This window comes from Hordeum vulgare, chromosome 1H, assembly GCF_904849725.1.
Source record: "Hordeum vulgare subsp. vulgare chromosome 1H, MorexV3_pseudomolecules_assembly, whole genome shotgun sequence".
In the NCBI taxonomy this organism is placed as follows: Eukaryota; Viridiplantae; Streptophyta; class Magnoliopsida; order Poales; family Poaceae; genus Hordeum; species Hordeum vulgare.
The window spans coordinates 329,592,156-329,664,244 of record NC_058518.1 but is presented as its reverse complement, the minus strand read 5'-3'; the positions used below and the strand labels follow the sequence as shown (position 1 = coordinate 329,664,244).

General features: G+C 46.7%; 1 protein-coding gene across 1 annotated transcript; it reads right to left on the bottom strand.

Moving 5' to 3' along the window:
- Window positions 1-17,206: 17,206 nt before the first annotated feature.
- On the bottom strand, window positions 17,207-24,139 carry LOC123434168 (aquaporin NIP3-1). Its single transcript, XM_045115496.1, has 4 exons — window positions 23,218-24,139; window positions 18,027-18,452; window positions 17,860-17,921; window positions 17,207-17,756 (listed from the first exon to the last, which is right to left on the bottom strand). Exons 1-4 carry the CDS (start codon window positions 23,440-23,442, stop codon window positions 17,561-17,563), a joined length of 909 nt encoding a protein of 302 aa, XP_044971431.1. The 5' UTR covers window positions 23,443-24,139; the 3' UTR covers window positions 17,207-17,560.
- Window positions 24,140-72,089: the final 47,950 nt, after the last annotated feature.

The following is a 72,089-nucleotide window of genomic DNA, read 5'->3' as shown; positions in this document are numbered from 1 at the left end:
CTCCTTTGGGATACCAGAGGCCAAAGTTTGGGGTATGAGCCAAATATCGAAAGATTCGTTTGACAGCCATGTAATGACTTTCTTTTGGTGCGGACTGAAACCGTGCACATATCCCTACACTCAACATAATATCCGGTCTAGATGCACAGAGGTAAAGCAGGGATCCAATCATGGAGCGGTATACCTTTTGATCCACAGCTTTACCATTGGGATCACTGTCTAGCTTGCATCTGGTTGGCATGGGAAACTTGACCGGTTTGACATCTTCGAGCTCGAACCGCTTGAGCATGTCTTGAGTGTATTTGGCTTGTTTGATGAATGTCCCTTCTAGACCTTGGTTAATCTCGAACCCGAGGAAAAACTTCAACTCTCCCATCATGGACATCTCAAACTTCTCAGTCATTAGTGCAGCAAATTCTTCATTGAATGAAATGTTAGGAGAGCCAAAGATAATATCATCAACATATAGTTGGCATATGAACAAATCCCCTTTAACCCTCTTAGTAAAAAGAGTGGGATCAATCTTCCCAATTTCAAACCCACGATCTTGTAACAACTCAGTAAGGTACTCATACCACGCGCGTGGGGCTTGTTTAAGGCCATAGAGTGCCTTATTGAGTTTGTACACATGATTGGGGAGCTTGGGATGTTCGAATCCCGGGGGTTGTTTGACATATACTAACTCATTCAAGGGACCATTAAGAAATGCACTTTTCACATCCATTTGCTGTAATTTGAAGTTATGATGAGAAGCAAATGCAAGTAACATGCGGATAGATTCTAGACGAGCAACAGGAGCAAAGGTTTCACCGTAGTCGATACCCTCGACTTGGGAGTAGCCTTGAGCCACCAATCTTGCCTTGTTTCGAATCACAATTCCATTCGCATCTTGCTTGTTCTTAAATATCCATTTGGTCCCAATGACATTATGTTCCTTCGTTGGTCGAGGCACTAAATCCCATACTTGGTTGCGTTCAAAGTTGTTAAGTTCTTCGTGCATGGCCATAAGCCAATCCTCATCATCGAGCGCTTCATGTACCTGTTGAGGTTCACAATACGAGACAAACGCGTGATGCTCACAATAATTCCAAAGCTGTTGACGAGTAGATACTCCCTTTTTTATACTGCCAAGAACATTCTTCATAAGGTGTGATTTGACTCTCAGCTTGTTCGCATTCTTGGCTGCTCGACGCTCCAAGAGTTCTTCATTAGATAACGGAGGTGCGTCGCCTTGTTTCGCTTGTTTGCCCTTGCGTCTTGAGACGGTTGTTGGAGCTCCAGACGGGAATTGTGAGGCAGTCTCCTGATCATCTTGTCCTTCGACTTGAGCAAGTTCACTGGTTTGGTCTTGTATTAGTGGTTGCTCTTGATCTTGATCTCGTGTTGGTTCAAGGTCTTGGGGTAGTGCTTGAGTGGGCATATCACCATTGTTAGGCAATTGATCTTGACCGAGAGCTTGATCAACTTGTTGAGAGTCTTCTCTTTGTTCATCGGAAGCGTGTGGGGCTTGTGGGGGTGATGGCTCCACTTGAGTAGAGCATTGTCCTTCTCCTTCGGCCACAAGGGGTTCCTCAATGGGGAGTATTTGACCAATCCCCATTCTTCTTATGGCTTCGGGAGGAATTTCATCACCTATATCACAAAGACCACTTTGCTCCACTTGGGAGCCATTATTTTCGTCAAACTCCACGTTACACGTCTCCTCAATTAGTCCGGTGGACTTGTTGAGGACACGGTAAGCATGAGAGTTTGTAGCATAACCAACAAAGATACCCTCATGTGCTCTAGAATCAAATTTAGCTAACCGAGCTCCCTTTTTAAGAATGAAACACTTACAACCGAATACCCGGAAGTACTTGAGATTGGGTTTGTTTCCAGTTAGAATCTCATACGGAGTCTTGTTCAAGCCTTTGCGGATGTAGAGCCGATTGGACGCATGACATGCTGTGTTGATGGCCTCTGCCCAGAAGTTGTATGGAGATTTGAATTTTGCCATCATTGTTCTTGCAGCGTCTATCAAGGTCCGGTTCTTCCTTTCTGCCACGCCGTTTTGCTGAGGGGTATATGGTGCAGAATATTGGTTTTTTATTCCCTCATCACCTAGAAACTCATCTAGGGTGTAGTTCTTGAACTCGGTGTCGTTGTCACTCCTAATCATCAAGATCTTTGCTTCATGTTGACGTTGCGCTTCATTGGCAAAGTTGATGACCGTTTGTTGAGTTTCACTCTTCCTTTTGAAGAAATATACCCAAGTATATCTTGAGTAATCGTCAACAATGACTAAGCAATACTTTCTGCCTCCAAGACTATCAAATGTTGGAGGACCAAACAGATCCATGTGAAGAAGTTCCAATGGCCTCTTAGTGTAGATAAGAGTTATTGGACGATGAGCAGTTTCATGAATCTTTCCTTCAATGCAAGCACTGCAAACACGATATTTAGCAAAGCTCACATTTGTTAGTCCACGAACATGGTCCCCTGTCAGAAGACTTTGCAAAGATCTCATATTGACATGAGCTAAACGGCGATGCCAAAGCCAGCCCACGTCAACTTTAGCCATTAAACATGTCGCAGTCTTAGTGGGTCGCTTTGAAAAGTTTACCACATAGAGACCATTTTCGACATGTCCAACATAGGCTACTTTAAGAGTCTTGCTCCTTAGGAGGACCACAGTGTCAATATTAAAGAATGTGGAAAAACCCATGATTGCAAGTTGACGAACGGAAAGTAAATTGTAGGCAAGAGACTCAACAAGCATGACCTTCTCAATAGACAAATCTTGAGAGACGACCACCTTACCAAATCCCAATACCTTTGACGAGGATGCATCGGCGAATTGGACATCGGTGGGCATAGATGGAGAAGGATGCACATCCACCACTAAGTCCTTGCTTTCGGTCATATGATTTGTTGCTCCACTATCGAGCAACCATGACACCCCACCGGAAGCAAACTCCTGCAATAGATCAAGGCTTGGTTTTAGGTACCCATTTTTTAATGGGTCCTTTCATGTTAGAGACAAGGGTCTTAGGAACCCAGATAGCCCATTCAATATCTTCATCGTAGGAACCAATAAATCTGGCATAAACATGCCCATCACTAGCACAACATAACACATAAGAGGAATTGAGTTTGCCGGCTGTGTTAGTAGGAGCGGCTTTGCCCTTCTTGAGGTTCCCATAGTCCACCTTGTTCCTGTTCACCTTCTGAGTCCCCTCACCCTCCTTGACAAAGATGTCCATGAGGGTGAGAGATCGTTTGTTCTTGTTCTTCCTTTTACCTTTTGACTTGGAGGTAAGTCCAAGTCCTTCCTTTCCTACAACACCCTTTTGAGTGCTCAAGAGATCGTTCAGACTCTTCTCACCTTGTCTGCATGACACAAGGCCCTTCTCAAGTTTCTCCTTTAACTTGGCATTTCCTCCACAAGATGAACATGCTCACAACAGGGGTTAGTTGCACAAGTATTATCAATTAACACAAAGGGAGGACAAGTAGAGATCTCCTTGGTAAGCTTTGCTTGGAGTTGATCATGGGACTCTTTCAGAGCGAAATGAGCACCTTTCAAGGCTTTGTGGGCCTTGTCAAGTATGTCAAACTCTTCTTTGGGTCTGTCACGGCCAACCTCAAGAGCATACTTTTCAGATTTAAGCATGCGAGTAAGAACAACATCATGATCTAGTTTCTTTTGCATTTTAGTGCAGTCATCGTTATATGACTCCTCAAGAGCCAAACGAAGAGTGCGCTCTTCTTCTAGAGTACTAGATAATTCGGCAATTTCATCGGCATAGTCACGGCTATGTCCATGAAGCTCGGAGATGGTCTCCTCATGAGACTCAATGAGGTCAGTGGCCTCACCCAGTTGTTCCAAGAGGGCAACAAAATGCTTCTTGGTTTCTCCCTTAATAGTGCATAGAAACTTATCAAGATCATGCTCATTAAGTTCTACAACATCACTATCTTCTACACAATTTAACAATGAAGGAGCAGAAGCAATGTTGGTCTTAATGATAGGAGTTACCTGATTGGTAACTTTTGCCATGAGGCACTTGGTGATGTGGTTCTCGTTGGGGGCGTTGAAGAGAGACACCTTCTGGGAAGGGGTAGTGGCTATAGCAACAGTTGTCGTTGCCACTGTATCATCATCATCATCATCATCATCAGAAGGATACTCCTCCAGGGCCACCATTCCTTTTGGGTGAGGTTTCTTCACAAAGTTGTTCTTGATTGGAAATGATTTGGTTTTGTCTTTGCGAATGAGCTTGCCTCCGTTGTCTTCTCTCTTCTCATAGGGGCATTCTGCCACGAAGTGACTCACGTTGCCACAGTTATAACATGTCCTTACTCGTTGTTTGGGTTTGAATCCACTTGAGTTGTTCTTGTTGAAGGTTGGTCTTGAGTTCCTTTTATTTCCCCAGAATTGCCTTGATGCAAGAGCCATGTGCTCATGATAGGCATACTTTGTGTCTTCCGGGCAGTTCTCCTCTTCCTCATCTTCTTCTTCTTCTTCAAGCATTGCTCTTGCTTTCAATGCAAGTTTGGGTGAAGTGGTTTTTGATCGGACACGAGCAAGTGCATTGTCGGCTGTTTCGTTCATGATTGACATTGCAATGAACTCATCCAACACTTCACTGGAAGACAAGGAGTGGAAGTCTGGCCGCTGACGAATGACAGATGACATGGCTTTATTGAAAGGCATGATGGCTTTGAGAAACTTGCGCTTGACCCAAGTGTCATCCACATCCTTACTCCCATGGTCCTTTAGTGCCACAGCAATAGTCGTCACCCTCCGATAGAGATCACGAGGGTCCTCTTCTTCCTTCATCACAAACTCATCGGCCTGATCAAGTATCACTTCATAGTTGGACCGTTGAATACTTGAGCTTCCCTTGTACAACACCATAATATGCTCCCAACAATCCTTGGCCAATGTGAAGGGACGTAAGTGGGGAAGATCTTCAGGTGGCACAGCAGACTGGAGAATAAACAGCGCAGAGTGATTATATTGATTGTCTGCATCTTCTCTTGGAGTGAGGTTGCTTGGGTCATGGGGGTAATATCCTTGCTCGATAATTCTCCACAAGTTTGTTGAGTTGTGATTCAAATGAGACTTAATAGAAAATACCCAGTTAGCAAAGTCACCTTTTACAAGTTTAGGAGGAGGACCAACAGGATTAAGACGAGGTGCGAGAACGGGTCCTCCATATGTCATGGGAGGTGGAACCGAAGCATGTGTTCCCGTTCCATCTTTTTCGTGAGGTGAAGCAGGTTGCATACCTTTAGCCGCTTCCTTAGAGGAGTTGGCCTCCGAATCGGAAATGGTGGGTTTAACCACTAAAGCCGGTTCGGGTGAACTTTTAAGACCATCAATTAATTCCTTAAGCATGGTTTTGACTTCGCTCGTCAAGGACGTCTTGAGGGCGGCCATAGCCGTATTCAAGTCGTCCCTTGTGACCAAAGTCAAGTCCATGTCCTCGGGTTGCCCACGGTTAACTTCCTCTCCGCCTTCCATACTCTTCGGGTGGTTAAACCCTTAATAAAGAGACGTGGCTCTGATACCAATTGAAAGGATCGATATGGTTGGCTAGAGGGGAGGGGTGAATAGACAACGACCACTTTTTAATTAATCTTAACAAGTTAAGGTAAACACTATACGGGTTCACAAATAATATGACAAAGAGGTGACCCCTATAGATACTACCAACAAGACCTATTAAGGCAAGTAAGATATAGTCACAAGTAAAAGCAAATACAAAGTAAAGGGTAGAGATAACCACAAGTGGAACCGATGGAGACGAGGATGTGTTACCGAAGTTCCTTCCCTTTGATAGGAAGTACGTCTCCATTGGAGCGGTGTGGAGGCACAATGCTCCCCAAAAAGCCACTAAGGCCACCGTATTCTCCTCACGCCCTCGCACGATGCAAGGTGCCATGATTCCACTATAGGTGCCCTTGAAGGCGGCGACCGAACCTTTACAAACAAGGTTGGGGCAACTCCACACAAAGCTTGGAGGCTCCCAACAAGACCACGAAGCTTCACCACAATGGAATATGGCTTCGAGGTGACCTCAACCGTCTAGGATGCTCAAACACCCAAGAGTAACAAGATCCGCAAGGGATAGGTGGGGGAATCAACTTTTCTCTTGGTGGAAGTGTGGATCTAGGCCTTCTCAACCAATCCCTAAAGAATCAACAAGTTTGATTGGCTAGGGAGAGAGATCGGGCACTTTTAAGCTTGTGGAGCAACAATGGAGCTTAGAGAGGTAAGAGATAGGGTTCCTCAGCTAGAAGAACCCTTTATATAGTGGGGGGGAAAATCAGACCGTTTTCCCACTCTCTGCCCGAGATCCAGCGGTACTACCGCTGGGTGCAGCGATACTACCGCTGGGGCTTCCAGCGGTACTACCGCTGGCACCAGCGGTACTACCGCTGGCCCCTTGGTAGTGCATAAGCACTACTACCGCCGGGAAAGTCTTCGCAAAAGGGTCCGTCCACGAACTACCGCTAGGTAGGTGGAACAAGGCACCTGGAGCGGTACTACCGCTGTCAAGTGGCGGTACTACCACCAGACAGCGGTACTACCGCTGGCTGCAGCGGTACTACCGCTGGCACCAGCGGTACTACCGCTGGGGACCATTTTGCAGAGATGCTCAAGACGAAATAGGCGAGGGCCGCTCCAAACAAAGAAGGGGAGAATTGTGAAGAGTGCGTGTGTAAAGATAGATTCCACCCAAACCTTTCCACTACGGATCCCCTCTTAATAGTACGGCTTTCCTATGACTCAAATAAAGAGAATCGTAGAGAGCGCCGTGTTTCCGTTCCAGAAGAGAGGAGACGAGTTGTCTTGTGCCGTTAACGAGTGTTACCTGAAACCTTGACACACACGATTAGTCCTGTATGGTACTGTCATCAATCACCAAAATTACTTAGGCATAAACTATGCCTCAACACCGAGCCCCTCTTTTCTCTATAAATACCCCCCGGTGCATTTTAGACAGCCCCCTCACCCCCCCTCTGCCTCGAAAGTCGTGCCCTCACCTAACCCTAGCCGCAGCCTCTCTCCCCACCAGCGCCGCCAGCCCGCTCCGGCCCGCGCGGGGCCCTCCGGGTCCATCCGGATCGGCCGCCGCCTGCCAAGCCGCGCCTCCTGCAGCAGGCTCTCGCCCCGCGCCCTCCCCGTCGTTGGCCGGTGCGTCCTCGCCGCCGCCGCCATGCGCCGCCGCCTTGTGCCTCGCCGCGCCGCCCTCTGCCCGCCGGTCGAGTGCCTCCTCTGGCCAGGCGAGCCGCGGCAGCTAGCAACCAGCCCGCCGGTCATGGCGCCTCCGGCTGCAGCAGCTCGCCGGCGTGAGATCCGTCAGCCGGTGCCTTCCTCGCCGCTCCCTCGATCTCCAGGCCGGATCCCGCCGCCTTCGGTCCTCCCGTGGCGTCGAACCCTGCCGGAAACTGCCAGCCGGCGCGGTCTACGTGCGTGGGCGTCTCCCTGCTCGCGCACGAGGAGCACGACGCTCCGTCGCCGTTCCGGGCCTCCCCCGCGGAGCGGCCTAGCAGCATCTGCCGCGTGGCCCAGGAGCCTCCCGCGGCCCAGCACCTCCCCAGGCCCAGGAGTCCCTCGGCCTCCAGCTCCCTCCAAGCCAGCCCATCTCCAGGCAGGCCCGAGGTGAGCAGCTCCTTTTCCCCTCGCCCCCAGCGCCTTTAATTTATCTTGCGCTCAATGCCATGTGTAGATTCGGCCCGTTAGCCTTTTTCTTATTTTTGCGATATAATTAAAATTCCAGAGATAACGTATATTAAAACGTTCGTAGTTTTTAATCCGTCAGTCGGATCGCGACATATTGTATATGGATTTGGTGTAGAATTTCATGTAGAATCCGAATTTATAACTCGCATATTTGTTTGATTTAGTTTAGCGTGTCGGATGCCTAGTATAACGTGCTGTTTTAATAGGATACGTCCCGTATTTATTTTTCACGCAAGTCCGGTTAGTTCGAATGCCTTAGGTAAAATGCCTATGTTTTAGGGACCATTATTCCATGTATTTTAGAGCGGTCATAGGTATTTTTGCATGTATGAATTGTCACTAGCTTATTTTCCCGTATGTAGGTTATTTTCCCGCATTTATGTGTGGCTTTATTTGGTGTTGCAACCCCACATATTTTATATGTTTCCGGGGTAGAAAAATCCCATGTATTTTTCTATGCAATTAGTTTTAGCATTAGAACAAGTTAGTTCGCGAGAAATTTTGCTAAGTTACCCTTTTCTTTAATTCGTATGATTTATTATGTGCCTCGTTTGAATTAGTTGTCAACTAGGGAGTTGATCTTGGGTGTTTAGACTAGCCCCTGGTATTTTAAGTTGCAATAGACATGCATGTTTAGGTGTGTTTTGATTGCCCTCAAGTTGCTAGAAATAGTGCTGTTTTGGACGTGCTGAAATATTTCTAAGTCTGAGATCTGTTATATTTTGTTGCTGTCTTGTCTTGCTTGTATCTTGTGATCTGTAGCTCTTTTGAGGTTGGTCCAATGGAGTTAGTTGTACCCATTGTGTTTCTATAGCATGCTGTAAATTTTCATGCCATTTGGAGTCCTGTAGCTATAGGTTTTTCTGCTGTCAATATTGCTTCAGATCGAAAACTGCACTTTCATGAGGTGTAATTTTCACTAAGTCTGAAATAGTGTGTGGGAAGCCATTTTGTGACTTCTTTCCCTAGTGTTCCTTGCTGCCATGCTAGTTGTTGTTAGTTGTTCGTAGTAGTGCTTCTTGCCCTCTTCCGTGCCATGCCTTGCTTGAGTTTATCGGAGTTGTGTAGCTCGTAGTTGTGGGGCGTAGAATGTGCTATGTGGCTGATTTTTGCAGATTGTAGTGATTTCTTGTTTTGCTCGTAGTTTTCGTAGCTCCGTTTTGATCGTGTCCTACATGAAACTTGCTTAGAATCTCGTGTAGTTTCATTTTCTCTTGCTGGTTGAAGGTTTTGAAGTGCTCGTAACCGTTGTTGCACACATATTGCATTCATGCCATCATATCTTTCGGTGCTTGTATCTTTTGATCAGTAGCTCCGTTGGAGATGTTCTTTATGTGTAGATTGCTTGAAATGACGCGTGGAATCACGTGAACCTATTTTTTTTGCTGTTTAACAACTAATTAAAAGCATTAGTTCAGATCTGGACAGAATTGTAAATTAACATGTGAGGTCGCCTCGGAGGTGCTATATGTCATTTCCGGCCTCATTTAAAATGTCTAGATAGGTATTTTAACTTCCGCTTCACCTCTTACATGTGTGAAAACATTAATATTGCCATGTAAATAACCGGGAGTGAACTAAATAATTCATATGTGGAGTTTCGTCAATATGCAACTAGTTGCATATTGAACTTCACTTAATGTGTAGTGTTTGGTTGTGTGAATTGTCATGCCGTGACTTGCATGTATTCAGCTACTCATGCATCTTTTGTCTTGTGCATCGTGTGGTGAATTCCTTGTGTTGATTTGTGTCTCCGGTTTGCTTCGTGTCGATAGAGTTCCGCATCGTGCCGGATTGTGAGGACCCGTTCGACTACATCGGTTCGCCTGCTTCACGTAGGCGTTCTTCTTCCAAGCGGGATCTCAGGCAAGATGATCATTTCCCCAGATACCATTACTATCATTGCCATGCTAGTTTTGTCGCTTCTATCGATTATGTCTCGTTGCCTACCACATGTTAAATACCAGCCTCTCAACAATGCCATGATAACCGTCAACCTGTTCGACCTAGCAAACCACTGATTGGCTATGTTACCGCTTGCTTATCCATGTTGTTAGCGTTGCTAGTTGCAGGTGCAGTTGCTTCCATGTGAAAGCATGGGTTCCTTGTTATATCACCATATTTAAATGCTATTTAATTTAATGCACCTATATACTTGGTAAAAGGTGGAAGGCTCGGCCTTTCTAGCCTGGTGTTTTTTCCACCTTTGCCCCCTTAGTTTCAGCTACCAGTGTTATGTTCCATAATTGAGTGCTCCTAACACGATCTGGGTTGTTATGGGGACCCCCTTGATAATTCGTTTTAGATTAAAGCTGGTCCGGCAAGGCCCAACATTGGTTTTACATTCGCCCAACATAATAATTTGATAATACTGAAATGCATAGGGAGTTAGCGCTATCCGAGGAGTAATTTTACATAAACAGGAGGGGCCAGTGCTGATGGTGTTGGTCCCAAACGGTCTGCCTGCGGGGCCACCGCGAGGAAACTCGAGGTTTGGCACTCGTAGCTAGTTCCACCCGTCGTGTCCTGAGAACGAGATACGCGGCTCCTATCGGGTTCGTCGATACGTCAGGCGGCCTTCCTAGATTAGTTTTACCTTTTACGAGATATTTTTGTGCATCGGGATTCCGGTGATGCTTTGGGTAATCTCAGAGTTGAGGTTTTCCACTAGGGAATCCAACGAGATCGCGAGCTTCGTGATTGAAGGATTTCTATGCGGCTTGTGGTAATTTGTGATGGACTAGTTGGAGCACCCCTGCAGGGTTAAATCTTTCGGAAAGCCGTGCCCGCGGTTATGTGGCAACGTGGAAGCTTTGTTTAACACTGGTTCTAGATAACCTGAAGTTAACGTAATTAAAATATGCCAACTGCATGCGTAACCGTGACAGTCTCTTTCGTGAGTTCTTCCTCCGATCGAGGACACGGTGGGGTTATGCCTGACGTAGGTAGGTGTTTAGGATCATTCTTTTGGTCATCTGTAGTTCACGTCCGCTAAGCGTAGTTCTTCCCCCTCTTATTCCTGGTACTCGTAAGTTAGCCACTAAATATATGCTTAGCCGCTGCTGCAACCTCACCACTTAACCATGCCTCACACATTAAGCTTTGCTAGTCTTGATACCTTTGGAAATGAGATTGCTCAGTCCCCTGTGGCTCACAGATTACTACAACACCAGTTGCAGGTACATGTAAAGGTTACTTGACGCGAGCGCGTTGATTGTTCATTTGGAGTTGCTTCTTTTTCTTCTTCTTCATCGATCTAGGATGGGTTCCAGGCCGGCAGCCTGGGATAGCAAGGATGGACGTTGTTTTTTTTCTCGTTTGTTTTCGTTCGTAGTCGGACCCTGCTCTTACTCTTGATGATTATGTAATGTACTGATGTGACTCTGATGTAGCTTGTGGCGAGTGTAAGCCAACTCTGTATATATATATATATATATATATATATATATATATATATATATATATATATATATATATATATATATATATATATCTTCTTTTCAGTACATGTACTTGTAACGATATCCATTCTTGCGACACGACGAGATGCGCTTCTATCCCTGACGAGGCCTTCATGCCAAATTGAGGATAGGGTCACATCTTGGGCGTGACAATATATATCCAATTGGATGTTGGTAATAATGAGTAATTATTGTTGACATTATCCTCGAGATAAATAGTTGGGAGGTTAAAACTATAAACCCCTATCTTCCTATGTGTTTGATTGAAACTTTTTTACTTCACAAATATGTCATGAGTGTGAGCAGTCATAGAAGACTAAATGATAGTTGAGTATGTGAACTTGCTTAGCAAATCTCTTACATAGACTCTTTCTGAAAATATGATGGATTGCAATTGTTTCAATGACTAAGAACACAGTTTGTTAGTTTTCAATAAGGTTTATGGTTCATACTTTAGATCGTCAGTGAATTACCACTTGTTCATGAGAAGTTTTACGATGATATATTGCTTCTATGTTAATTATCATGATGCCTTCATGTTCGTATTTTATTTTATCGATACCTCTCTATCCCCCCTCTCTCCCTCTCCCTCCCTCTCTCCCTCTCTACATATCTCCCTCTCTCCCTCTCTCTCCTTTCCTCTGACATCCCCGGATTAGGCTACATTAACCCTTGTAATCAAGCTACAGTAACCACATGCCTATGGTGCCATGTCATCAAGATTAGCAAAGCCAAATTGCCACTTGATAAAAACCAAAACTAAACTCAAATTAAAATCAAAGTCAAATAAATTATTTCTTCAAACTATAATATAAAAATCATGCTTAGGTCGTAAATATTCCTTAAGTTTTATAAAAATAGAACCAACATTTTATCATATCATTAAGTGCCTCAAAACTATTTTAACACGTGCCAAACAATTATTAAGAGCCCCTTTGGATTAGAATATTTTCCTATTGTTTTTACCGCACCCTGTAGAAGAAGAAGATTGTTTCCGCTTCAGATCCCCACCAACCACCATGTGGCTTGTTTTCTCTTTGCCTGGCCAATTTCTTGCGCGTTGATCTTCAACTGGTCGATTTCTCTCTGCTCGTAGGTGGTTGTGAGTTGTGACTTGTGAGGTGACCGTGAAATTTCTGGATTTTCATTGATCATGCATTTTGTTCGTGTTTCTGTCCTCCGGCACGTCGGGCTGCTCAACCTCAAGGTTACTCCCTCAAATCCACTTTCTGCTCCGTGTTTTTTTTCAGCACTGTTGTTAGTTGGTTGTCTGAATTTTATCTCGTACTTGATAAAATCGTGTTGATTTTTGCACGACCAAAGCCATACTGTTGTTTTGTCTGATAAACGGATATCACATTTCATGCAATTAAGGTTAGAGCAGTATGATATATATCTTGGTTTCCGTAGGCACTTAGAGCATCTTCAGTCGTTCGGCCCCCAGGGGCCTGAAATAGCGCCGCCTGGGGGTGCGCTGGCGGAAAAAACAGCGGGGCGGGGGCGGGGGGGCTCGAGTTCCGAGACGCCGCTTTCGGCCCACTTTCGACGCAAATTGGCCCACTTTCAACACAAAATTGGCCCACTTTTGGCCCATATTTGACATGCTTGAGCATGTTTCGACATAAATTGAACAATAATAGTTATTTTTTTATCACATAGTTCATCACAGAAATCAATACAAATCAAAAAATAGTTTAACTAGTCAATACAAATCAAAAATCGAGCTATGCGTTGCCCTTGAGCCTCCATAGGTGCTCCACCAAATTGTGATGCGGTTGTTGATGCACCTGTGGGTCTCGAATCTCCTGACACATGTTGAAGAAGGCAGTCCAGGTTGCCGGTAGCTGGAGATCAACTTGGGCAAGAGCACCTTGCCTGTAAAATGGTTCGGTGTCAAACATTGTTTCCTTTTGCTCGCTCTCAATGATCATATTGTGCAAGACGACACAACAAGTCATGACTTCCCACATTTAATATTTCGATCAGGTCTGAGTGAGGTACTAGATAGCAGCAAAACGAGATTAAAGCATACCAAATGTCCGCTCGACATCCTTTCTGCATGATTCTTGGTGCTTGGAAAAGTAAGAGTTCTTGCCTCCTGTTGTGAGGTGAATCCAAGTGTACCGGTGCAATCCTTTTTGCACTTGAAGTAGCTGTCAAACTCCCTGATGGAATTCACAATCCTGAGGAAGAGCTTCTGGCTCATACGATAAAGGCGCCGGAATACTTTATCGCCGTGCAGAGGAGCATAGGCGTACAGCAAGCAATAGCCTTCCAGTCGATGCCTCTGCTTTGCCTTCAGCCGGCCTGGCGCCGAGCCACGCGCCTCGGCTTTGCATTCCTCACGAACATGTCGGCCAGAGCGGCGAGTACCATGAGGTGCTCTTCATCCTGGACGTCGGCATTGGCTTCCTCCTGCAGTAGCGCCACGAACGCCTCCTCATCGTCGGAGTCCATCGCCTAGGCAAATTGCCGAACACCTCGCGGGCGTGGCGGACGCGCAGCCGCGTACGTGCCTAGAGCGGCGGGAAAAGTCACCAAGAAGCAGGGGGCTAAGCTGCGGCGAGCCCTACATTCGTCGACAGGGAGGTGGCCTTTGTAGTGGCGGTAGGTAGGTGGGCGGCGCTGGAATCGGCACGATGACGAAAAATGTGGTGCGCGAGGGGCGGATCCGAAGAAGAAAAGGCATTTTTTCGCCTGACGGGGGGACGCGTCATTTTTCCTTTCGCATAGGAGTAAATAAAGCACAAGTCCATGCAGTTCTGGACGCAGAAAAACGACATTAGTTCATTCATTATTACAACAAATTTTAGCGGTAACAGAAACATAGAAATTGTAGTGGTACATAATAGATCTCTCCGCCGTTCGTACATACCGGTCGTGGCCGCTCGATCAATACCCAGCCGGACCCGAGTACGTGTGCACATCCATCAGTGTCGGAAGCTGCGCGGCGTTTCGCCGTTGACGTCCCTGAGCTTGACCAGCTTGTACACGCCGGCGCCGCACACCGCGCCCAGCGTCGGCGCCACCAGGTATATCCACAGCAGCCTGTAGTTCCCCGCCGCCACCACCGGCCCCAGCGTCCTCATCGGGTTCATCGACCATCCCGTCGTCGGCCTACCACACACGCACTGCATGAGAGACTACACACGATGCCTTCACATGCACGCTGCGTTGCATAGCTTTTTTCGAGGAACTTCTTTGCATAAGTACTTAGAGCATCTCTAGCAGACTATGTAAAAACGCAAATTGTAAAACTGAGATATGTATAAAAAAGGAATTTTAAGGATTGGTTGCTCCGAAAGAGAAACTGACACTTGTCATTTGAGAGCAACCCATTCCTCGAAGACTTTGAAAGAAAATCATGAGTGAGTAAAAACCCCAAACACCCAAACCAAAACCCAAAAACCGAAAGTGATTGAGCATCACTGAAGAGATTGTTCATGTGTGGAACCGACGCTTGTTACCTTTGAGGACTGTGCATCCTCTAGACGGTTAAGCGTCAATGGTATAGAGGATCCATCAGTCAATTGTGAATCGCCGGGTGACCGAGTTTGTGAGGGTTTGGAAGTCTGCCCTAAAGACTTACCACGAGTGTTGGACGAGGACTGTGTGTCCTTAGCTCAAGGAGAATATGGTAAGGACTAAGTGTCCTAGAAATGTGTGTCCTTTGGTTTAAACACCAAACCGCTCCAAACCAGACGTACGACTGTCACAACAGTTGGAACAGGGTCATCAAACCATTGTCTTCATCGAGTACCTAGTTCTATTTCCTCAACCCTTTCATTTCCTGAGTTGTATGTTGATGACTTTGATAGTTAGTGGTTGAAGAATTTGATTGAACACTTTCATAGTTTTCTCACCCCAGATTCTTCACTTCACTTGTTTTTCACATGCATATCCTGAACACGCTACTTATGCAAACCGAATGTTTTCTTTTACTCTAAACACTATGATATTGTTGTTTCGGACACTTGCGTGAGTACTTATTCCGTTGCACGCAGTTCGTGACCGAGAACTTTCCTCACAATGAATTTCCTCGTTGACGAATTCATAAAAATCGTCTATTCACCCCCCCCTCTAGAAAATATAACGCACTTCCAAAGTTTACGCCAAGTTTCCATAAATTTTTCGTCCATGCATCTATTAAAAGTCAATCTCAATACCTCGTCATCCCACACCTGAGCAATAGTACGATTTTATTGTTGGAAAATCTCAAATATTTCTCAAAATTGGGTTTTTAGAGTAGCCTCTCCTGTCCATAGTTCAGAAAATTGAACAAAAGTTCACTCATTTTGACATAACGTTCACAAATCTGAAAAAGTGCATGGATTTTGGAAGAGAAGTAAAAGAATTTTAAGAAAAAAATATCATGAACTTTGGAAAAAGTTTATCCATTTTGAAGAAAAAGTTCATGGATTTGGAAAAAAGGTTCATCATTTTTTATAAAGTTCACAAAATTGAAAAAAAATCATTGTTTTTCGAAGAAGTTCATCTATTTTAAAGAATTTTTTCACAAATTTGAAGAAAAAATCACCAAATTTGAAGATAATATTCATTGATTTTTTTAAAGTTCACGAATATGAAAATGGTTCGCGCATTTAAGAAAGTAAAAGAGAACAAAAAATAGAAATAAGATATAAGAAAAAGGAAAGAAAGGTCGACCCAAAAAAGCGAACAAGAACCATTCAAAAACCAACCAGCCAACTGAAAACACCTATTTTGAAAGTTTCTGGAAGGTCCCCAATCCTGGGGCTTTGGCAAACTAAAAGAAAAGAAAAGGCAAGGCATTAATAGGTACGAGCGTTAAGATGTTCTAGTTGATTAGTGTGGTCGAAGAAGTCGTGAATTCTACTCACATCGTCCGCACTCTTTATTGAAGTTTAACAGAAATCGTCCGAAATCATTAGTTTAAGAGTACATCTTTCAACGATTACTCTCACCTTCCTAGATTACGACAAGTGGTGCGCTACATGCGTGTCACTTGTCGTAACTACGGAGTTTTTTTCTTTTTCGTAGATCCGTATTTTTAAAACGTTTTATCTCCTAAACCGTGCGATCAAATCTTGAATTGTTTTCACCGTTGGGTTTCTCGCGTCGAGATTTTTAAAACTGGATCCCATGTTGATAGGTTTTGACAAACTTAAAAAAAAAAACCGAAAAAAACGATATTTTTTTCCTTTCTGAAAGGCACGGCCGTGCCTCTCAGGAAAGCAAAACCGTGCCTCTCGCAAAAAAGAGATAGCAGAAAACGCATTTTTTTTCCTACCCGAGAGGCACGGCCGTGCCTCTCGCGGAAGCAAAATCATGCCTAGGAAAAAAGAGAGAGCACAAAACACGTTTTCTTCCCTTTCCGAGAGGCACGACCTACCTTTTATAGATAAACCGTGCCTCTCGCAGAAAAAAGAAAGAGCAGAAAACGTGTTTTCTTCCCTTTCCGAGAGGCACGGCCTTACCTCTCGCGATAGCAAAATCGTGCCTCTCGCGGAAGCAAAACCGTGTCTCCCACGAAAAAAGAGAGCAAAAAACGCGTTTTTTCTCTTTCCGAGAGGCACGGCTGTGCCTCTCACGGAAACAAAACCGTGCCTTTCGCAAAAAAAAAAGAGCAGAAAACACATTTTTTTCCCTTTCCAAGAGGCACGACCGTGCCTCTCATATAGCAAAATCATGCCTCTCGCAGAAAAAAAACAGAAAACACGTTTTTTTTCTTTCTAAAAGGCACGGCGGTGCGAAAGAATTAGAAAAACCACTCTAAAAAGCCGAAAACACGTGCGAAAAAATGAAAAAACAAAATACGAAAAAAACGTGGCAGTGGCTGAGAATGCGCCAAGTGACAGCATGCATGAATGATTGCTGGAAGGATTTCGAAGGAGTGTTTGCTAATTAGTTGCTTCCATTTCGTGGTCTGCACTGTATTTTGAATTTTAACAAAAATCAAAGGCTTCATGGAGGGTTTGGGCCTTAACATGGCCGTGATCATAGAGATCAAAGGAAAAAACAGGCTCACACATGAACGAGGAATTAATTGTATATGGATATAACAGTTTTTTTTAATAGAATACACACGGATAGAACAGTACATTCACACGGCAGATGCGTGGCCTCCACAGCCGACGTATCGGCATAATGTGCATCAAATCAAAGTAAATAAAGCACAAGTCCACGCAGTTCTAGCAAAACGGCGTCAATTCATTATTACAATCACGGAACGCACAAATTTTAGCAGTCACGGTGTGCCCGTGGCACGGAAACACGGAAATCGTACTAGTAGTAATAGATCTCACCGCCGCTGCTCGATCGATAGTGGCATAGATCAGCAACCAGCCGGACAATGCACGGGGTGGAGTACGTGCGCATACATCGATCAGCGTCGGAAGCTGCGCTGCGGGCGCGGCGTCTCGCCGTTGACGTCTCTGAGCTTGACCAGCTTGTACACGCCGGCGCCGCACACCGCGCCCAGCGTCGGCGCCACCAGGTATATCCACAGCTGCCTGTAGTTCCCCGCCGCGACCGCCGGCCCCAGCGTCCTCACCGGGTTCATCGACCCTCCCGTCGTCGGCCTGCCACACACACACGCACTGCATCATCAGAGACCACACGTACGACACCTCTGGTCCCGTAGAGTTAATCCACATGCACGTCGCGTCGCATGACATGACTCACCCGGCCACGAGGATGTTGAGCGTCACAGCGGCTCCCACCGCGATACCGGCGAGCTCGCCCACCTGCAAAGCAACGACGGGAAATACAACATCACGCCTGAACCCTTCACACGCGGCGACGAGGATTGGGCTATATATGCATGGTTAGCTAGCTAGCGACGTACGTACCGCGCGGGTGTCGGTGGCGACGGCGGTGACGACGAAGAGAAGGTTGAAGGTGATGATGAACTCGGTGAAGAGGGCCTGGGCGGTGGAGATGGCGACGTCGGGGACGGTGACCCCGCCGGAGAGGAACGGGTGGAAGACGCCCTTGAGCGCGAACCCGGCGCAGATGGAGCCCAGCACTTGGACGGTCACGTAGGCCGGGACCTGGAGCCAGGGGAAGTGGCGGAACGCCGCGAAGGCGATGGTCAGCGACGGGTTCAGGTGCGCGCCGGAGATGTGGCCCGTCGACAGGATGATGGTCGTCACCGCCAGGCCCGCGCACGCCGCGTTCCCGAACGGCGAGATCACGCCGCCGTACTTCTGGTTCACGATCGGCGCCGCCGTCGCGAAGAAGATGAGGATGAACGTTCCCACGAACTCCGCGCCAAGCTGCACCAATGTAAATTCATGGGTCAGTTTTCAAGGACTCGTGGGCCATCGTGGCCCATGTACGTCCGAAGAAGAACAGATATAACCCAGCCCGTTTAAAAAAAATATATAACCCAGCCCGTATAAGATTTTCTTTTACTACTTCCTTCGTCCGGAATTACTTGTCATCAAAATAAAAAATAAATATATCTATAACTAAAATATGTCTAGATATATCCATTTTTATAACAAGTAATTTCGTACGAAGGTAGTATTATTTTTCATCTGTCTGTACGACTGTCAACTGTGAAGTTGCGTTTGAATTTAGCTGTCTTGTTCATCAAGCACTAAATAAAAGTTGAAATGACAATATGTTTAGATCCTATAAACCGGCATTCTCCACTCAAATAATATAAAATAAAATGAAAAAAAGCATCCTTCTCGTCGGACATGTTACAGGTGATCGAGACGTCCAGAGGGAAGCAACCACTATCGTCGCTCACGGGTGGCAAAGGCTGGAGTGATCTATTGAGTCAACTATGAGTTTTGGACATGTTTGTCCTCTTATGTCACGTCCAGGAACCTTTACCCCAAAAATAATTGTACTTCAACTCCAAGCAAACATCACATCATCTTTATCAACGGTGTCATGAGCCTTCACTAGAAGAAGTATATTTTCATCCCCCACCCGCAAAACAAAGAGGATAGTTTTTGTTTTTGTTTTTTAGGCAAGTCTATTTTATCTTATATTTTTGAAGAACTGTCTATTTTCATCTAGTGAGTGAAGCATGTTGATGGAGAAAAAAAAGTGTGGATCAACTTACAATTTTTCTTTTGAGCTAATGCCCCCCGTCTCAATATCAGCCCATACAGGCGATACCCCTAGTTTCCAAACCAAAGCCCATGCCCGAAGGTCCATGTTAGCCGCATGTGTTGCCACAGCAGAGAAATAGCAAACCCACTAAAAAACGGAATGTAGTTTGAAAAAACAGAACTAAGAAACATGATGACATTGTGCCAGTCATTTTATTATTTCGAAACTGTATTTTGCCAGACTTAATTGTCTTAATCCGAAGCATTGTATTTTCCTGATTTTTCTTTTTGAGCAATTGTATTTTCCTGACTAACCTATAATCCCCAAAAAAAACTAAGAAACGGAGTATGCTGTATTTGCGATGTCATTGGAATTTTCCAAAAATACTAGGTACTCACTTTTTAAATTTTTGATCCATCATTTTCATATGAAATCATTAGATTATGCGTGTGAAAAGCAAGACCTATCCTGCAAAAAAAAAACCGCAGCACCTAGTGTAAAATCCTAGATCTACCACTGGATCCACCATCTCAAGCAATCTTGACTCGATGCTATTATAACACACTATATTTATTTGCAACATTTTTATTGCATCCTGACGCTTTAGATGATTTTTCTTTTAGTAATGACATATTAAGTTTCATGGTTACACACGAGGTTAGACGGAAACGAAGGACGAGCCAAGCTGTAAGATTTGTATAGAGCTAGAAAACTTATTGCAGTGCACAAAATGGGTACCTCTTCCATCCCTTTTGTGTAAGGTTACTTTTTCCCAAATTCAAAATTTTGTTGTGTTTGATAAAATTATGGAAACTATCAATGTCTGCAATAGTAAACAAATAAAATATGAAAAATATATATCTGGATGCATCTAATAATACCGATTTGAGTTTATAGGTGTTTATATTTTTCTATAAACTATGTTAAGAAGAACTTTCTTTATAAAACAACCTTATGAAAAGTAATGGAGAGTGTATACAAATACTTCTCCAAAGTATAATGCCATCGATCAATCTGGAACTCCCTTTGTATTCTTTTTACCGAAAAATCATGAAGTTAGCACAATTTTCATGACCTCAAAAGAAAAATGCTACAACCACAATATCTTGTAACAAAATATCGGGCGAAGAGTTTCGTCTATAGTTTAATACTCTTAGAAGAAAATGATATAGAAGCTTGTTCCCATACTTTTCTTTTAGAAAAAGGAGCATGGTCATAATTTCAATGAAGGCATAATTTTCAGCCACTCGACTTGATTTTTCAAAATGTTATAATACATTGTATTGGTTTGCGTCAAATCCAATTTTGACCATGGGGTGTCAAAGGCTGAAGCGATATATTGAGTCAACTATGAGTTCCGGACATACTTGTCCTCTCTTGTCACGTCCACGATCCTTACCCGAGAAATAATTGTACTTCAACTCCAAGCAAAGATCACATCGTCTTACCTTATCAACGGTGTCATTGCCAGTTTTCCAACCAGAACATGCATCAGGAGCCTTCATTATAAGAACTCTATTTTCATCTAGCGCGTGCATGTTAACGGAAAAAAATTGTGGCCCAACCTACATTAGCCATGCATATTCGCCCACCATCTGAGAGTTAGCCCATACAGTACAGGCAACAACCTAGTTCCCAAACCAAACCCCAATGCCCGAAGGTCCATGTCACGTCTACGTATGTTTGATTTGCCCCCGGCAAAGAAATAGCAAGTCCACTAAAAATACCGCAAGAAAAGGAAACAAAATGTAGTTCTACAAAAAACTAAGAAACGTAATATAAGCATTTTCTAAGTTTTCCAAAAACAGTATTTTGCCAGCTTAATTACCCTGACCGAATGCATTTTATTTTCCTCACAAACCTATGGGTACTAAACAAAACTAAGAAATAGACTATATTGGATTCACGGTGTAATCAAAATTTTCCACAAATATTAGCTACGCACTTTTCAATTTTTTGAACCCTTATTTTGAAATGCAACAACTGGTCTAAAGCCCTACATACACCACCGGAACAAATTGCAAGGGAGTGGTCTGTCAAGTCGTTCAATCTTGATTCGCTGCTATGCTAACACACAATATTTATCTGCGACATTTTTATTGCATCCTAACACTTCAGATGAATTTCTTGACCACTTATTTAATAATTACCCCCTCTGTTTTTAAATATTTATCTTTTTAGAGATTCAACTATGGACTACGTACAAAGCAAAATGAATGAATCTACATTGTAAATTATGTCTACATGCATCCGTATGTAGTACATAGTTAAATATCTAAAAAGACAAATATTTAGGAATGGAGGAGTACATAATTAGTTCAAAGCTATGCATGTAGTTGGATGGAAACAACGGACAGCCAAGTTCAAAGGTTTGTATAGAGCTAGCAAACTTATTTCATTGCACACGTTGGCTACCCCTTTCTTCCATTTTTATAAGGTTACTTTCTTCTAAATTCGTTTTTTTTTTGTGTTCGGATAAATTTGCAAGGAATTTGTGAGTGGCTGCAATAGTAAAAAATAGTATGAAAATAAATTTTCCGATGAATCTAATAATACCGATTCGATTGTGTAGGTGTTAATATTTTTTCTATAAACTTTGTAAAGAAAAATCTTTCTTAAGTTATAAAAAGTAATGGAGAGAGTATATATTCACCCGGAAAAAAATAACAAAGAGAGTATATAAATACTTATATAAAGTATATGCCATCGATCAAATTGGAACTCTGCTATGTGTTCTTTTTACCAAAAGTATATGAAGTTAGCACAATTTTCATGACCTCAAAGCAAAAATGCTACAACCACAATATCTTATAAGCAAATATCGTCTGAAGAGTTTCCCCTATAGTTTAATACTCTTAGAAGAAAAATGCCCATACTTTTCTTTGAAAAATCATGGAGTATGGTGATTTTAAACGTTAAATCTTCAATCAAGGCATAATTTCCAGCCACTGGACTTAATTTTGAAACGTTAGAATAGATTGGATTATTTTGCGTCAAATCCGCTATGTACTTTTTCTATTTGTATAACTGGTGCATTCCGAAGGTGATGTTTTGGCTCACAAGTGTACACAATTATGAAATATATATAAAAAACACATTTCAAAATGTTAAAAATTTACAAACAATAATTTTGTGTGTACATCCAGGCATTACATGTTCGCACAAAAATAAATGACAAAGAAAGAATTTTTTTATGGCATGTATAAAAGATTAAAAAAATGTCTCATGAATAATGGTAAAAAAACGTTACATGCATCGAAAATTGTCTTTTTCACACAACCCATAGAATTCGGACATTTAATGTCCTGATGTACACGTTGGATTTTTTCTCATTTCTTTAACAAATTAAAATGTGTATTTAGAAAATGGGTGTATCTACACCTCTAAGCAAGCCAAAGTGAATTTCTCGTGCATTCCTGATCTCAGCAAATTATTCCGCCTAGACTTTACTAGAGAGGTGGCTATGCGGGTTGTGAGGGAATATTATTACAATACTACTTTGAACCGTTGCTGGTTGGGTGATGCGTTTGGGTTTGTGGACTGAACGCTGAATGGTACGTCGTCACGGAGTCTACAAGCATGTCTCTCGACCAGGGGCCGTGGCCTGTAGGGCGGGCACCGCCGAGCCAGGCCAAAAATTCGTGCGGCTGACCTGCGTACGCATGATGCGTATTTCCCACCTTTTTTCTCCACTGGTCATCAGTGCTTAAGCTCACTATTTTCGCGCCATCTCCACTGAATTTCTAAACAAAACGACGTGCAGGGCTCTAAGAAGAAAAGATTCCTAAAAGCATGTTCACGAGTCATGACTTCGTAGAGCCAGACACGAACTTTTGTAGCGTTGCGGTACACCAACAGAAGAGTAAAAGAAAGCCTAGCAGGGCCAACAGAAGAGTAAAAAAAAAAAAAACAAGACGTTTGCAGAGAGACGAGGCCGAATATGGGCGTGGCAATGTGTGCACGTGCATGTACCTTGCGGGGGAGCGAGACGTCCGGCGAGGGGATCTCCACGACGCAGGCGTTGGGCGACATCCACGCCTCCACCGGCAGGCACCTGCACCGCGGCATCGACTTGCGCTCGTACGACAGCGAGTCCACCCGCGGCCCCGCGAACAGCGGCGCCGGCGTCCCCGGCGTCGCCGGCGCCGACGGGTTCGGCGTCTCCGCCCCAGCCCCAGCACCAGCCGCCGCCTCCATCACACCACTCTGGACTCTGCTAAACCACCAACCCTTCTTCTCCCACTCTTTTTTTGGAGACGATCGAATGCGGCGGTGGAACGGAAATAGGAGGCTCACGAACTACATGATTTGACGGTTTTTGCTGGCATGATGATGCTACGGCGACGGGCGGATTATCTCCAGCAGGATCACAGGACCGCGACTGATGGCTACGACTAGCGATGCATGATTGGAGCTTCTGTCAACTTTCTTTTTTGTTGGTTTTTTTGGCTGGGTGGCAAGCGGGCAGATTTACATGATCCGGAGGCTTTTCTAGATTTTCCGCTAAGGACTCGGTGCGGGTGAGTCCAGCCTACTAGATATGCAGCCCTGCAGCCTTTTGAAACTAACTGGCTAGGAGGGAAGTGACTGATTTTTTTTTTGTGGTTTTCTTTCTGGGTTGGATCTGGGCCGATGCTGGAGGTGGCGTGCTCTACATGATTCGTAGGTTTTTTCTCAGGGTTTGGCTAAGGAATCGGAAGCGGAATGGTGCCCAGCTCTATCTCAAGAACAGGATTGTTCACTCTGGGATTGGAGCTGAGGAAGAATTAGAGCGCATTCGGGTTGCAGGAACAAGAACGGGAAGTGGGAATGCAGGTGGTGTCAATGGCGGTCGAAGGCGAGGAGGAAGGAGCAGCGGGATGGGAGGGATGGAGTGGGTGTCGACGGAGCTGTCTATATAGCAAGCCCAGCTGGGGGAGCACATGAGGCCACGGATCGAGGTCAATGGCTTCCTCCACTTCTCGAGGCATCTTTCTCTCCCAACGCCAACTGCTCTTCAATAATGCACGCCGGCTAACCACAGGACATGGAGGGCATCGAGATCGCGTCATCAGGAAAACCCTGGATTAAACCAGTGATGATCGTAGCATTAGTTCAAGACAAGCAGAACAAATAGTGGAGTGGAGCGGGCGCTTCATCAGATAGTAACTTTAAGCGAGATAAATGCCAAACTAAAGAGAATATCTTAGCTAAGTTTCTGAAGCTGTCGTTCTTCATCGATCAAACAATGCGGCGTTAAGCCGACACGAAAAGAGTCGTTTCAATCAACGTACTGGCATTTTGCTCTGTTATTGTGCTGGCGCGACATTGATCATTGCTCATTGTTTAATCAGAACCCCGGTCAAATGGAGCTCTTGTTAAATTATTGCATGATATCACCCGGTGTTTGGAACCATGCGTGTGCAGTTTGATCGAGGAAAGAGTACAATATGATATCACTCGGTGTCGGCCATGTATGCACGGGGACGCGCGATCAGGTGATCTTTCACTCTTCTGATTTCTGAACCCGAAGATTCCTTCCTGATCATACTATACACTCGATGACTTAGAGAAACCCAAACGGGAGGACTCATTTCGTCCGTATAGGTCGATACAGATAACAGTGATGGCGCAACGTAAAGACTCATTTCCATTTTACGCTCGCTTTGTGTACACGCGGATTCATTTCTGACGTAAATTTGAGTTACATTTGGGTCGCTAACAAACACAAAGCGGACATTTTCTGTGCCTACGTTGTCCGTATGTATCCGGCCTGACCCACTTGTCACATAGTCAACCAGCCATCTTTGCTTATTTATTTTAATTTGGTGGCCCACCCTCACACATCTCTCTTCTATTATTTTACTGTCATAATGCTGCTGCTCACTTGCTTATCGTTGAATGCATGTGATGATTCATTTAAAAAAACGGACACGAACAAGCCGACGGATGATCCATTGTCCACTTGCCGTTGTCCGTTTGGATTTGAAGTTGCCCACTTGCCCTTAGCACATCGAGCCCATTGTCCTTGACTTTTAGATGCTTTGAGAGCTGATGCAGTTATTAGCACTTAAGTAGAGTAGAAGTCCATCGTCTCGGTCAGTGCCGTCATGTCCTGCACCTGCAGCACTGAGAATTAAGACCTCAATCATGTCATGTCCACAAGTTAAAATTAATCATGTCATGCGCTGTGTTGGTTTTGCAGCACGACTGTACACGTGTTCATGCTGGATTACTAGTAGCATATGTGGTTTTGGCAGAACCACGGATGTCACCTACCTCCACAATCTCCACTTGTTCAAGCAGGTGTTTGGTTACCTTGTTAATCATGCTCTGACTATAGAAGGGCCAGAAATAGCATTATGAAATGAATGGACAAATGGCCATGTACACATTAACTTCTTGACAGTGGCATCAACACTCCACATCCGTTCCATGTGGATAATGTGATTAACCCGTTGAGATCAACGAATCCAGTGATGGGAGCTTGAATCCGTTGCAATGAATGATGACTGACGAATACAGGGAGACCGATGAACGGCCGAAACAAACCTCCCCGGTTTGATATCTGAACAACAGAGAGTGTGCAGCAAACTGTACACCAACCGGTGTCCTTCTCGACCGGACAGCTTGCATGAGTGCTACCCCAAACATTAATTTCTGCGCGACGATATCACCAATCATTCTGTGGCTAATTAATCACAAATGCCTCTTCCTAAAATGCTCAGCGGGCCACGTCAAGCGATGCCCCGATTAGACAAAGCGGCTTTTCTCTGAAGAACATAACCTAGGTTAATTAGCTTAGCTGCTGACACCGCGATTAAAAGATTGTGCTTGCACCGTGGACCGACAATTGTCCGCGGAATAAAGTTTTATGCTGCAGATCTCACGATCCCGCCGGTGTATAGTTTCGCCCACTAACCCACGCGCGCTTTACGCTTCGGGAATAGTTCAGTGTGCAGAAGCATCTGAAGCAAAAAGCGCAGCGCCCTTGAAGGAAATCAGATGGGCCGCAGCTGCAGCGGTGATGGAGCATTACATTCTTGTGCACGCTCGGCTCAGTTTCCTGACGCAAATGGCCACGGTATGGTCGGCAGCACACGTTTCAGACGATGCCTTCCTTCACTAGCTACTGCTCACTCACACTCGACGCCCTAGGGCGGGACGGTACTGGCGGAATGCCGTGCGCCCGGCGCGGAATTACCCGGGCAGCGGATAAACAGACGGATTCGCATGTCATCTCACGGCGAGGGGCAAGCAAAACCTCTCGCACGCCGCTGCTTTTCCCGTCGTTTCGTGCTCTAGTCAAGGGGCTAGCTAGCGGGAGCTGAGAGGGCAAGTCGTAGCTTAGCTCCTAGTAGCGCCTTTGTGTGACCTGCACTACACGGATGGATGGATCAATCCATGGGCGTGATGACAGTGGACCAACTGTTCCTACAGTAAGCTATCTATATGGCTGCTTTTGCTCTGAACCATTGGTTGGTTCAGTCTGAATAAGCCCCTCGCTGAAACAGCACGACGAACCCGCCGCTGCTCTAGTCATTCATTCGACGCCTGATGGAGCACTGCTTCCGCGACGACATAGAATTCCCGACGGAGCATTGCAGACTAGACAGCAATCACTTGATATATTTTTTTAATTGCCAGTGTGGATTGACCAAGATACAGTCTCCAGACGTGATCATTCTTAGGGCGTGTTTGGCAGCCTTCTGGCTGCAGTGTATCGATCAATGCATGTAGGAGTAGCCTTGATCGTCAGAGAAAAAAGCGAAAGCACTAGATCCATGTGTAAGCGTTGCTTTTGCTTTTCCATGGAAATTGAAATGGTCCGTCAGCCATGAGATGGGGCCGCACGCGAAGAAATAGCTGCTCCCACGCCTGCAGCTACCTGGATCATCATTTCCCCTGCTGAACTTGCCCTGCAACCAGACCCTGGCTGAAAGTAGCAGTGCTGCCAAAGTCCACTCAGGCCTTGGACTGCAGCACCAAGGGCCCCTCGGTGGCACCCCTGAGAACGAAATGTGCGGCGAGGAATGGCTCACTCCGATGCCAATCGATCGCGCACACCATCACGCCTGGTTTCTTTCTGCTCGATCTCATCTCTGGTTCGTAGCATGTACTGTATGTATAATAACGGATGTATAAAAGGCCGAGATCTGCAGCTGCATGCCAAATTGCCAATGTCCTCGTCATTTCATCATTCACTCCGCTGCCACCATCATGAGGCCCGGCAGGGAAAGTCTGGACGCCTCTCTGTTTTCAGACGGAAGAGGTGACTGACTGGAATTGCAAGCTCGCGCGAGCAGAGCAAGCGTACATGGCGACCTACATGGAGCCCTGCCTTACCATGACGATCTTAGGCTAGAGGTTGTGATGGCGTAGATTGATGCAATGGCGATGTGACACCGACCCAATCGTCCAGTTTGTCGTGTGAGTGCTTGTGGCAGCTCAGGAGGTCGCGTCATGGAAATTACTGCGCGCGCACGGTCGCATGCAGTTCAGCGGTTGGAGCAAAACCGTAACCACGCGACTCTGCTGTTCTTTTTTCGCCCACATTCCAGAGCTAACCGTGGATCGACATGACGTCGATCATTTTTTTAATACTAGTCAAAATATTTGTCATTTTCATTGATTACGATTAAGAGAGAAGTTTTGAGTTCGTGGACCTAGGCCAAAATACAAGGCGGAATTAGAGCATTTATAACCGGATCGCTCGTACTCGTCTCTAATGTCCGGAAACACCATCCAGTGATCGATCATAAAATGCAACCTAACCAAACCTTTCAAACTTGTCTCAAACGTCCGTGCTGACCGGCACCGGCCCCTCACATTTAACCCAAATCTAGGGACGATATGCGGCGGCCTCGTTGTTAGAATAAATCCGAGGCATACCGTCGACCATCTGATGACCAAACAATCACACGAGCACAACACCAAGATTTGTTAACGAGGTTCACCGATATGGCTACATCCCGGGGCATTGATTACGGATGCTCCTTCCCGTGACACCGTCACAATACCGCATCCCGGGCTCCCGGGCGCCTGGGCGCCGGCACACACCGTTGGCTCCCACTGCACGCTTGTGCTATTATGTTGGCATAGGTTACATCGTGTGTCTAGGCCCGCTATATATGAGAGGCTTGGGATACAAGTGTTCTATTAGGACACGACCCCATATCATGTCTAAACACAATACTAGTCAGAGTCCAACAGTAACCTATCGTGTACACAATATTCGACACAACTCTAACAAACTTCGCCTTGGCGAATATTCTCCATCATCTTGAATTCGTCTGTGCGTCAAACTTCCATGTACATTGGACTTGAGCTTATCCATGAGCACCGCTGCTACTCCAAAGACTCCATGTGACTCCACCTTGCAACTTGTAGTTCCTTCTTTTTCTGACCATAGTCAACGCTCAAACGAAATTAAGCTCCACATTACTCTAGTTGCGCTCCTAACTTCCAGAGTATCCAACACCATCACACACCGATCACTGACCTGCGTGAAAGTGAACAACTCATATTGGTTGTCGCACATAAGAGTTACCTGAACTCAACATCACCGCTCTTCCTTGACTGTCTGCCTGAAACTTTAAAGAATTTCGCCATTGCTTGTAGTCATCCTGAGTCAACTTCGCAGTTTGTCTCACCACATGTATGACCACCAGAGCCCTGCCCCGTCTCCATGTCCCTTGCGTACCGCACGCCTCGCCGCTATTATCGCGTCGAGCCTCCGCTGTCCCGGTCGAGTCTCAAGGGTCGCGAACCCACACCACTCAACCCCACTACAGAGTACCACCGATCATCACCGACCGATGACGAGGATCACGTTTCCATCAGACCACTGAGCTCCAGTCCAAACCACGTGTCACTCGCTTTTCTCGTTGAATAGGCTGCGATATCCGGATCCTTACACCGTAGCCCCTCAATCCAGCTCCACCTTCAACATGACTCCATGGTAGATGGTCAGTCCACCCTGCGCCCTGTCGACTTCAAGCTCCGTGTGTACATCACCTTGAATCAACCCCGCGCCATAGTCTTGTCAAAACCACACAAGCCACCAGGCCTGCACCACGTATTTCCACGCCCAGAAGTCGGTCACCATCAGCATCACGCTCCTACGTCGTCGTCGCCGATCCCACCATCGTGTTCTGCTTTGACCGACATCCCCGTCGATCCGTCAAACAGTCCAGTCTGAGCAAGTTGAAAATATCTAACTGCAACCATCCTCCACCCTGCGTCGTGTCCGCCCGCATATATCTCCGTACATTGCTCTAATGCCCTGTGTATGCATGATCTTGTCACAACGCGCTCCAGACTCCTCCGAGCCTTATACGCACTTCGTCATCCTTAGTCCCCGTTTAACTGCCAGTTGAACAACACCACTACTTCCATCCCGCCATCTCCTCGGCGGACGAAGCGAGGAACCCAAAAGTAGTCCCTGTAGTCTCTTGTGTATGTGTGCAACCAACTCAAGCAGTTTCGTCCACACCATTACCACCATGCATATGACTTCTTGACTAATTTTCTTGTTCAATCTTTTGCCACGCACGAGATCAACATGTCATGGCAGCCAATGAATATCATGTTCCAACACATTCCAGCAACTCCTAGGAACCAATATCTTTTTCAAACAAATCTCACTTTGCTCCCGATTCATGCAGCGGGTACGGACATACACAACCAACCCAGCGCCCCATTGTTGCACTAGCTTCCACATGGTCTGCCACACAACACTCGCATTGGGCTCCGATCCTCATGGAACAGCTGACACCCGTGCATGGCCTGGTTTGGCCAACACCTAGGCTTCGATTCAATCTCGCCGAAAAGAACCATGATCCGATCCGAAACCCACCGATGTACTAGTCGCCTGTTGCAGGTGCACGCGCCGCTGCCGTTGCCGCTGCGATCGACCAATCAATCCACTGCTTCCGATTACTTCTGTCATGTACAACTCGATCACATCTGTATTTCGATCGTAACTCGCCGACGAATTTCGCCACCTATCACGACCGCTTCTCACAAAAAAAATTGTCGGCGTTCTTCCTCTAGATCAACCTTTCACGACCTCAAATCGAACCTTGCTCATGATACCACTTGTTAGAATAAATCCGAGGCATACCGTTGACCATCTGAGGACCAAGCAATCACACGAGCACGACACCGAGATTTGTTAACGAAGTTCACCGATATGGCTACATCCCCAGGGCATGACTACGGGCGCTCCTCCCCGTGACACCGTCACAATACCGCAACCCGGCCGCCCGGGCGCCGGCACACATCGCCGGCTCCCCCTGCATGCCTGTGATATTATGTTGGCATAGGTTGCATCGTGTGTCTAGCCCCGCTATATATGAGAGGCATAGGATACAAGTATCATATTAGGACACGATCCCATATCATGTCTAAACACAATGCTACTCAGAGTCCAACTGTAACCTACCGTGTACACAATATTCGACACAACTCTAACACTCGTCACGTCTGGGTGCACCCGTCACGTTTTAGTTGACAGGCCCGGCCCACCATCGACCTCAGTGATGTCCCATATCCACTCTGGCTGCCTCGCTCCGAACCCTAGTTCATTCTCTCTCGCTCCGTCCTTTCCTCTTCCTCTTCGATACCGATCCAATTCACTATAATGTCGAGCTCGGAGAGTCGCCCCGACTCCGACGTCGACTATGATGAGGAGCTCGCCCTCCGCATCACCTTGGAGTGGTCCAAGGTTGATAACCCCAAGTATAGGGGATCGTTTGTAGCCTTTTTCAATAAGTAAAATTATCAGAACCAACGAGGAGCTAAAGATAGAATTAATACTCTCTCAAGTTCTATCAACGACCGATACAACTCTACAGGGCCGGTCCTGAGATTTTGGGGGCCCGGGGCGAAGCAAAACTCGAAGCCCTTTAATACAAATGCTATACCAATAGTAATCAATATTATATTTTTATATTTGAAATGTAATAATGATTCGCATGGCAACGGTTTTGCATGTATGCCTGTTGGCCGGCTAGAGCATTTTTAGGTTATATGCCTCATTTTCCTTTTTTTTCTATGACATTAATACACCAATCCATGGCGTATTTTTGAAGAAAAAGTTTATGGCCTATGAAGAAATCTATCACAAGACATCCTTAAAATGCAAAGCTATGTTTAATGTTAGATTGTACTATAACTACGAAGGAATCTACCATAAGACATTCTTGAGACATCCGACTAAAAGAAATTTGTCCATGAATTGTCCTAAAAGAAATTTGTATCTAAAATGCATAGTAGTTCTTGGAAAGATTATTGCAAAGGTTATTATTCTAAATAAAAGTACCATAGAAATTAAGATATTTGAGCAAATCCATATGAATGATATGGACAATATTATTTCATACTTATAAATGTATATCAATGCTACTGATATACTGCAAAGTAATTCTTATCTACTTGAGCAAATTCGCAAACTAAGTGTAAATTACCCCAATGATGTCAGCATTCTACGATTCGCCAATATAGAACATTATTCGGTGTTATTTGTGTTAGATTTATATACACAAGACCAATATTGTCAAACAACACAAATAAACGATCACTGATATGCACAGAACATGCAGCGTGGGAATGCCCCTTGCAGTCTACAGGTCTTCCTCCTCGACTCCTCAAGCAAGCTCATCAGTAACGATCTGCGCGGGAGATGACAGGCGACGGCGATCTGGGCACGCGTGAGGCGAGAGGCGGCGGCGCTCGCCAGGGGCGTGATGAGCTCTCATATTTTTTTATTCTCTTTGAGCAAATCTCGTATATTCTGATGGATGCGTACGCTTTGCATATCGTCTACTACTTGGTTCAGGCCCAATGCCAGTTTTATTTGGTGGGATCGATAGCGATTTGTCACGTCCAAGATGCGACCCTATCCTTAATTTGGCACGGGGGCCTTGTCAGGGATAGAAGTGCATCTCGTCGTGTCGCAAGAATGGATATCGTTACAAGTACATGTACTGAAAAGAAGATATATATATATATATATATATATATATATATATATATATATATATATATATATATATATATATATATATATATATATAGAATACTTGTCACGCCCAAGATGCGACCCTATCCTCAATTTGGCACGGGGGCCTTTGTTCGGGAACGTCACATGGGAAACAAAAAATTTCCTACGCGCACGAAGACCTATCATGGTGATGTCCATCTACGAGAGGGGATGAGTGATCTACGTACCCTTGTAGATCGTGCAGCAGAAGCGTTAGAGAACGCGGTTGATGTAGTGGAACGTCCTCACGTCCCTCGATCTGCCCCGCGAACAATCCCGCGATCAGTCCCACGATCTAGTACCGAACGGACGGCACCTCCGCGTTCAACACACGTACAGCTCGACGATGATCTCGGCCTTCTTGATCTAGCAAGAGAGACGGAGAGGTAGAAGAGTTCTCCGGCAGCGTGACGGCGCTCCGGAGGTTGGTGATGACCTTGTCTCAGCAGGGCTCCGCCCGAGCTCCGCAGAAACGCGATCTAGAGGAAAAACCGTGGAGGTATGTGGTCGGGCTGCCGTGGAAAAGTCGTCTCAAATCAGCCCTAAAACCTCTGTATATATAGGTGGGAGGGAGGGGGCCTTGCCTTGGGGCTCAAGGAGCCCCAAGGGGGTCGGCCGAGTCCAAGGGGGAGGACTCTCCCCCCCAAACCGAGTTGGACTAGGTTTGGTGGGAGGGAGTCCCCCTTCCTTCCCACCTCCTCCTTTTTTTTCTTTCTCTCTTGATTTTCTTCTCCTTGGCGCATAGGGCACTTGTGGGATGTCCCACCAGCCCACTAAGGGCTGGTGTGTCTCCCCCAAGGCCTATGGGCTTCCCCGGGGTGGGTTGCCCCCCCCCCCCCCGGTGTACTCCCGGAACCCATTCGTCATTCCCGGTACATTCCCGGTAACTCCGAAAACCTTCCAGTAATCAAATGAGGTCATCCTATATATCAATCTTCGTTTCCGGACCATTTCGGAAACCCTCGTGACGTCCATGATCTCATCCGGGACTCCGAACAATATTCGGTAACCAACCATATAACTCAAATACGCATAAAACAACGTCGAACCTTAAGTGTGCAGACCCTGCGGGTTCGAGAACTATGTAGACATGACCCGAGAGACTCCTCGGTCAATATCCAATAGCGGGACCTGGATGCCCATATTGGATCCTACATATTCTACGAAGATCTTATCGTTTGAACCTCAGTGCCAAGGATTCGTATAATCCCGTATGTCATTCCCTTTGTCCTTCGGTATGTTACTTGCCCGAGATTCGATCGTCAGTATCCGCATACCTATTTCAATCTCGTTTACCGGCAAGTCTCTTCACTCGTTCCGTAATACAAGATCCCGCAACTTACACTAAGTTACATTGCTTGCAAGGCTTGTGTGTGATGTTGTATTACCGAGTGGGCCCCGAGATACCTCTCCGTCACACGGAGTGACAAATCCCAGTCTTGATCCATACTAACTCAACTAACACCTTCGGAGATACCTATGGAGCATCTTTATAGTCACCCAGTTACGTTGCGACGTTTGATACACACAAAGCATTCCTCCGGTGTCAGTGAGTTATATGATCTCATGGTCATAGGAATAAATACTTGACACGCAGAAAACAGTAGCAACAAAATGACACGATCAACATGCTACGTCTATTAGTTTGGGTCTAGTCCATCATGTGATTCTCCCAATGACGTGATCCAGTTATCAAGCAACAACACCTTGTTCATAATCAGAAGACACTGACTATCATCGATCAACTGGCTAGCCAACTAGAGGCATGCTAGGGACGGTGTTTTGTCTATGTATCCACACATGTAAATGAGTCTTCATTCAATACAATTATAGCATGGATAATAAACTATTATCTTGATACAGGAATTATAATAATAACTATATTTATTATTGCCTCTAGGGCATAATTCCAACAGTCTCCCACTTGCACTAGAGTCAATAATCTAGCCCTCACATCACCATGTGAAATACATTGTAATAAATCTAACACCCATACAGTTCTGGTGTCGATCATGTTTTGGCCGTGGAAGAGGTTTAGTCAGTGGGTCTGCTACATTCAGATCCGTGTGCACTTTGCATATATTTACGTCCTCTTCCTCGACGTAGTCGCGGATGAGGTTGAAGCGTCGTTTGATGTGTCTGGTCTTCTTGTGAAACCGTGGTTCCTTTGCTAAGGCAATGGCACCAGTGTTGTCACATAACAAGGTTATTGGATTCAATGCGCTTGGCACCACTCCAAGATCCGTCATGAACTGCTTCATCCAGACACCCTCCTTAGCCGCCTCCGAGGTAGCCATGTACTCCGCTTCACATGTAGAATCTGCTACGACGCTTTGCTTGGAACTGCACCAGCTTACTGCACCCCCATTAAGAATAAATACGTATCCGGTTTGCGACTTAGAGTCGTCCGGATCTGCGTCAAAGCTTGCATCGACGTAACCTTTTACGGCGAGTTCTTCGTCACCTCCATACACGAGAAACATCTCCTTAGTCCTTTTCAGGTACTTCAGGATATTCTTGACCGCTGTCCAGTGATCCACTCCTGGATTACTCTGGAACCTGCCTGCCATACTTATGGCCAGGCTAACATCCGGTCTAGTGCACAACATCGCATACATGATAGAACCTATGGCTGAAGCATAGGGGACGGAGCGCATATGCTCTCTATCTTCATCAGTTGCTGGGCACTAAGTCTTACTCAAACTTGTACCTTGTAAAACTGGCAAGAACCCTTTCTTGGACTGTTCCATTTTGAACCTTTTCAAAACTTTATCAAGGTATGTGCTTTGTGAAAGTCCTATCAGGCGTTTTGATCTATCCCTATAGATCTTAATGCCTAGAATGTAAGCAGCTTCTCCTAGGTCCTTCATAGAGAAACTTTTATTCAAGTAACCTTTTATGCTCTCCAAAAGCTCTACGTTGTTTCCAATCAGTAATATGTCATCCACATATAATATTAGAAACGCCACAGAGCTCCCACTCACTTTCTTGTAAATACAAGATTCTCCAACCACTTGTATAAACCCAAATGCTTTGATCACCTCATCAAAACGTTTGTTCCAACTCCGAGATGCTTGCACCAGTCCATAAATGGATCGCTGGAGCTTGCACACCTTGTTAGCATTCTTAGGATCGACAAAACCTTCGGGTTGCATCATATAGAACTCTTCCTTAAGGAAACCGTTAAGAAACGCCGTTTTGACATCCATCTATTGCTAACATGATTCTGACGGACTTAAGCATCGCTACGGGTGAGAAAGTCTCATCGTAGTCAACTCCTGGAACTTGTGAAAAACCCTTTGCCACAAGTCGAGCTTTATAAACGGTCACATTGCCGTCAGTGTCCGTCTTCTTCTTAAAGATCCATTTGTTCTGAATAGCCTTGCGGCCCTTAGGTAGTATCTCCAAAGTCCACACTTTGTTCTCATACATGGATCCTATCTCGGACTTCATGGCTTCTAGCCATTTGTTGGAATCTGGGCCCACCATTGCTTCTTCATAATTTGCAGGTTCATTGTTGTCTAACAACATGATTGATAAGACGGGATTACCGTACCACTCTGGAGCAGCGCGTGATCTCGTCGACCTGCGTGGTTCAACAGAAACTTGAACTGGAGTTTCATGATCATCATCATTAACTTCCTCCTCAACCGGCGTCGCAACGACAGAGGTTTCCCCTTGCCCTGCGCCACCATCCAGAGGGATGAGAGGTTCGACAACCTCGTCAAGTTCTATCTTCCTCCCACTCAATTCTCTCGAGAGAAACTCCTTCTCGAGAAAAGCTCTGTTTTTAGCAACAAACACTTTGCCCTCGGATTTGAGATAGAAGGTGTACCCAACTGTCTCTTTTGGGTAACCTATGAAGACGCACTTTTCCGCTTTGGGTTCCAGTTTTTCAGGCTGAAGCTTTTTGACATAAGCATCACATCCCCAAACTTTAAGAAACGACAACTTTGGCCTTTTGCCATACCACAGTTCGTATGGTGTCGTCTCAACGGATTTTGATGGTGCCCTATTTAAAGTGAATGCAGCTGTTTCTAATGCATAACCCCAAAATGATAACGGCAAATCAGTAAGAGACATCATAGATCGCACCATCCCTAACAAAGTACGATTACGACGTTCGGACACACCATTACGCTGTGGTGTTCCAGGCGGTGTTAACTGTGAAACAATTCCACATTTTCTTAAGTGATCACCAAACTCGAAACTCAGATATTCACCCCCACGATCAGACCGTAGGAACTTGATCTTCTTGTTACGATGATTTTCCACTTCACTCTGAAATTGCTTGAACTTTTCAAATGTTTCAGACTTGTGCTTCATCAAGTAGACATAACCATACCTACTCAAATCGTCAGTGAAGGTGAGAAAATAACGATATCCGCCGTGTGCCTCCATGCTCATTGGACCACACACATCGGTATGTATGATTTCCAATAAGTCACTTGCACGCTCCATTGTTCCGGAGAACGGAGTCTTAGTCATCTTGCCCATGAGGCATGGTTCGCACGTGTCAAGTGAATCAAAGTCAAGTGACTCCAAAAGTCCATCAGCATGGAGTTTCTTCATGCGTTTTACACCAATATGACCCAAGCGGCAGTGCCACAAAAATATGGCGCTATCATTGTTTACTCTAACTCTTTTGGTCTCAATGTTATGTATATGCGTATCGCTATCAAGATTCAATATGAACAATCCTCTCACATTCGGTGCATGACCATAAAAGATGTTACTCATAGAAATAGAACAACCATTATTCTCTGACTTAAAAGAGTAACCGTCTCGCAATAAACAAGATCCAGATATAATGTTCATGCTCAACGCAGGCACTAAATAACAATGATTTAAGTTCATCACTAATCCCGACGGTAGCTGAAGTGACACTGTGCCGACGGCAATTGCATCAACCTTGGAACCATTTCCTACGCGCATCGTCACTTCATCTTTCGCCAGCCTTCGTCTATTCCGCAGTTCCTGTTTCGAGTTGCAAATATGAGCAACAGAACCGGTATCGAATACCCAGGCACTACTACGAGAGACGGTTAAGTACACATTAATAACATGTATATCAAATATACCTGATTTTTCTTTGCCCGCCTTCTTATCTGCCAGATACTTGGGGCAATTGCGCTTCCAGTGACCCATACCCTTGCAATAGTAGCACTCCGTTTCAGGCTTAGGTCCAGCCTTGGGTTTCTTCGGCGGATTGGCAACAGGCTTGCCGCTCTTCTTCGAATTGCCCTTCTTGCCTTTGCCGTTTCTCTTGAAACTAGTGGTCTTATTCACCATCAACACTTGATGCTCTTTACGGAGTTCAGACTCTGCGACTTTCAACATCGCAAACAACTCGCCGGGAGACTTGTTCATCCCTTGCATGTTGTAGTTCAACACAAAGCCTTTATAGCTTGGCGGCAGTGATTGAAGGATTCTGTCAGTGATAGCTTCTTGCGGGAGTTCAATCCCCAGCTCAGTTAGACGGTTTGAGTACCCAGACATTTTGAGCACATGTTCACTGACAGATGAGTTTTCCTCCATCTTGCAAGCATAGAATTTATCGGAGGTCTCATACCTCTCGATCCGGGCGTTCTTCTGAAAGATAAACTCCAACTCCTGGAACATCTCAAATGCTCCATGATGCTCAAAGCGACGTTGAAGTCCCGGTTCTAAGCCATACAAGACTGCACATTGAACTATTGAGTAGTCCTCCTTACGTGCTAACCAAGCGTTCTTAACATCCTGATCAGCCGTAGCGGGTGGTTCATCTCCTAGCGCAGCATTAAGGACATAATCCTTCTTCCCAGCTTGTAAGATTAGCTTAAGATTATGAGCCCAGTCTACAAAGTTGCTTCCATCATCTTTCAACTTAGCTTTCTCTAGGAACGTATTAAAATTCAGGATGACTGTCGCGTGAGCCATGATCTACAACACAAATATATTCAAAGTGGACTTAGACTATGTTCAAGATAATTAGAGTTCAACTTAATCAAATTATATGCTAAACTCCCACTCAAAAAGTACATCTCTCTAGTCATTTGAGTGGTTCATGATCCACTTACACTATCCCAAGTCCGATCATCACGTGAGTTGAGTATAGTTTCAGTGGTAAGCATCCCTATGCTAATCATATCAACTATATGATTCATGATCAACCTTTCGGTCTCATGTGTTCCGAGGCCATGTCTGCACGTGCTAGGCTCGTCAAGCTTAACCCGAGTGTTCCGCATGCGCAACTGTTTTGCACCCGTTGTATGTGAACGTTGAGTCTATCACACCCGATCATCACGTGGTGTCTCGAAACGACGAACTGTAGCAACGGTGCATAGTCGGGGAGAACACAATTTCGTCTTGAAATTTTAGTGAGAGATCACCTCATAATGCTACCGTCGTTCTAAGCAAAATAAGGTGCATAAAAGGATTAACATCACATGCAATTCATAAGTGACATGATATGGCCATCATCACGTGCTTCTTGATCTCCATCACCAAAGCACCGGCACGATCTTCTTGTCACCGGCGCCACACCATGATCATCCATCAACGTGTTGCCATCGGGGTTGTCGTGCTACTCATGCTATTACTACCAAAGCTACATCCTAGCAAAATAGTAAACACATCTGCAAGCACAAACGTTAGTATAAAGACAACCCTATGGCTCCTGCCAGTTGCCGTACCATCGACGTGCAAGTCGATATTTCTATTACAACATGATCATCTCATACATCCAATATATCACATCACATCGTTGGCCATATCACATCACAAGCATACCCTGCAAAAACAAGTTAGACGTCCTCTAATTTTGTTGTTGCATGTTTTACGTGGTGACCAAGGGCATCTAGTAGGTTCGCATCTTACTTACGCAAACACCACAACGGAGATATATGAGTTGCTATTTAACCTCATCCAAGGACCTCCTCGGTCAAATCCGATTCAACTAAAGTTGGAGAAACCGTCACTTGCCAGTCATCTTTGAGCAAAGGGGGTTACTCGTAACGATGAAACCAGTCTCTCGTAAGCGTACGAGTAATGTCGGTCCAAGCCGCTTCAATCCAACAATACCGCGGAATCAAGAAAAGACTAAGGAGGGCAGCAAAACGCACATCACCGCCCACAAAAACTTTTGTGTTCTACTCGAGAAGACATCTACGCATGAACCTAGCTCATGATGCCACTGTTGGGGAACGTCGCATGGGAAACAAAAATTTTCCTACGCGCACGAAGACCTATCATGGTGATGTCCATCTACGAGAGGGGATGAGTGATCTACGTACCCTTGTAGATCGTACAACAGAAGCGTTAGAGAACGCGGTTGATGTAGTGGAACGTCCTCACGTCCCTCGATCCGCCCCGTGAACAATCCCGCGATCAGTCCCACGATCTAGTACCGAACGGACGGCACCTCCGCGTTCAGCACACGTACAGCTCGACGATGATCTCAGCCTTCTTGATCCAGCAAGAGAGACGGAGAGGTAGAAGAGTTCTCCGGCAGCGTGACGGCGCTCCGGAGGTTGGTGATGACCTTGTCTCAGCAGGGCTCCGCCCGAGCTCCGCAGAAACGCGATCTAGAGGAAAAAACGTGGAGGTATGTGGTCGGGCTGCCGTGGAAAAGTCGTCTCAAATCAGCCCTAAAACCTCTGTATATATAGGTGGGAGGGAGGGGGCCTTGCCTTGGGGCTCAAGGAGCCCCAAGGGGGTCGGCCGAGTCCAAGGGGGAGGACTCTCCCCCCCAAACCGAGTTGGACTAGGTTTGGTGGGAGGGAGTCCCCCTTCCTTCCCACCTCCTCCTTTTTTTTCTTTCTCTCTTGATTTTCTTCTCCTTGGCGCATAGGGCACTTGTGGGCTGTCCCACCAGCCCACTAAGGGCTGGTGTGTCTCCCCCAAGGCCTATGGGCTTCCCTGGGGTGGGTTGCCCCCCCCCGGTGAACTCCCGGAACCCATTCGTCATTCCCGGTACATTCCCGGTAACTCCGAAAACCTTCCGATAATCAAATGAGGTCATCCTATATATCAATCTTCGTTTCCGGACCATTCCGGAAACCCTCGTGACGTCCGTGATCTCATCCGGGACTCCGAACAACATTCGGTAACCAACCATATAACTCAAATACGCATAAAACAACGTCGAACCTTAAGTGTGCAGACCCTGCGGGTTCGAGAACTATGTAGACATGACCCGAGAGACTCCTCGGTCAATATCCAATAGCGGGACCTGGATGCCCATATTGGATCCTACATATTCTACGAAGATCTTATCGTTTGAACCTCAGTGCCAAGGATTCGTATAATCCCGTATGTCATTCCCTTTGTCCTTCGGTATGTTACTTGCCCGAGATTCGATCGTCAGTATCCGCATACCTATTTCAATATCGTTTACCGGCAAGTCTCTTCACTCGTTCCGTAATACAAGATCCCGCAACTTACACTAAGTTACATTGCTTGCAAGGCTTGTGTGTGATGTTGTATTACCGAGTGGGCCCCGAGATACCTCTCCGTCACACGGAGTGACAAATCCCAGTCTTGATCCATACTAACTCAACTAACACCTTCGGAGATACCTGTGGAGCATCTTTATAGTCACCCAGTTACGTTGCGACGTTTGATACACACAAAGCATTCCTCCGGTGTCAGTGAGTTATATGATCTCATGGTCATAGGAATAAATACTTGACACGCAGAAAACAGTAGCAACAAAATGACACGATCAACATGCTACGTCTATTAGTTTGGGTCTATTCCATCATGTGATTCTCCCAATGACGTGATCCAGTTATCAAGCAACAACACCTTGTTCATAATCAGAAGACACTGACTATCATCGATCAACTGGCTAGCCAACTAGAGGCATGCTAGGGACGGTGTTTTGTCTATGTATCCACACATGTAAATGAGTCTTCATTCAATACAATTATAGCATGGATAATAAACTATTATCTTGATACAGGAATTATAATAATAACTATATTTATTATTGCCTCTAGGGCATAATTCCAACAGCCTTGTGAGGGATAGAAGCGCATCTCGTCGTGTCGCTAGAATGGATATCGTTACAAGTACATGTACTGAAAAGAAGATATATATATATATATATATATATATATATATATATATATATATAGAATTTGGCTTACACTCGCCACAAGCTACATCAGAGTCACATCAGTACATTACATAATCATCAAGAGTAAGAGCAGGGTCCGACTATGGACGAAAACAAACGACAAAAGAAGAACGACGTCCATCCTTGCTATCCCAGGCTGCCGACCTGGAACCCATCCTAGATCGATGAAGAAGAAGAAGAAGAAGCAACTCCAAATGAACAATCAACGCGCTCGCGTCAAGTAATCTTTACCTGTACCTGCAACTGGTGTTGTAGTAATCTGTGAACCACAGGGGACTCAACAATCTCATTTCCAAAGGTATCAAGACTAGCAAAGCTTAATGGGTGAGGTAAGGTTAAGTGGTGAGGTTGCAGCAGCGGCTAAGCCTATATTTGGTGGCTAAACTTACAAGTACAAGAATTAAGAGGGGGAAGATCTACGCATAGCGGACGTGAACTACTGATGATCAAATGAATGATCCTGAACACCTACCTACGTCAGACATAACCCCACCGTGTCCTCGATCGGAGAAGGAACTCACGAAAGAGACAGTCACGGTTACACACACAGTTGGCATATTTTAATTAAGTTAACTTCAAGTTATCTAGAACCAGTGTTAAACAAAGCTTCCACGTTGCCACATAACCGCGGGCACGGCTTTCCGAAAAGATTTAACCCTGCAGGGGTGCTCCAACTAGTCCATCACAAATTACCACAAGCCGCATAGAAATCCTCAATCACGAAGCTCGCGATCTTGTCGGATTCCCTAGTGGAAAACCTCAACTCTGAGATTACCCAAAGCATCATCGGAATTCCGATGAACAAGGTATTTCGTCAAAGGTAAAACTAATCCAGCAAGGCCGCCCGACGTGTCGACGATCCCGATAGGAGTCACGTACCTCGTTCTCAGGACACGACGGATGGGTCACACTAGGAGATACCAAACCTCGGGTTGCCCCGCGGTGGCCCCGTAGTCTGCCAATTTGGACCAACACTCATGAGGAGCACTGGCCCGGGGGTTGATTAAATTTCCTCGGGTTAATTACTCCCTATGCAGTTCATTAGTTATTAGGCAAATGTAGTACCAAAGTTGGGCCCTGCCAGACCAACTTTAATCTAAAACGAATTATCAAGGGGGTCCCCATAACAACCCCGACCGTGTTAGGAGCGCTCATTTATGGAACATAACACGAGTAGCCGAAACTAAGGGGGCAAAGGTGGAACAAAACACCAGGCTAGAAAGGCCGAGCCTTCCACCTTTTACCAAGTATATAGGTCCATTAAATTAAATAGCATTAATATGGTGATAAGACAAGGAACCCATGTTATCACATGGAAGCATCTGCACCTGCAACTAGCAACGCTAACAACAAGGTTAAACAAGAAGTAACATAGCCAATCAGTGGTTTGCTAGGTCGAACAGGTTGAAGGTTATCATGGCATTGTTGAGAGGGTGAAATTTAACATGTGGTAGGCATCGAGACATAAATGATAGAAGCGATAAAACTAGCATGGCAATGATAGTAATGGTACCTGGGGAAATGGTCATCTTGCCTGAGATCCCGCTTGGAAGAAGAACAACTCCGTGAAGTCGGCGAACCAACGTAGTCGAACAGGTCCTCACATTCCAACACGCTTGCGGAACTCTATCGAGACGGGCAAACCGGAAACAAACATCAACACAAATATTCACCACACGATGCACAACATAATGCATAACCTACTATGATGCATGATCAGATCAAAATGCAAGGGATGGCATGGCAATTCACCTCACGCAAACACTACACATTAAATGAAGCTCGATATGCAACGGGTTGCATATCGACGAAACTCCACTATTAAATTATTTAATTCACTCCCAATTATTTACACGGCAATATTAAATTGTTGTTAACATGGCAAGGGTGAAGCAATGATTCTACATGGCATCCTAGACGGTTAACTCGCGGAGCATAGAACGGAGCTACGACACAAGAACATGCTACACAAGATTATATGCCTTGAATGCGTAATGCATGCAAGTTCAAAACATCACGACAGGAAGAGGAAAGAAGCACCTGTCGCCACGGCGAGCGAGAGGAAATCATGGCGGCAAGACGGAAACGACGCCACGGCAACGTTCCTATCCCGATAACTCGTCGAGATATCGTGCCAACATATAGGGAGCGCGTGCAGGAACGCTAAATAAAGAATGGGGTGATCCCGCTACCGGGTGCCCATGTGTCGGGGGCACAACGAAAAGAAGACAACTTGCAACGGTAAAACATACGGTGCAAACATACATACAACTCACACATCACATGCATTCGGTTCACGACAACGACCCATCGGTATACCTTCGAAGCGTGCATATCGGAGCGGATCGGTTTGTAGCGGACGTCGTGGAAGTCATGGAAGTCGAGGTACTCGGTCTTGTCGACGGTAGTCGTTCGCTCGGCGTCGTGGTTCATGGTCTTCGGCGACGGTAGTCGAACTCGTTTCCGAGAGTCGTTGAGTACGTGGTTGTACTCGACGAACTTGTGGGATTCACGGAGGCGGGGACGGTGCACGGTCTTCGGCGACGTTCCTGAAAGGCAATAGGGCGAGGCACGCAACAGCAAGAAGCAACATCTGGCAGCAGCCGGCTTCAGCTAACAACTAACAACAAGCTATGGCGGCAAGCGGCAGCACCTAAGCAACTAGCAACAGCAGCAAGCACTAAGCTGCCTAGCAGCAGCTAGCAGCAAAGCAGGCAAATAGCATACGGCAACCGGCATCAGTAGCAACAACAATAGCTAGCAGCAGCACGCTACAACACCTAGCAGGCCGCTACAACTAGCAGCAGCTTCACGCAGCAGCAGCAAAGCAGCACGGGGTGCAAACACCAAGCAGCAGCTCGCGGCACGGCAACGAAATCAGCCACGACAGTAGCAACAGCGACATGCTAGCAACATCTGGCAAGGCAACACAACGCATGGCAATAGCATGCAACGGCATGCATCAGCAGCCATAGCAGCAACAGCAAAAACGCAGGCAGCAGCAACTTCGCACAGCAACAGCAACAACATGCACAACGCGGGGCGAGCAACTGGTGACCGGCTCGTGTAGGGTGGTGTCCACGCGAGGGGAAGCGGCCGGCGGGGGCTGCTGGAGGCGGCGGCACGGCCAAGGCGAGGGCGAGGCCGAGGGCATGGCGGCGACGTAGCTGAGGAGGTCGGGGCGGCGCATGGGGAGGCCGCGAGGCGCGTGGGGCCGGCGGCGGCCGAGGCTAGGGTGGCGACGCAAGGGGGACGGCGAGGTGCAGCAGCTTGAGCCCGGCGAGCTCGAGAGGGAGAGGGGCGAGGCCATGGCGCGGGCGAGCTCCAGCGGGCGAGCAGCGCAACGGTGGAGGGGGGATCGGCTAACACGGCTCCGGCGACCAGAGGCGGTCGGCGGCTGCGGGATCGAGAGTGGAAGGGGAAGGCACGCAGGGAAGAAGATGGGGAACGAGGAGGGGAGGAAGACGGCTCGGGGAAAGGGTAGGCTGCGCGAGGGGAGCAGAGAGGATGGATTGGGCTGGGGCGCTAGGGTTGGGGAAACTTGGGCCGGCTGGGCCTTTTTCTCCCTCTCCTAGTGCACTTTTGAAAAGACCTCGATGACGCCTAGAGGGGGGGGGTGAATAGGCTATTTAAAACTTCTTCGGATTTGGCTTAAACCTAATGCGGAAATAAACTAAGAGGATACTTGTCAAGCACAAATCCTAAATGCACTAGGCATTGCAACATGTATCAACAACACGATCTACCAAGATGGACACAATATAGTTACTAACAAGCACAAGTAAGTTACACAAACTTACTTGAGCTATATCACACGACAAGTAGGTGAATGACACAAGATACTAGATCACACTATAGCACACGATATATCAAAAGCTGCAAGTGTGAACGTGTGGATATAGAGGGTATGCTTGAATGATTAATATTGTACAAGAAATAGCCAACACAATATAATGAGCACAAACAATATGCAATGTATGTATGCTCAAGTAACACAAGTAAACCACAAGTAAGGAGTTAGGGTTAAGGATAACCAAGGTCACTAAGGCAAAGATGTATCCCGATGTTCACTTCCTTGGAGGTAAGCTAGTCACCGTTAGAGAGGTGGATGTTACCACGAAGGCACACCAACGCCACGAAGGCTCACCCTATTCTCCCTTTGAGATAACACCATGAAGGCGTTTCTCAACCACTAGTGGTAAGCCTTTGAGGTGGCTTCCAAACCCTCACAAACTTTTCCGGGGGTAATCACACGGATTGATTCCTCTTCGAAGAACTCCTACCGCCTAAGAGTCTCCAACCTCCAAGAGTAACAAGATCACGGGGAATGCTCAAAACTTGCTCAAATCTCAAATAGCTTGGGTTCAGAGAAGGAGAGGGAGACGATCTATCTTTTGATTGGAACAACTCTCAAAGGGGCTCACAAATGCTCTTGGGATCTAAGATTTGGTGTGAGGAAATGTATGTGGGGTAGAAATGTGTTCTTATGAGGATATGGCTGTCTTGGGCACACTCTCACGAAGTGGGAGAGGGGGGTATATATAGTGGGGAGAGTAAAACAGCCGTTGGGGGCACTTAAGTCTGGCAGTGGTCGGACATCCGGCAGTTTCTCGGATGTCCGGACGCCCACAAGGTGTCGGACGTCCGGCAGGGGTCGGTCGTCCGAGAGATGTATATATATCTAGAATCACTGTGTAGTTGAACAGGGACCGGACATCCGGAGGAAGCTGGAAGTCCGAGTTATTTGACTCAAACTTCTCAGGTGTGAGATTCCGGATTTCCGAAAGAGGTCGGACATCCGGCCCTCGGACGTCCGGAGGGGGCCGGAAGTCCGAGTTATATGGCTCAAGTTTCTCTGGTGCAAAGCTCCGGATTTCCGAAGCTGGTCGGACGTCCGGCCCTCGGACGTTCGGAGGGAGCCGGAAGTCCGAGGCATTTGTTCTGTTTTCAGATAACAACAGAGCAGTGGAGATGTGGTCTGAGCAGAACAGTGGAGATGTAGTTTGAGAAAGTTCATCACAAAACCTGTGATCCCCTCTTAATAGTGCGAGATCCCTAAAGACTCAAGAATTATAAAAGGGGTACCGATGATCCATACTTGAGTGTATACTTTTATTCGCTGATCATTACTCCGCACCACTAACGTCAAAGGGACTGATACCTTTGAGTTAGCCCTTTCACTTGAGCTTGATGTTGTTGTTCCTTCTTGGCTCAAGTTGAAAGCAAGACATGATGAAGTCTTCAAGTAGCTCTCCCATACACAATGTGGAAAGCCTAGCTTATGTATTCATCTTCATTTGTCCACCATGTGAACATCCACAAGAATCAAGCATGTAGTGCTCAGGAATGCTTATCTTGATCTTGTCCTTGTTAGCACATGAGCTTGTCCTTATCAACACATGATCATTCACAATATCTTAAAGAGGATTGGTGATTAGTTATCTATACGTGTGTTGTCAGCAACACCAAAACATGATTAAGGGCATGACTGCACTTTCAATCTCCCCCTTTTTGGTAGTTGATGACAACATACATATAGCTCTCAAAAATAGTAATAAACATGTGTGGCTTAGGAGAGATTTGTTATGATGCTTATGAAGCTCCCCCTGATTATATGCATAGTAAAATAGGTAAGTGCTGGAGCTCCCCCTTAGTGTGTGCATTGAAGATAATAACATGATATAACACCATAATAGTTCAACAATACATAGCATATCATAAGAATCAATAATTCATAGCATATGATATGAATCAAGGCATATCATATGAATCAATAGGATAGCATAAAACTCATCATCATATGACACAACGATAATATCATGATATCTCATCACCACATGATAGTTCAACAATACATCATCCATAAGTGATGGCATAGCACATCATCCATAAGTATCGTTACATGGCACTGCATTAAGTTCGACATAATAATACATCATACCATACATTATGAGAGGAACTAAAATCGAAACTAAGATAAGATAATGTTCTCCCCCTTTGGCATCAAGGACCAAAAAGGAGGGAAATCCGGCAATGCTACCACATACTCAAATATCACCCTCATAAATATCATCATCATCAGGCATCATCCTCATCATCATCATCCTCAGGCAAGCCACTGCCATCAACCTCGTCAAGGAAATGAGCCCACTCAGGACCAGATGGGAAGCCAAAGTCAGAAGGAGGAGCAGCAGGAAGATCCTCATCGTCACTCACATCAAGAGCTCCCGAGTCTCTCAGACGAGCCTTGAGGGCATTCTTGGAGGAGAAGAGGCGAGAAACCACATCATGAGTTTGACCATAGTCGAAAGAGAAGGCCTTCATCATAGCAGAATGTGCCTTGCCAATGAATTTGGCAAAGCGACCGAGAGGAGCTGAGCTGGATGAAGGGGTTGTTGACCGGGCAGCAGTGCGGCGAGTGGAGGTGGTGGATGGGGTTTTCTTGGGAGCATAGTTATCCGCCATGTGAGCGGGAATGACCCACTTGTGATGCATGTGAGTGGGAGCAACAGTGAATTCAGCAACATGCTGAATAAAAGCCTGGATGAAGGGGGCATGAGGGAAGGCTCGCTTGTATTGAAAACTAGCAAGCCGAATCTCATGCCATAGAAAGTGAGGCACATTAATGTTGCGCGTGGGGGACTCGTGTAAATGTGACATGATGTCAATACAGTAGCCACTGCAGGATCCCCTATCACCCATCTTGGGATAGATGGTGCGGATAAGACACTGAAAAATGATAAAGTAGGGAGAGCGCCAGATGGATACTTGGTTAAGATCCTTCATCCGTTTGTCTGCATCAAGTTCACGAAGTGGTTTGAGGAGTGACCCACACGCCTCAATTGGCTTATGTGCATGGTTAGGATCATTCTTATGGATTTTGAAACCGGAGTCGAGGAAACCGAGTGCGGCAACAAACTCATCATAAGAGGCTGTGAACTGAACATCAGAAGTCATCCAGCTAACAGTGTTGTTTGAGCCAAAGAAACATGTGGCATAGAATTGATGAATAGTAGCACCGTTAAAATTGTACCTAAAAGCAAAGGGGGCAGCGAGCCTCAATGACTCAATGAGCTCAATGGCACCCGGGTATTTCGCCGAGTGCGTGCGAATATGCTCAAGATCAATATAGTGATCGACAGAGAGACCCTTAGGAACAATGACAGTAGTAAAGATGTCCGCTTGGACGTTTGTGCGGGAACGTGAGTCCATAGAGTCACGTACAACAGAAAATTGGTCAACGTCGCGGCGGAAAGTGAAGTATGAAGACTTAGGAACCATGGTGAAGTCCTTGACCTCACGACCTAAAGTAGGAGGAGGTTCAAGAGAGATGCGACGAGCTTCACCTTCGGTGATGGGGTCATAGTACCAGGGTAGGGTCATAGGCCTGCCCTATAGGTCCTACCCAAGAACTACCCTTCTTAAGGGACAAGGCCCTTAGTCAGTTCGGACTGAATTAAGGACTTCCCATCATCCAGTCGGTAATGATTCCCCCCATCATCCAGTCGGAGATGAGCATTCGGAGCGTATTAAACTGCCGACTGGATTCCACTCTATATATCGTAACCTCCCTGGAGGGCAACGGTCGTACGTTTTCATACACCATTATTAGCATTTAAGGCATACGTTACCTGTAACGTAGGCATTTATTCGCCACTACTCCACCCCTGCGCACCAGACCGTTGTGAAGGGCAACGTACTCTATATAAGCCGCCCCTCCCCACTGGTGCAGGGGTTAGCATTTTCACTGTAATCCATATTTCACTCGACATTAAGCTCCCAAGAGCACTGAGACGTAGGGCTTTTACCTCCACCATAGAGGGGCCTGAACTCATACAACCTCGCCGTAGCTAAGGCTCTACCCATCCTTTCGTACCCTACACATCTAGTGTCAGACTTATACCCACGACAGTTGGCGCCCACCGTGGGGCAAGCGTTTAAGCGACTTCCGGCGAGTTTGCGACTACATCTTTTCATCATGTCGTCCGATGGAGATTGGTGCATGGGTCATGAGATCCTCTTTGGCGCACTCTCCTTCATTGTCGACGATTCGGCATGGCTTCGGGATGCGCCTCTCGACGTCGAGGCGCTCCGCAGTCGCGGGGCTACGCACTTCCGTGCCGGCGCCCGCGACATCCTTCTTCTCCAGCAATCGGCTCCGGTGTCGATCTTCGCCCCCGTCACGCGCCGCAACAAGCGGTCTCGCCGTCCGCGGCTCCAGCGTTGGGTGCGACATGCCCAGGAGCGCCAGAACGCGTCCTCTCAAGTGGCGGTCCTCGAGTCGGTTCTGGTTGCGCCGCCGTCCCAGCGCTCGGACTCAGTTCCGAATGAGTTACCTTCCGAGTACTTGGGTCGTGAGCCTGCAGCCGAAGTTCACATGGCCAATTCCCATGAAAGTCTCCGCCAAACTGGTCAGAACGAGCACGAGGTCGGCGAGTCATCCGGCGCTGGCCGTCAGCCCCGCCGTTCTGCCAGTCGACGCACTCATCCGATCAACGTGGAGGTGTTCCGCACGCCCGTCCTCAACCTGGCTGCTGCCGCCAAGATAGCCGATTCCCTCCAGCCGACTGATTCAGAGGCTGGCAGAGGGATTGAGCAGATCCATGCCCTGTTGCACACGACACAGCAACAGAATTCAGCGGTCTCCCAGTCGCACAACAGGATCCACAATAGTTCCGTTCACGCGAACACGCATCGGTCAGTTTTCAGCCCCGATTCTCACCAGCGACACAGAGGAGCCAGCCGTTCCATGAACCCCGAAGATCGTCGCCGTTCACGCACCCCTCCGCGGGGTGGGCCCTACGGGCCCCGACATCATGATGATCGGCGTTCGGCCGGTGACACTTATGATCCAAGGCCCGACGCAAGAGGGTACATCGCCCAGAGGAAGGTCGACAGGAGTCGAGCCCACCGCGATTGTCACGATAGAGACCGTCCGAGTGGAAGCAGAACCATCGTCTGTGGCCCCGAGTGTTTCAGTCGGGCCATCCGTTCGGCTGACATCCCTCCCAACTTCCGATTGGCGACGGGGATCAACAAGTTTACAAGAGAATCCAAGCCAGAAACGTGGCTGGACGACTACCGGGTGGTGGTCCAGATCGGTGGTGGTGATGACCAGGTCGCCATGAAACATCTCCCCCTGATGCTCAACGGCTCGGCACGAGCATGGCTGAACCAGTTAGCTCCTTCAAGCATCTATAGCTAGGCAGATCTGGCCCGAGTCTTCATCAGGACGTTCGAGGGGACGTGCAAACGCCGTGCTGGCCTCGTGGAGCTCCAACACTGTGTCCAGAAGCAGAATGAGCCCCTGTGCGATTTCATCCAGCGTTGGACAACCCTCTACCACACGGTGGAGAACGTCACAGAGCACCAAGCAGTCTGCACCTTCAAGGCAGGCGTGCGGTATAGAGATCTGTACCTGAAGTTCGGTCGGAGAGGCGACATCTCCATGAGCAAGATGATGGAGATAGAGGCACGCTATGCAAATGGCGAAGAAGAGGACCGCATTCGTAGCGGCAAGCATAAAGCAGTCGTCGATGGAGATGGGAACAACACTCGGAAGCAGAAGCAGAAAGCTCCGTCCACTCCGCAAGCAGAGGCCGCAGCCGTTACCAATGCCAAGTTCAAGGGCAAGGGGAAGGCTCAGTTCACCCCCAAGAAGAAGCAGTTCGGGAACCACATCCTGGATCAGCCATGTCCAATCCACACGAAGATGGACGAAGAAGGCAACGCCATATTCCCGAAGCATACCACTCGGCAATGTCGCCTCCTGATCCAAGGGTTCGGCGAAGGGCAGCCGAGTGAAAAGGACAACGAACAGGATGATGAGGACAAGGAGGATCCGTTCCCCCAAGTCCATGCAACACTGATGATTTTTGTTGACGTGGAAAGCAAGAGTCGTCTGAAGCTGGTGAAAAGGGAGGTGAACATGGCCACCCCAACCAACCCCACGCTCCTCAAATGGTCTCATATTGCGATCACCTTTGACCAGTCGGATCATCCAGCACACGTGCCCACCCCAGGGAGGCAGGCTCTGGTCATCGACCCGGTGGTGGAAGGAGTTCGACTGCGCAAAGTCCTCATGGACGGCGGCAGCGGCTTGAACATCATGTACGCCGACACTCTCAAGGGGATGGGCATTCCGATGTCCAAACTTAGCGAGAGTAGCATGCAGTTCCACGGAGTCGTCCCTGGACGAAAGGCCAAGTCACTCGGCCAGATCTCGTTGGACGTCGTTTTCGGCTCCGACAAGAACTTCCGCAAGGAAAAGCTGACATTCGAGGTGGTGGACTTCCAGAGTGCATACCACGCGATTCTGGGCCGTCCAGCGTATGCGCGTTTCATGGCCCGTCCATGTTACGGGTACCTGAAGCAGAAGATGCCAGGTCCCAAAGGTGTGATCACTGTCACAGGCAATCGGCAGCGGGCCGAGGAGTGTCTGCAGCAGGGGTCGAGGATCGCCGATCAGCAAATGGCTATCCTCGAGCTCGACGAGTACAAGAAGACAGCCGACCCCACTGACTTGATGCGTTCGAAGAAGCCAGCTTCGGAGTCCGCATTCCAGTCGGCGGGAGACACGAGGAAGGTCAGCATCCACCCGACGGACAACACCGCTGCCCCGACGAACATCTCCACCACCCTCGATCCAAAATAGGAAGACGAGCTCATCCAATTCCTCCGTGAGAACTGGGACATCTTCGCATGGAAGCCCGCTGACATGCCAGGTGTACCCAGGGAGTTTGCTGAGCACCGACTGCATGTGGATCCTGCTGCTCGGCCTGTCCGAGAATGCCTGCGTCGGTCCGCCGCGCACAAGAGGAAGGAAATCGGAGAGGAGGTGGCTAAAATTTTGGCAGCCAACTTAATTCGCGAGGTACACCACTCCGAGTGGCTCACCAATGTTGTTATGGTGCCCAAGAAGGACAAGTCTCTCCGAATGTGCATCGACGTCAAGCATCTCAATAAGGTCTGCCCGAAAGACCATTTCCCGCTCCCCCGCATTGATCAAATTGTCGATTCGACTGCGGTTTGCGAGCGTTTGTCATTCCTTGATGCCTACTCGGGCTATCATCAGATCCGTCTGTATGGCCCCGATGAACTGAAAACAGCATTCATCACCCTATTCGGGTGCTTCTGCTACATCACTATGCCGTTCGGTTTGAAGAATGCACGAGCAACTTTTATGCGCATGATCCAAAAATGCCTCCTTGACCAGATCGGTCGAAATGTGGAAGCGTATATGGATGATATCGTAGTCAAGTCACGCAAAGGTTCCGACCTGCTAACTGACTTGGCAGCAACATTCGCCAACCTTCGTAGGTACGATATCAAGCTCAACCCTGGCAAGTGTTCATTCGGTGTTCCCAGCGGAAAGTTACTCGGTTTCTTCGTTTCCGAACGAGGGATCAATGTCAACCCCGAAAAGATCGGGACCATCGCCCGAATGGAGCGGCCGGTCAGAATACATGATGTTCAAAGGCTCACAGGTTGCCTAACGGCTTTGAGCAGGTTTATCAGTCGACTCGGCGAGAAAGCGCTACCTCTGTACCGACTCATGAAGAAATCAGATACTTTTGAGTGGACAGACGAAGCCCAAATGGCATTCGACGACCTCAAAGCCCTGCTTTCCACCCAGCCGGTTCTTACTGCTCCGCTCAGTAAAGAACCCCTTCTTCTATACATCGTGGCTACTAATCAAGTCGTCAGCACTGTTCTCACAGTCGAACGCGAAGAAGAAGGCAAGGCATACAAGGTTCTACGGCCAGTGTATTATGTGTCCGAAGTCCTGACTCCTTCCAAGCAGAGGTATCCCCATTATCAAAAGCTTATTTACGAGATTTACATGACTGCGAAGAAGGTGGCTCATTATTTCCAAGACCACTCGGTGACCGTCGTTTCTGATGCTCCGTTGTCGGAAATCCTCCACAGTCGGGACGCATCAGGCCGAGTAGTGAAGTGGGCAATGGAGATGTTATACTGCGACATCAAGTTCGAGGCTAAGAAAGCTATAAAGTCTCAAGCCCTGGCTGACTTCATAGCAGAATGGGTAGAACAACAGCAACCGACCCACATCTACTCAGCTCATTGGACAATGTCCTTCGATGGGTCCAAGATGTTGAATGGCTCCGGCGCTGGCGTTGTGATCATATCGCCAAAAGGTGACAAACTCAAGTATGTGTTGCAGATACATTTCGATTCCTCCAACAACGAGGCAGAGTATGAAGCTCTCCTTTATGGATTGCGCATGGCCATCACACTCGGCGTCCGTCGCCTGATGGTCTATGGCGATTCAGATTTGGTGGTTAATCAAGTGATGAAGGAGTGGGACGTAAGGAACCCCACCATGACTACATACTGCAACGCAGTGAGGAAGCTCGAGAAAAAGTTTGAAGGTCTGGAACTCCACCATGTTCCGTGACTGAAAAACCAAGCAGCTGATGAGTTGGCGAAACTTGGATCCACTCGGAGACCAGTCCCGAGTGATGTCTGCCTCGAGCACCTGCACCTTCCCTCAGTTAAAGAAGATCCCTTCACAGAGGAACCGGTACAACCAAAGAGCTCGACAGATCCGACTGAAGTCGAGGTCCCCGCTGTGGTTGATCTGATCATGGAGATTCTCGCTATCATCCCCGATTGGACTGTGCCGTTCATTGCGTACATCTTAAGGCGAGAATTACCAGAAGATGAGGTCCAAGCCAGACAGATCGTCCGCAGGTCGAAGTCGTTCACCGTCATTGATGGCCAGTTGTACAAAGAAAGTGTTTCAGGCGTCCTTCAACGATGCATCTCCCCTGAGGAGGGGTAGTTAATCCTGGAAGAAATTCACTCGGGAACTTGCGGTGATCATGCCTCCTCAAGAGCAATCGTCGCCAAAGCATTCAGATCTGGTTTCTTCTGGTTGCAGGCGAATGAAATGGCGAAGGATATGGTCGACCGATGCGAAGGCTGTCAGTTCTACTCGAACAAGTCTCACAAGCCAACGTCTGCGCTGAAGACAATCCCACTTGTTTGGCCGTTTGCAGTGTGGGGATTAGATACAGTCGGTCCATTCAGGACAGGCCAAGGTGGATTCACACATCTGTTGGTGGCAGTAGACAAGTTCACCAAGTGGATTGAAGCCAAGCCCATCAAGAAACTCGACGCCCTTACGGCCATCAAGTTTGTCAGGGACATCATCTCCAGATTCGGGGTACCGCACAACATAATCACTGACAATGGCACAAACTTTGACTCGGACAGATTCAAAGGTTTCTGTACAGGCCAAGGTATCCGAGTGGATTTTGCATCTGTGGCGCATCCCCAAACAAACGGGCAAGCAGAGCGGGTGAACGGACTTATTCTTCAAGGGTTGAAGCCTCGACTCCTGCGGGAAGTTGGACATGCTGCCGGCGCATGGGTCATCGAGCTGCCTTCGGTGTTGTGGGGCCTCCGCACAACTCCAAATAGATCTACATGGCGATCCCCGTTCTTCCTCGTTTACGGAGCAGAGGCAGTCCTTCCAAGTGACTTGCTTCACAACGCTCCACGAGTCGAACTCTTCTCCGAAGCCGAAGCAGAGCAAGCCAGGCAAGACGGAGTGGATCTTCTAGAAGAGGAGCGCGAGATGGCACTGACTCGCTCAACCATTTATCAACAAGATCTCCGGCGATTTCACGCGCGGCACGTCAGGAGTCGTACATTCCAAGCAGGCGACCTGGTGCTCCGAGTGGATCAGCAGAGACCTCACAAGTTGGCTCCCGCTTGGGAAGGACCCTTCATCATCTCCAAGGCGTTGAACAGCGGAGCATATCGACTCTACAACCTCGACAGGGAAACGGATGAGCCGCGAGCATGGAATGGAGATCTCCTGAAGCGCTTCTACACGTGACCGCCGAATGCGGCAATGTAAAGAACAAGTATCATTGAAGTAATACAAAGCAGATTGATTTTTTGCAGATTCAAAATTCTTCCGCGTTGGCCGACTCTGGTCTCAAAAATAAAAAAACTTAGTTGCGATCCAGAATCGCCTAAGTACGAACTTTCTCCAAGTGTGCACTAAACGTCACACTCGGGGACTTAGCTGCTATCCAGAATCGCCTAAGTACAGACTTTCTCCGAGTGTGCACTGAACGTCACACTCGGGGACATAGCTGCGATCCAGAATCGCCTAAGTACAAACTTTCTCCGAGTGTGCACTAAACGTCACACTCGGGGATTTAGCTGCGATCCAGAATCGCCTAAGTACAAACTTTCTCTGAGTGTGCACTAAACGTCACACTCGGGGACTTAGCTGCGATCCAGAATCGCCTAAGTACAGACTTTCTCCGAGTGTGCACTAAACGTCACACTCGGGGACTTAGCTGTGATCCAGAATCGCCTAAGTACAGACTTTCTCCGAGTGTGCACTAAACGTCACACTCGGGGACTTAGCTGTGATCCAGAATCGCCTAAGTACAAACTTTCTCCGAGTGTGCACTAAGCGTCACACTCGGGGACTTAGCTGCGATCCAGAATCGCCTAAGTACAAACTTTCTTCGAGTGTGCACTAAACGTCACACTCGGGGACTTAGCTGCGATCCAGAATCGCCTAAGTACAGACTTTCTCCGAGTGTGCACTAAACGTCATACTCGGAGACTTAGCTGCGATCCAGAATCGCCTAAGTACAAACTTTCTCCGAGTGTGCACTAAACGTCCCACTCGGGGACGTAGCTGCGATCCAGAATCGCCTAAGTACAAACTTTCTCCGAGTGTGCACTAAACGTCGCACCCGGGGACTTAGCTGCGATCCAGAATTGCCTAAGTACAAAAATTGTCTCCGAGTGCGCACTAAACGTCACACTCGAGGGCTTAGCTGCGATCAAGAATCGCCTAAGTAAAAAGCTTCCTTCGAGTGTATCCTAGAGATCCACTCGGAGGCTTAGCAGACCCTCATTGAGGCTCATGTGGATGTCGAGACAACTGACAACTACAAGAGTATCAACTCGCTCCGAGTGCGCACGAGATGCCACACTCGGGGACTTAGCTGTGATCCAGAATCGCCTAAGTAAAAAGCTTCCTTCGAGTGTATCCTCGAGATCCACTCGGAGGCTTAGCAGACCCTCATTGAGGCTCATGTGGATGTCGAGACAACTGACAACTACATGAGTATCAACTCGCTCCGAGTGCGCACGAGATGCCGCACTCGGGGACTTAGCTGCGATCGAGAATTGCCTAAGTAAAAAGCTTCCTTCGAGTGTATCCTCGAGATCCACTCGGAGGCTTAGCAGACCCTCATTGAGGCTCATGTGGATGTCAAGACAACTGACAACTACATGAGTATCAACTCGTTCCGAGTGCGCACGACATGCCGCACTCGAGGACTTAGCTACGATCCAGAATCGCCTAAGTAAAAAGCTTCCTTCGAGTGTATCCTCGAGATCCACTCGGAGGCTTAGCAGACCCTCATTGAGGCTCATGTGGATGTCGAGACAACTGACAACTACATGAGTATCAACTCGCTCCGAGTGTGCATGACATGCCGCACTCGAGGACTTAGCTGCGATCCAGAATCGCCTAAGTAAAAAGCTTCCTTCGAGTGTATCCTCGACATCCACTCGGAGGCTTAGCAGACCCTCATTGAGGCTCATGTGGATATGAACACAATTAACAATTACATGCTCCGCATGTTTGCCATTGGCTTCACCAAGAAACGCCAAACAGAAACCACGAGCCAAAATCGTGTCAAAAAAAGGGCGAAATATTAGATTCAAAATCAAAGTAGGTTCAACGATAGGCGGCTCGGTGTAGATCAAGCTTATCCACACCGAACCACGAATGTGACGGCCAACAACAGTGGCCAAAGTTTGATACAGATACCACTCGGTATACCGAGGTAAAGTTTTTCAAGCATCGTCAGGAATGGCACCGGGACTGGCAGGCTCCACAAAAGTGTCAAGGTCGATCCCGTCTGCGATGCGAGTGGCGGTCTCAAGGAAGGTCTCCATGAAATCTTCGAATCGAAGCTTCTTGGTGTTGGCGACCTGCAACGCCTTCAGCTTCTCTTCGCGAGCTTCCTTGCAGTGCACTCGGACCAGCGATAGCGCCACGTCCGCACCATAGCGAGCGGCAGATTTCTTCCACGCCTGCACTTGGTTCGGGACGTCCTCCAGCCGAGTCATCAGCCCTTCTATTTCCTACCGGGAATCGTCTTCAGGCCACAACTCCTTGTCGATCCGGCCGATGACTTCTCTCAGACGGCCGATGAAAGGCCCCACTCTGCCAAGGCGAATATGTGCTCGGAGCATGTCCCGATTCGCTTCGTCACCGAGTGGAACGTTCGGAACAACCGACCGTTCAATGTCGGCTGCTTCAGCCTCAGCGTCCAGACAAAAATCTGCAAAGAAAAGAAGAGCAGAAAGTAAGAGCATAATGAATTACAAAGTCAAGAAGCACTCAGCAAGAAGCTTACCACCGAGCAGTGCAATCATGTTCCTCGCCCAGTCATTGACATACTTCTCCTGCGAAATGCATCGACGGTTCATCACCTGCATTTGACCCATCAGTTCACTTCTTTGCTTGCCCATTTTCTCAATTTCGGCCACCAATGCCTTGTTGGTCTCCCGCGACTCCTCCAAAGACTTCTCTCGGTCAGCAAGTGCCACCTTCACACCAGCTAAGTCATTCACAACTGCCTCAAATTCCGCAGCAAGCTGAATCTTTTCAGCCTTCAGAGCATTGTACGCTGATCCCGTTTCGCAAGTCTTCTGCAAATCAACGCGAAGAAGAGATCACACACATTCAACAAGGAAAACAATAAAAGTTCACAATTCTTCAGACCCCTGCCGACGCAAGCAGTCGACAGCGGTCTCGGGGACTACACCCAGTGGGTTCACTAAGAGTGACCCCACTGGCATGAAGCTCGAACAGGTCCACCCTATTGAGCTACATAACAAAAACAAGCCTATGGGGCTACTACTACCCGACCTGAGTAAAATTACTCTCAGGGACTACTTCCAGTGGGTGCACTAGGAGTGCCCCCACTGGTATCATTCGGACAGATTAGTTCTGATCCGATTAAGTCAAGGAAAATGTATATAAAGACAACTCCCGGTGCAAGCACTCGACAGAAGTCTCGGGGACTACACCCACTGGGTTCACTACGAGTGAACCCATTGCAAAATAATCCTACTTTATCCGAATATATCGCTTAAACCCCGAGTGGGTTACAAGAGGAAAGCAAATACTTACTAGCGCACTTACTCGGATATCATCCCGGAGCTCCAAGCTTCTCTTGTACAAAGATGCGATGGAGTCGTACGCCCCCTTGGCATCACCCGCCATCAACTCCACCTGCACCATGGCCGCCTTGGCGGCTCCCACTTGATCTTCCGGGAGGTGTTGGGCGTTGTACTGAGGAAGGTGGACGGACCCGGCACGACAGGAGACTCCTTGGGCATCCCAAGTTCTGCTCCAGTCGATTCAGCCGCGATGAGCACCGTCTCAGTCGACGGCATCGTCTCGGTCGGCGGCGCGTCCATGGCGGGGGCGGTAGAAGATGGAACAACCTCAAGGACAGGCACCGAAGCTTGCCCGGACCTCTTCTGGTCATCCTCCTCCAGATAAATCACCTCTGAAGGAAGCCCGACTGAACGACGTGAGACCACAGAAAAAGGGCAAGATTAAAGACAGAATTCGCGGAACAATAATGTAAACTCTCGGAGTCGTCACGACGTACCTTGCTGGGATGTGGCAACGTTATCCGTATCCATGGGATCGTCTTCCTGGCGTGGCAGAGAGGTGGCGGAGGTAGCAACTCTGTCGAGTAAAACCCACTCGACCGATAAGCATGAGTTCAGTCAAATACTGAAAGAAGATAGGAGAACAAGACACTTACGCTGAGGCAACGGGAACAATGATCCTCATCCAAGGCAAAGCTTTCCGAGGCTTGGATCCACTCGGTTTGACCACCTTGGAAGGTTGCTCCGTGGGCTCGGCAGCAGTGTCCCTGGTCCTCTTTGTGCTCCGAGCACTCGGAGCCACGGGAGTAGCTGGCAAGGCACTCGAACCACGGGAGGAGCCGGCGAGGCACTCGGGGCCGCTGGAGGAGCCGACGGAGTCACAGGTTCGTGACGGCGCTTAGTTCTAGGCTCTGGTGGTCGGGGTGGCGAGCTCTGCTCCCCAACTGCCCCCCTCCTCTTCGGTCTCCTCCTTCGTCTCCCCACTGTCGGAGACGTACTCGACGCTGTCCACGCTGCCCTCCTGGCTGCCTTCCTCTTCCTCAGCTGGATTCCCGTTCGAGACGGGAGAATACCAGTTGGTTCACGCCTGCACAAGATACAGTTGACAACATCAGACGTCAGACGGTGATGCAAGAAAAAAGCGGCAAATCTAAGGGAATTGTAAGCACTCGGCAAGATATGCTCACCTCATTCGGAGGAGGGTTGTCAGCGCGGAAGGGCTTCACTCGCCAGGCTCCTCTAGGGTTATCGCAGGCGCCTGTGATGCCGCGGACCCACGCCGTCACAACCTTCCCGGTCACGCATTCAGGATGAGTCCCAGTGGAGTCCCAGGCCCCGCGTAGTGCCACATGGCATGGTGTCGAGCTTGCATAGGCTGGATGCGCCGACCCAGAAAAGTCTCCAGCAGATCCATGTCGGTGACTCCCTTGTGGACGACATCTATCAGTGCTTCGACCAGAGGTTGGATCTGGATCTTTTCCATCTTCGTGAGCGCAAGCTGCCTGGGCGGACCCGGTCGGTCTAGACTAAAAGGTGGCAGCCCAGTTGCAGCATTCGGACAGGCGACATCCTGGCAATAGAACCAAGTCGACTGCCAGTTCTTAACGGACTCGGACAACTGAAGAGCGGGGTAGCTATTTTTGCTTTTCTTCTGGAAGCCTAAGCCCCCGCAAAGCTGGAGGATATGAGTTTTTTCGTCCGACTGGCTAAGTTTTTTGACGGTTTGGGATCTAGCGGAGAAGATGTACTTAAAGAGCCCCCAATGGGGAGGACAACCGATAAAGAACTCGCAAAGCACGACGAATGCAGAAAGATGAGCTATCGCGTTGGGAGGAAAGTGATGGAGCTGCGCCCCAAAGTGGTTCATGATACCTCTAAAGAAGGGATGAGGAGGCAGAGAGAAGCCCCGGTACACGTGACTGAGCAGCAAGACGCGCTCCCCCTCCTGGGGCGCCGGCTCCGTCTCGCCCTACGCCGGCAGCCTCCATGACTTGTTGGCGATCATACCTTGCTCCACCAGCTCCAGCAGGTCGTCCGTCGTCACGGTGGTGGGGAGGAAATCCCCCTGGATCCAACCCGCCGCCAATGCCCGCTGTCGCCGCTGAGCAGGAACCGCCTTCTTCTTCTTCTTCTTCTGCGACTCGAGCTTGCTCGTCTGCCCCTTCGTCATGGTGGAGGCTGCAGATCTGCAGGGGAGGAGAGGAAGGAGGAGGCTTGGAGTGCGCAGGGAGCTACGGGAGAAGCGGGGTGAGTGCGAGTAATCAGGAGAGCACAACGAGAAACCCTCGCTGGGGAGGTTTAAATAAGCTTCCGACTGGGTCACTAACAGGTGGCCCCGAAATCTTATCCCCCGACCAGCTGCTGCGATATTAGTGGAGGAGATAAAGGCGCGGTAATCGAGGCGGCAGAAACTACTCGATGACGATGCCGTCATCCCCGCTGAGCACGCGGCAACCGAAATTTGAGGATCCCGGAAAATCCGCCGCTGTCAGTTGATCGGTCACGTCGAAAGATTCCGCGGAAGCACTCTGTCTCTGACGGTTCGTTTCACAAATATATCCACTCGGATCACTGGTCAAGAGGATAAAATGGATCGAGGCAAACCACGCCAAAGTCGCATCCATACCAGTCGGATCCGCATTCCAGGCATCACTTCGTCGTTCCAACCCCGATCCATTCAGGGACTAATGATGGGGTCATAGTCCCAGGGTAGGGTCATAGGCCTGCCCTATAGGTCCTACCCAAGGACTACCCTTCTTAAGGGAGAAGGCCCTTAGTCAATTCCGACTGAATTAAGGACTTCCCATCATCCAGTTGGTAATGATTCCCCCCATCATCCATTCGGAGATGATCATTCAGAGCGTATTAAACTGCCGACTAGATTCCACTCTGTATATCGTAACCTCCCTGGAGGGCAACGGTCGTACGTTTTCATACACCATTATTAGCATTTAAGGCATATGTTACCTGTAACATAGGCATTTATTCGCCACTACTCCACCCCTGCGCACCGGACCGTTGTGAAGGGCAGCGTACTATATATAAGCCGCCCCTCCCCACTGGTGCACGGGTTAGCATTTTCACTGTAATCCATATTTCACTCGTCATTAAGCTCCCAAGAGCACTGAGACGTAGGGCTTTTACCTCCACCGTAGAGGGGCCTGAACTCATACAACCTCGCCGTAGCTAAGGCTCTGCCCATCCTTTCATACCCTACACATCTACTGTCAGACTTATACCCACGACATTCGGGCTGTTCAGGAGGAGGCGGTGGCATATAGGAGGGCATGCGAGTCCCAAGCTTCGGCATAGTCTTCCGCACGGCGGGCTGTTCTGCACGGTCCTCAGCTGCAAGCTCATCCTCGAAGTCAGAGCCATCAGACGAGGAGGGGAGCTGTTTAGGAGGACGCCAGGCGATTCGTTTGAAGGGACGACGTTGCCCATCGGAGTCATCCGGCCCCGTGCCAGTAGGGGCACGAGCGGATGAGCCAACAATGTTCTTCCGGGCAGTGTGCTTAATCTTGGGCATGATGGAACAAGGCCTACACGATTGGAAACCCAATGAGGAATGGTCACGGTCAAACCACATGAACGAACACATGAACTTGGGAGAAAGAGGAACCAATCGTGAGAGAGACCGAACGGATACCTGCAGATCGAGACCACAAAGGAAGGGAAGACGGATCCCGCGGAGGAAATCAGATCCCGTAGAGGAGATCAGCCAGATCCCGGAGCAGGGCCACCGGTGGCGGCACGGGCGAGCTCCTCTGGCGCTGGCGGCGGCGGCTGTGGTGGCGGCTGGGAGAAAAGGAGGCGCGTGGGGGCTAGGGTAAGGCCCAGCCCGCGCCCTTCTATTTATAGAGCTCCCGATGTGTCGGACGTCCGACAAACGTCGGACGTCCGGAGAGTATTTAGCCATCGGACGACCAACATGGGCCAGACGTCCGGAGTGTGTTTAGCCGTCAGATGTCCGAGACTCGTCAGACGACCGAGAGTACCAGTAGGCAGAGGCAATTTCTGGGATTTGGATGATGAGGTGATAAGGAGTATTCTCGCATGTGTAGCAACAAAAGGGGCCTCTCAACTAACATATTTTGGACATGGTATGATGTAAATCTTTTAATTCGATTACTATGATAAGTGTGGGTCCAAAATACCGTCAAACTCATGAGTGCATAGAATCATGCACAAGTTATCCTCTTATAAGAGCAAGGCACATGACACAAGGGTCATGGCACAAATTTATCTCATTCATATGACCATGAAGTGCTAAGAGAACACCAACACTAAGCATTTCATCAATGTGATTGACAAGGACATGCAGGAAATTACAAAGTGGAAAAAGTATTATGTTCATGCCATGATGCAACCTACACAGTGTTGACTCTAATGTTGTACATGCATGAAGTAAATACTTGTTACCAGAAAAGCATTGGTATGGCGTAGAAGTAGCCGAGTCCTGTCTTGACTCTAATTTCTTCGTGACCAGCACCATCTTGTTCTGAGAATAAGTCAAGATAGCAATGCTTCTCCAAAGTACCTAAACCACCAATTAAGCACAATATGGTCCCCAAAATTATTGGGTCCGAAGTAGTTAGTCCAACTACAATATATATAGGGTAAGATCACTCAATTATGTGCATATAGATATAAGTTTTACTTTCAAGCACACCTTAACCTTTTAATGGATACGTCTGATTTACCATATACATATATTGGATCAAAGATACGATAGACACGGCATGTGCATCTACACATAGTAGATATGCCTACACAAGCCTATCAAAATCCAAGGATATACAATTTGGACAAATGAACACATAGTTTTCTATTACAGAAAACTCATGTCGTCCAAAAATGGATCAGGGTGAAAAATCAACATATGGTAGCATCCCAAGTTCAACACATGAACCGGTCAAGGCATCAAACCATGTAAGGTATGCATTTTGCACAACCTTACATGCATGTCTCACCCCAGTAGATGTATAAGTGTAGGTAATATGATTATAACTCCCACAACATTATGAAATAAATAGTGCGAGCTCAAAGACATGCATGGGAGATTACGGGAGAGACATGAATTTCTCGGCAAGTTAAGTAGGTCAAATGAAGACAAAGCCGAAATAAAATGACCATGGAAAACACTACCAAGCCAGAGATACCATGTGTGAGAGAACACAATGGCATTTAGATTTATCAGTGGTGGTAGGTGCCAAACGAGCACAAAGATCGTTTTATACTCACCCAAGTGTGATATGGGAGTTCAACCATAAGCATAATGTTTAGATGTCATACGTTAACATCCCAATTAGTTAGATCATAGTGTGGAGAAAATAATTCGAAAGGCATGCATCAACTATGCCCTTCTTTTAGATACGATCTAGCGGCTAAGCCATGAGTATTGGTGTAGTAGGACGTCATACTCATGCACATCTAAGGGATTTAGACACCAACATGGTTATAGCGAATTAAGACATATGGACCATGACACGCCACACAGTTATAGAATAACCCCATGTGGTAGATTCTGAGTGGCATACATCGGATGTTTTACCTTACCAGGGGATGTGAGGTGCACAAAGCATATCACACTCCCATAATGTGATAATCCATGTATTTATCATACAAGGCAATCAATCATCCAACTAAGCTGATAAGTGGATGCCAATTTGACCTTCCGATGGCTTTGACATCAAACGAATTGATTGGATAACCTTGCACCATGAATACCAGATGGAGTCCAATACATATATACACATTTTGGGTTAGTGATGTGTGTAGAGCAGAACACTCCCCCTTAATGTGATGAGCTATTAACGTCTCAAAAGACCCACACATCGGTGCAGCTAGGATGCAAGTAATGATCAGGACTACACACAACTATATGACATACATAACGACCTACACATGATAGATAACACATAACAATCATACTAGTAGGCGCAACATGTCAAAGTACATGCTAGGTACCAAACCTACACATGAGAAGGAGTGGGGCAGGCAACTTTCAATGTAAACAATTTAAGTACAAGTTACCGCAAAGAGGCACATTGGATATGGGATATGGTCTCGATAATCCAAATGACTTGGCTTGAGATAATACGAATGATGAAGAGTCCTTCAATATTCATTGTGTATCCAAGTCTCCAATGTCCTGATCAAGTTTGAGCTTGTTGGTCCCCAACAACGTTGGGTCCTAAGAGGTTAGTCACAATAGGCTTGGCAACCCAAATGGTTCGTTTCTTGACACCATTTTGAGTACCAACAAACTTGGCAAACACATTGCCAACCTTATCCTTCCCAAGGGAATAGATATCATCAATAGTGATTGGGTTGGATAAGTTACCTCTCGTGCAAGACGAAGCGACGTGACCCTTCTCACGACATAAGTAGCAACATCTACCCTTTGTTTTCTTCCCAGTTGATTTCTCACCTCGGGGAGTGTTGGCTTGGGTATTATTGGGAAGAGGCCTTCCTTCAACTTGTAGCTGAGTGTGTGAATGAGTTTGTGGCCGCTTCCCTTGTTGCTTGTGACTTTGAGACTTCGTCTTTAGAGGGCAAGATCTAACATGGTGCCCTTTAACTTTGCACTTGAAGGAAATGATTTTGGCCGAATTCTTAACTTGTTCTAGGCCACTCTTGTTCTTGTTTGAGTTTACTCCAACATCATTTTTGTCATTCGGAGATGTTTTCTCACACAGGACGTTGTTGGGTGTGGACATCCCTTCATGACACTGTTCCAAGTCTTTCTTCAAAGAAGTGACTTGGGCCTTGAGCTCTTCGATTTCCTCTGCACGGTGGGTATCAACGCAAGTACTAGAGGAAGTGTAAGTTTCAATGTTAGAGCAACAAGGCAAGGAACGTAATTCATCACACGAGGTAGCAACATTATGAGTAGACGAATTACGAGGACTAGCACATGGAAATATAGTACTTTGATTAGAAAGGGTGCCATTGTTCACATGAGGCTCACTTGATCTTACCTTGGTGATGATAGCCTCATGAGCTAACTTTTGCACATTATGGGATGTTAGAAGATCGGCATGAGAGCTTGTGAGCATTACATGGTTTTCTTCCAACTTCCCATAATTGCTAGTTAGTAAATCAAGTTGAGCACGTAGCTCAACATTCTCCTTCAATGTTGATACTTCAAAAGAGATAGGGTTAGATGTACAAGTATCATCAACAGTATGAGAGGAGTAAGTAGCAATTAGAGACTTCTCATGAGTAGATTGAAGCTCCTCATAGATCTTAGAGGTTTTGATGAGCTCTCCCTTGACATTCTTGCATTCAAGGAGAAGGACCTCAAAATCCTTTTTAAGTTTATCATGAGCAATTTCAATCTCTCCTTTTGAAGATCTTAAGTCTCTACATGCTTGATGACTCTTCTCAAGTTCATGTTCAAGTTGTTCACTTTTAGCTTGTTCATGATTAAGTGAATCATTACAATTTTCAAAGTAAGCAAGAACATCTTGGAACCTTTGAAGAGAGTTATTTTTAGCTTTATGAAGAATTTTACTGATCACATAGATATTTTCATTCAAGTCATCATCATCATCCTCATCGCAAATATCATCGTTATTGCACAGGGAATATGATACCTCATTATTACCTCTTGCCATGAGGCACATGTGAATTGGAGGAGTTGATGATGATTCTTTTGGTCAATCAGATTCTTCATTAGTCAAAAGTACTTCATATTTCTTGATTTCCCCTAAATGATTAGTCATAGAACAACTAGGGAGAAACAAGATATTTTGATCAAGAGGACACGTGAGAGCAGGCATATCACCACAGACATTTGTCGAGGGATCTTTAGGTGAAATGCATGACCTATCAGCACAATAATTTACACTATGTGTGGTGCTAGATATGCTCGTGTCCATAGAGGCTATGACATTTTCATCAGCATATATTTCTTCACTCACCATGTCATTACCTTGTGAGATTGAAGATGCTAAGGTGTGCAAGCAATTGGATATGGAAGTAGTGGTGGACTCTTTATGATCGAAAAAAGTGAAGAGCTCATGCACCAACTCCTTCATCATAATATCGTCTTCATCAAGATTGGACCCACCATATATATCTTCAAGTTTAGTCCAAACTTCATGAGCTGACTTGCAAGTCGAGATAGACTTAAACACTTCAGGACTTATGGTTCAATGAATGGCAAGAAAAGCTTCACAATCAAGATACATCTCATTAGTAGATGAAGATGCATCATCCTTTTTGTCGGAAATCCCTACAAGAACAATTCGTAAAGTATTTGGGCCCATGGCCCAAAAGTGATGAAGCATACGAATTCTCCATAGGGTATAATTTGTGCCATCAAAGTCAAAGGTGTCATTGTGCACTAATCCAATAGTCGACATCGATACTCTCTAGGTCATGAAACCTAATTAAAGAGAGACCTTGCTCTGATACCAATTGAAAAGACCTCGATGACGCCTAGAGGGGGGGGTGAATAGGCTATTTAGAAACTTCTTCGGATTTGGCTTAAACCTAATGCGGAAATAAACTAAGAGGATACTTGTCAAGCACAAATCCTAAATGCACTAGACACTGCAACGTGTATCAACAACACGATCTACCAAGATGGACACAATACAGTTACTAACAAGCACAAGTAAATTACACAAACTTACTTGAGCTATATCACACGACAAGTAGGTGAACGACAAAAGATACTAGATCACACTATAGCACACGATATATCAAAAGCTACAAGTGTGAACGTGTGGATATAGAGGGTATGCTTGAATGATTAATCTTGTACAAGAAATAGCCAACACAATATAGTGAGCACAAACAATATGCAATGTATGTATGCTCAAGTAACACAAGTAAACCACAAGTAAGGAGTTAGGGTTAAGGATAACCAAGGTCACTGAGACGAAGATGTATCCCGATGTTCACTTCCTTGGAGGGAAGCTAGTCACCATTAGAGAGGTGGATGTTACCACGAAGGCACACCAACGCCACGAAGGCTCACCCTATTCTCCCTTTGAGATAACACCACGAAGGCGTTTCTCAACACTAGTGGTAAGCCTTTGAGGTGGCTTCCAAACCCTCACAAACTTTTCCGGGGGTAATCACACGGATTGATTCCTCTCCGAAGAACTCCTACCGCCTAGGAGTCTCCAACCTCCAAGAGTAACAAGATCACGGGGAATACTCAAAACTTGCTCAAATCTCAAATAGCTTGGGTTGAGAGAAGGAGAGGGAGACGGTCTATCTTTTGATTGGAACAACTCTCAAAGGGGCTCACAAATGCTCTTGGGATCTAAGATTTGGTGTGAGCAAATGTATGTGGGGTAGAAATGTGTTCTTATGAGGATATGGCTGTGTTGGGCACACTCTCACGAAGTGGGAGGGGGGTATATATAGTGGGGAGAGTAAAACAGCCTTTGGGGGCACTTAAGTCTGGCAGTGGTCGGACATCCGACAGTTTCTCGGATGTCCGGACGCCCACAAGGTGTCGGACGTCCGGCAGGGGTCGGTCGTCCGAGAGATGTATATATATCTAGAATCACTGTGTAGTTGAACAGGGACCGGACATCCGGAGGAAGCTGGAAGTCCGAGTTATTTGACTCAAACTTCTCAGGTGTGAGATTCCGGATTTCCGAAAGAGGTCGGACATCCGGCCCTCGGACGTCCGGAGGGGGCCGGAAGTCCGAGTTATATGGCTCAAGTTTCTCTGGTGCAAAGCTCCGGATTTCCGAAGCTGGTCGGACGTCCGGCCCTCGGACGTTCGGAGGGAGCCGGAAGTCCGAGGCATTTGTTCTGTTTTCAGATAACAACAGAGCAGTGGAGATGTGGTCTGAGCAGAACAGTGGAGGTGTAGTTTGAGAAAGTTCATCACAAAACCTGTGATCCCCTCTTAATAGTGCGAGATCCCTAAAGACTCAAGAATTATAAAAGGGGTACCGATGATCCATACTTGAGTGTATACTTTTATTTGCTGATCATCACTCCGCACCACTAACGTCAAAGGGACTGATACCTTTGAGTTAGCCCTTTCACTTGAGCTTGATGTTGTTGTTCCTTCTTGGCTCAAGTTGAAAGCAAGACATGATGAAGTCTTCAAGTAGCTCTCCCATACACAATGTGGAAAGCCTAGCTTATGTATTCATCTTCATTTGTCCACCATGTGAACACCCACAAGAATCAAGCATGTAGTGCTCAGGAATGCTTATCTTGATCTTGTCCTTGTTAGCACATGAGCTTGTCCTTATCAACACATGATCATTCACAATAGCTTAAAGAGGATTAGTGATTAGTTATCTATATGTGTGTTGTGAGCGATACCAAAACATGATTAAGGGCATGACTGCACTTTCAACTTTTCATTTTAAAACAAAAGACTCACGCAAAGAAAAGAAAAGAAAAGAATTAACAAAATAGAAAAATGATTTTGGGCTCCTTTGAAGAATATATACCCCAACTATAAAAATAGCTTGGGCATCTTTTAAAAGAAATAAAATAATACCTTTTGAAGAATTAAAATTAAAACCCTTTTACAAAAGAATAAAATCAAACCCCTTTTATTTAAAGAATAAAATAAAAGGCTCTTTAAAGGAGAAAAGAAAAGAGTCTGTTTTAGAAAATAAACAAGGGAAAAATAAAGGAAACCCAAGGGGTTGTCCCCACATTTAATAAAATGATTTTTATTGAAAAGAAGAAGACGAACCCTTTTCAATAGGGGTTTAAAACGGGAAACTTTAGCTAAGCGCAAAAACGAAATAAGAGGGGAGAGAGGGAGCTACTATCGCACTACGACTTGGTGATCACTCGAAGCACAACACTCAAAACACCACACGTGACAGACGATGCAAGATGCCATGCATGATGCGATGATGCAAACTAAATGACCATGCAACAAATAAAACTAATCACACGACGAAAACGGAAATAAGGGGGAATCTTCTGGAACGTCGGCATCGGGCTGTCACACGATTAGAAGAAAATTAGCGAAGCACGTCGGTGTTAAAGTTTTCCTATAGCATGGGCAGTGGCTACTGCGTTCCTGGGAGGGGCCCCCTAAAGTTCGGGGGGCCGGGGCGGCCCTGCAACTCTACGCGCAACAATGTTTACTTTACCTAATAGAAGAAATAAACTACTTTGTTGGAATAAAACTAAAAGTACATTGTAGGTGTAGTATGATAGTTTTGTAAGATAATAAAGATCGTGGAAATATAAGTTAGGTGTTGTTTTAATAAAAAAGATAGTAAAGTAAATATAGTGAGTGTGGAAAAGTGGTGGTAGGATTTGCAAGATTGTTCTAGGCAATTGATAACAAGATTGATAATCATTATTGCAATTTTATATGAGGAAGAGGCATGAGATAACATACTTTTTATACTTGGATCACATAAATTTATGATTGAAACTCTAACAAGCATCCACAACAACTAAATATCATTAAGGTAAAACCTAACCATAACATTAAGTAACAAGTCACCTTTACTCGCATACGCAACAACCCCCTTACTCGGGCATAAGCTATTGTCACTCTCGCTGCCCACTATAAGGGAATCATGAAGGCATTGCAACGCCCTACGACAGGAATCCCTCACGTGTGTGTGATACGTCTCAAACGTATCTATAATTTTTGATGGTTTCATGCTGTTATCTTGTCAACTTTGGATGTTTTATGTACCTTTTATATCTTTTTTGGGACTAACTTATTAATTTAGTGCCATGTGTCAGTTCCTGTTTTTCTGTGTTTTTGACTCTTTTCAGATCTGATTTTGGAACAGAGTCCAAACGGAATAAAATCCCCGAAATAAATTTTTCCAGAACGGAAGAAGATCACGGGACTTGAGGGCCAAGGCAGGAGAGCCATAGGGGGCCCACAAGCCCTATAGGCGCCACCAGGGGGCGGCGGCTACCAGGCTTGTGGCCTCCCTGGCGCCCCCCTGACCTAGCTCCTTCGCCTATATATTCCCTAAAATACAGAAAAATAGGGGAATCCACGAAAACACTTTTCCGCCGCCGCAAGCTTTCGTTTCCGTGAGATCTCATCTGGAGACCCTTCCCGGTGCCCTGCCGGAGGGGGACTTTGGAGTTGGAGGGCTTCTACATCAACATCATCGCCTCTCCAATGACTCGTGAGTAGTTCACTTCAGACCTACGGGTCCGTAGTTAGTAGCTACATGGCTTCTTCTCTCTCTTGGATCTTCAATACAAAGTTCTCCATGATCTTCATGGAGATCTATCCGATGTAATCCTCTTTGGCGGTGTGTTTGTCGAGATCCGATGAATTGTGGATTTGTGATCAGATTATCTATGATATATATTTGAGTCTTTGCTAATTTCTTATATGCATGATTTGATATCCTTGTAAGTCTCTCCGAGTCTTGGGTTTTGTTTGGCCAACTAGATCTATGATTCTTGCAATGGGAGAAGTGTTTGGTTTTGGGTTCATATCGTGTGGTGACCTTTCCCAGTGATAGAAGGGGCAGCAAGGCACGCATCATGTTGTTTCCATCAAGGGTAACAAGATGGGATTTTATCGTAGGTATGAGATTGTCCATCTACATCATGTCATCTTGCTTAAGGCGTTACTCTATTCTCATGAACTTAATACACTAGATGCATGCTGGACAGCAGTCGACGTGTGGAGTAATAGTAGTAGATGCAGAAAATATCGGTCTACTTGTTTTGGACGTGATGCCTATAGATATAATCATTGCCTTAGATAACGTCATGACTTTGCGCGGTTCTATCAATTGCTCGACAGTAATTGGTTCACCCACCGTCTACTTGCTTTCATGAGACAAGCCACTAGTGAACACTACGACCCCCGGGTCTATTCACACCTATTGTTTCCATTTTCACTTTTACTTTGCTTTGTTTCTTTTTGCTTTCATTACTCACTTGGCAAACAATCTATAAGGGATTGACAACCCCTTCATAGCGTTGGGTGCAAGCTGTTTGTGTTTGTGCAGGTACTTGTGACAATCCTTCACTGGATCGATACCTTGGTTCTCAAAACTGAGGGAAATACTTACCGCCGCAGTGCTACATCACCCTTTCCGCTTTGAGGGAACAGCAACGCAAGGCTCCAAGGCCAGGGGGGAATCCTTTGCATATTTGCCAAGGAAGTCCCTAAAGGCGTAGCCGTAGCAGAAGGATTCCTGGTGCCGTTGCTGAGGAGTATCAAGATAAGAATAGTCTCCTGTCAGCACGCTTGTTTCTGGCGCCGTCGGAAGGTCTTTTGTTGCAGTAGGAGAAGTATTTCTGGTGCCGTTGCCCGGGAAGGATTGATCTATCCAAATAGGTCTCACAAACTCATCTCTTGCATTTACCTTTTTTGCCAGTTGCCTCTCGTTTTCCTCTCCCCCACTTCATATTTGCCGTTTTCATTTGCCTTTCTCCTTTGCCGTTTTCTTTTGCCTTTCTCCTTTCTCCTTTTTCTTTTGCCTTTTTGCCGTCTTCCTTTGCCGTTCTCTTTTGCCTGTTTCACTCGTTTACTTCCTGCTCGTTTGTGTATGGGATAGT

What these genes read in the sequence shown, in the direction of transcription:
- LOC123434168 (XM_045115496.1), bottom strand. Translation starts at nt 23,442, where the DNA reads ATGGAGGCGGCGGCTGGTGCTGGGGCTGGGGCGGAGACGCCGAACCCG. An exon ending in TCGCCACCGACACCCGCGCG is followed by an intron (nt 17,922 to 18,026) that starts GTACGTACGTCG and finishes GTTGCTTTGCAG; the next exon opens with GTGGGCGAGCTCGCCGGTAT. An exon ending in CTCAACATCCTCGTGGCCGG is followed by an intron (nt 17,757 to 17,859) that starts GTGAGTCATGTC and finishes TGTGTGTGGCAG; the next exon opens with GCCGACGACGGGAGGGTCGA.